Source organism: Onychostoma macrolepis, chromosome 15 (assembly GCF_012432095.1).
Source record: "Onychostoma macrolepis isolate SWU-2019 chromosome 15, ASM1243209v1, whole genome shotgun sequence".
NCBI classification, from domain to species: Eukaryota; Metazoa; Chordata; class Actinopteri; order Cypriniformes; family Cyprinidae; genus Onychostoma; species Onychostoma macrolepis.
In genome coordinates this window covers 20967713-21039801 of record NC_081169.1, presented here as the reverse complement: position 1 = coordinate 21039801, position 72089 = coordinate 20967713, and the positions used below count along the sequence as shown (strand labels likewise).

The 72089-nt window shown below is 40.3% G+C and overlaps 3 protein-coding genes and 1 pseudogene across 3 annotated transcripts in view; 1 reads left to right on the top strand and 3 right to left on the bottom strand.

Annotated features, from left to right (window-relative positions):
- Positions 1 to 14211: 14211 nt before the first annotated feature.
- On the bottom strand, positions 14212 to 15885 carry LOC131554209 (olfactory receptor 52E8-like; annotated as a pseudogene).
- Positions 15886 to 22147: 6262 nt separating this feature from the next.
- LOC131520512 (olfactory receptor 52E4-like) lies at positions 22148 to 23125 on the bottom strand. The gene has a single exon (XM_058744793.1). The coding sequence runs from the start codon at positions 23123 to 23125 to the stop codon at positions 22148 to 22150; it is 978 nt and encodes a 325-aa protein (XP_058600776.1).
- A 31291-nt stretch (positions 23126 to 54416) lies between these two features.
- LOC131554208 (olfactory receptor 1M1-like) lies at positions 54417 to 55397 on the top strand. Its single transcript, XM_058799410.1, has one exon. It carries the CDS (start codon positions 54420 to 54422, stop codon positions 55395 to 55397), a length of 978 nt encoding a protein of 325 aa, XP_058655393.1. The 5' UTR covers positions 54417 to 54419.
- Positions 55398 to 71697: 16300 nt separating this feature from the next.
- The window catches only part of LOC131554207 (olfactory receptor 52E4-like), a 1002-nt gene continuing 610 nt past the window's right edge, over positions 71698 to 72089 (bottom strand). The window contains exon 1 of the mRNA XM_058799409.1: positions 71698 to 72089. This exon is cut by the window's right edge and continues 610 nt beyond it. Coding sequence (XP_058655392.1) covers positions 71698 to 72089 — 392 coding nt within the window.

Genomic DNA, 72089 nt, shown 5'->3' with positions numbered 1-72089 from the left:
ACCACAGATTCGGAGGTTAATTAAGTCAGTGAACATTACATGGAATTCTGTGAGATCATCCCAGCCAACATTCTATCATGGGGCCCATGTGGGCCCCATACGGGCTGTAAGTATGGGCCCTACATGGGTTTGTCCATGGGTTCCATGTGGGCCCCATCTGAATTAGCCCATATGAATCTCATATGGGGCCTGACTGGGGCTAAAGTGGGGCCCAAATGGGAAACACATACAAGACCCATATTGGTCCCACTTATGAAGCACATGTGGGATATACTAGGGCCCAGTATGGGTACTGGACTGGCCCCACATAGTGTATATGAGTGTTTTGATTAGGGTTTTTTGAGGCATCTCACCTGGACAGTATAATTATAAATAATTATTTACTATATTGATAAAAGCAACATCAGTATTTCAGTTAGGTAAATATCAGTTTTCTGAATGAACATTCCACTCTTTATTAATTTACAAACTCGCAAAACATGAAAGTGTGCAATTTGAAAAATCATATATTCAAATGTTGTACAGGTTCAATATAATACTTTATTATCATTTTCTGACACATTTGTTATACTTTAACATTAACATCAACATTTTGATAAGCCAACAGGGTCATACCATCTCAACAACTGGTCTTATGTAACTAATCTTACATAACATAAAAATTGACAGTTAACAGTTAAAAGCTTAATTCACCCAAAAATGAAAATTCTTTCATCATGTCACTCCAAACACATAAGAAATTAATTAATTTTCAGAACACAAATGAAGATCTTTTTTTTTTTTTTATCTGAGCGATTTCTGTTGCTCCATTGAAAGTTTACTTCCCCAAAACCCTGATGCTTCAAAACATTCATAAAGAGATTGTAAAATAAATCCATATGAATCGAGGGGTTTAATACAAGTCTTGTGAAGAGACATGAGCACATTACATGGTAAACAGATTTATATTCAGCTTTTATTTACATATAAACATTGATCAGTGAATATTCAAAACTCCGGCGCGATGACTAATCTAAACGCTGATTGGCCACTACATTCATAAACTCAACATGAACATGTGTGATTGGTTTTAAGGCTTAGCAACATAAGCAGATTATGTAATAATCAACATCACTCATTTTTAACTTTAATCGTCGACAGCCATAATAAATTTGGTGGTACACAGCCTGAAAGCCCATATTTCAGAACTTAACTTATGTCAGAAAGCAAATTCAGAATTATGTCATTCAAAATTAGTGCTATATCGGCTGGAAATGTATTTTTCCCTCAGGGGAAAAAATGGCGGCTACAGCCACAAAATACAGCAGGAAAGCCTAAAATAAAAAAATTTGGCTATATGACTTGATAAATGTTACATTACATGTCAGAGTCAACAAAAATGACCTCAATTTTAAACCTCAGAGACATTTACGTTATTACATTGTGAAACACACATGGGACCCACATAAATTGCCCATTTTCAGCCCATGCCCACATAGATCCCATGAAGGTCCCATATGTTCAAACCTATATGGGACCCAGATTGTGAAACACACATGGGACCCACATAAATTGCCCATTTTCAGCCCATGCCCACATAGATCCAATGCTGCCCAGGTATAACCCATATGGGGCCCACATATCAATGTTGGCTGGGATGTTGTGAATTATACATAACACACATAATGTTACATCTCTCACTCAGATGTGTGTCCATGTTGTGATGTTCTCATCTGTAATTCTTTTAGAATATTTCCCTGTCTCATATTAAATAAAGATTTAGTAATCGTCTTTAAGATGTATGGTTTATGTAAATGCACTTTGGAGACGTGCGTGTGTTTACTGGAGCTCAGCTGTTTGCTATAGGCTACATAATAAAACGTGTTTTTACAGCAAAATTATAAATATACTGTAATGTTACTGTCTAGCGCCTTTATACCTTCAGCAAATCAACAGTTTACTATACAGTAGCTCAACAAATATGATTTTATCACAAGGAACCGTGTTTTTGATTTATAATACTCACATTTGTAAACAGCCTCGTCGCTGTTCTCCATCACATTCTATGATGACGTATTGATCTCCCGTGGCCTCCTGGGATTGAAAAGTATCCATTGATGAGCACTCAAGAATCTGGGCAGAAGCAGTAGGACATCCGGGAACTTCCCGACTACTCTTTTATGAAAACTGAAGTTTCGGACATACCTATTTGCTCGCCTACTGCTTTTCCCCTACTATATAGTAGGTAAGTAGGCATATTCGGACACACTTTAAGTAGAAGCATGTCCGAATCTCGCGAGAATTAGTACGTCACCCAGGTAATTCTCACCTACTCTATTATGAATACTGAGGTTTCAGACGTACTTATTCGCTCGCCTACTGCTTTTCCCCTATGGCGAGTGGTATGTGACACATCGAAGACTCAGCAGGAGAAGGAGAAGGAGCAGTCTACCCTTCCGTCGCTGTCTGTCCGTGTCAAATTTTGAATGGGGATTGATAGGGACTTGTATACACCTAAAAAGCTTCTGAGATGCTGTCAAACTTTATACATTTTTGATCACTGAGAACAAAAAAGATTAACATCGATATATTTCTAAATATGCAACCTGTCGCAATCACTGGGCCGCTGGCGCACTCTGTAGGCATTTTAATAATACATATTGTACTTAGGTTTGTATAGACGGGCGCCTGCAGGATTTCTTCCGAGGATACGCAAAGTTTTTTTTTTTTTTTTTTTTTTTGGGGTTGTAATGATCTCTCCAAGATGGCGGAGCGAGTACATGGCGAGGCTCTGGGTCTCTCCAGATTTTGCAATTTTGCGGTATTTTTCTTACTCATCTCGGGCCTGTTCGTGCAGAACAGTTGTGCCTTTACATCGTACACCCGTTGTGAGCTTTTGGATATCGGTTTGCGAATTTCCAACATTTTTATGGACAATCTTCGACTCCTTCCTGAGATCGCTAGGACACCCGAGGCTATGCACTCTACCCGGCCGGGCGGAAGTGCTCGCAGGCGGCGTCGAGATCGTAAACAAAGGCGGGGGAAGTGCGGAGGACTAAGAGCTAAGCTAAGGCTAACACCACACCGGCTCTCTTTACCCAGCATTTTCCTTGCCAATGTACGGTCGCTAGTGAACAAAATGGAGGAGATTCGACTCAGCATCACACACAGCAAGAAACTTTTGAACTGTAACGTCCTAATCTTCACGGAAACCTGGTTAAACAGCGCAATACCGGACACCGCTATTGAGCTAGCGGGACGCCACACACTCCGGGGCGGATAGAACATTAGATGGCTCCGGTAAGACCAGAGGTGGTGGATTGCGCATTTACATTAACAAAGCTTGGTGCACAAACTCTGCTATTGTTGGGAGTCATTGTTCAGCTAACCTTGAGTTTCTCATGGTTAAATGTAGACCGCTTTATCTACCGCGGAGTTCACTTCCACCATTATAACTGCAGCCTATATTCCCCGGATGCTGATGCCAAGCTTGCTATGAAAGAACTTCACGCAGCCATCAGTAAACAACAGACTGATCACCCGGGCGGCTTTTATTGTTGCAGGTGACTTTAATCACTCAAACTTAAAGTCAGTGCTACCCAAGTTTCACCAGCATGTTTCCTGTCACACCAGAGGAAACAAAACCTTAGACCATGTTTACACAAACATGGCTGGAGCTTACGTTCGACACCCTCCCCACCTGGGACAGTCAGATCACCTTTCTTTGTTCCTCACCCCAAATATGCACCCCTCATCAACCGTGTGAAGCCATCAGTGAAGACCATCAAGGTGTGGCCTGCGGGGCAGATTCCACACTTCAGGAAAGGTTTCTACACACAGACTGGAGTATGTTTGCTTCTCAAGCCACCAGTGGCGCTCACACAGACATTGACTCCTACACCTCCTCTGTATTGGATCATATCAATATCACCATTGACAGTGTTACAACCCAGAAACAGATCACCACATATCCAAATCAGAAGCCTTGGATGAACAAGGAAGTGCGACTCCTGTTGAAGTCACGCAACACTGCCTTCAGATCAGGAGATGCACAAGCCTACAGCACATCCAGAGCAAACCTGAAGAGGGGCATCAAAAAGGCCAAGCACTGCTACAAGCTAAAGATAGAGGGACACTTTTCCAACTCTGACCCTCGACGCATGTGGCAGGGCATTCAGGCCATCAGTGACTACAAACCCACCCACTCCACCCCCGCAGCCACTGATGTCAACTTCCTGAACGAGCTAAATTACTTTTATACTCGCTTTGAAAGAGACAACAGAGAAACTGCCACCAAGCTCAATCTCTCAGCTGACCACCCACCAATCATACTCTCCTCCACAGATGTCTGCAAGGCACTGAGCCGGATCAGCGCGCACAAGGCTGCTGGACCAGACAACATCCCTGGTCGTGTTCTCAGGGCATGTGCGGAGCAGCTCGCTGGGGTTTTTACAGACATTTTCAATCTGTCTCTTGCCCAAGCAGCCGTACCAACATGCTTTAAATGCACTTCCATTGTGCCAGTGCCAAAACACTCTAGCCCGAGATGCCCTAATGACTACCGCCCTGTAGCACTCACACCCATCGTTATGAAGTGATTTGAGCGGCTGGTCCTGGAACACCTAAAAGACTCTCTACCATCCACATTGGACTCACACCAGTTTGCCTACCGTAGCAATAGGAGCACAGAGGATGCAGTTTCCATGGCACTGCACTCTGTGCTCACTCACCTGGACAATAAGAACACTTATGCACGTATGCTGTTTGTTGACTTCAGCTCAGCATTCAACACTGTCATCCCAACCAAGTTAATAGCCAAACTTGGAGACCTGGGCATCAATACCTCAATGTGCAACTGGATTTTGGACTTCCTGACCAACAGACCCCAGAATGTTCGATCAGGATTCACCTGCTCCACATCCATCACACTTAACACTGGTGTACCACAGGGCTGTGTGCTAAGCCCGTTTCTCTACTCCCTCTTCACCTCCGACTGCAAGCTTGTGTATGGATCTAATTCCATCGTCAAGTTTGCAGACGACACCACGGTGATTGGCCTCATCAGTAACAACGATGAGACTGCCTATAGGAGGAGATCCAGCACCTGGCCACATGGTGCACTGAAAATAACCTGCTCCTCAACACCACCAAAACGAAGGAGCTCATCGTGGACTTCAGGAAGGAGTCAAGAGGCACACACGACACCATCCACATCAATGGAATGGCTGTTGAGCGTGTCTCCAGCTTCAAGTTCCTGGGGATCCACATCTCGGCGGACATGTTGTGGAAAACCAACACCTCCAGCCTGGTCAAGAAGGCTCACCAGCGCCTCTTCTTTCTGAGGACACTGAGGAAGAATCAGCTCTCCTCGGCTATCCTGGTGAACTTCTATCGCTGCGCAATAGAAAGCATCCTGACCAACTGTGTCACAGTATGGTATGGGAGCTGCTCTGTTGCGGAGCGCAAGGCACTGCAGCGGGTGGTGAAAACTGCCCAGCGCATCACAGGGACTCCACTACCTGCCATCGAACACATCCAGAGGAAACGCTGTCTGCATCGAGCTCGCAGCATCCTTAAGGACTCCTCTCACCCAGCCCACAGACTGTTTTCTCTCCTGCCCTCCGGCAGGCGTTTCAGGTGCCTCCGGACCAGGACCAGCAGATTAAAGAAAAGTTTCTTCCCCAGAGCTGTCTCTTTACTGAACTCTCACCCCCGTTGATCCACTTCCTCATATATTGTTAACTCTTCTCTCCTACCTCACATCTGCCTTATTTGCACTACTGAATGTAAATTTTTATTACAGTAACAACTGTTTACTTTTGTATCTTGCACTACCATACCTAAATTGGATTATGCTCATTTGCACTGCCGACTGTTATTTACATTATCAAATGTTTACATTAGCATTTTGCACCGTAAGTCTAATTGTAATATGCAATCACTTCCACTGCACTTTTACACTTTGTTTATAGTAATAGCCATCTGTATATATATTATATTGATAGTACATATCACCTGTAAATTCTGTTTATAGTAATAGCCATCTGTATATTTATTCACTATACATATTCACCTGTAAATTCTGTTTATAGTAATAACCATTTTTCTATATATATTTATACATATATTCAGTACATATCCTTGTCCTGCACTTATTCAACCATTGTATATCCTGCACTTGCTGCTATTGCACTTCTGGTTAGACCTAAACTGCATTTCGTTGCCCTGTACCTGTACTTGTGTAATGACAATAAAGTTGAATCTAATCTAATCTAATCTAATGGTAAAGTGATTATATTTCATTTCGTTTTTTTATAAAGTTAATTTAGAAAAACGTTTGGAGCACTTTTTGTTCGTTGAATGTAAGTTTTTTTTTTTTTTTTTTTAAGTAACGACCAAGTGGCCAGCAGCAGACAGTGAGCTGATCATAGCCTATGTTTGAGCAATTTAGCCTTCTCAAATCATCACGACTTGCCTAAAATACAATCTATAGATATAAACAGTTCACACATATCACAGTGTTAGTTTAAATGTTTAAAATATATAAATGTGCGCTAGGTGCATATCTAATCATTTGTGTGAAGAGTGGAAGCTGAAGCACACTTTGCAGGACATGGAGGCGCCAGAGCTGTCACTTGCATTTTTTTGTTGATAGTGGAAACTACTTAAAATATGCAGTAATTGTTGCTCATAAAGGTAAGAGTAATACATCATTCGGAACTGTACTTTTATTTGTGTGCATTTACAATGTCAGCAAAATGTTGTGCCTTTATAAAATAAATAGGAAAACAGAGGATGCGCTTGCCATCTCATCTTGAACAGGAGCTCTTCACAATGATGAACCGAAACTCAACGAATTGAGTCACAAATATGATAAATATATCTATAGAAAGCTTTACATTACTACTTTAAAACGAAATAATTCAAATCGAAAACCAAAAATTATTTCATTATGTAATCCGTAAAGATGCATTTCTCTCTAAAGGCACGTCCAATGAGGAGATGGCAATTTATTTTTCATCACCGTCTAAAATATAAAAATAAGGAAACACCTAAAACATTTTTTTTTTTTCAGATTTTTATGTTGCTCTTTTTATATTATGATTTTTATATTATTTTGTCTGATATGTGAATTATTTATTAGCCTATTTTTTTAATCCATGCAGCAAATGCTTTAAAAACAGCTTCAAAATTACTTTATTGCATTCCAGATGATTTTAAAGAACTTTTCACTATAAATTTTACGGGTAGCTTGAATGTAAAACATTGTCATGATTTCGTTGTATTCCCATTTGTAAAATAGGCTACAAATTAATTGTTGTAGTCTAAATCCGATCTCAAGTGCGTGTAGCACGATTTTCTGTTTCTATCTGGCGTAATGTTTATAAGCAGAAATTGACTTTAGCATGCGAAAGACTGATCAATTCACTATTAATGGCATGGCTGGTTCAGTCGACAGAAATACGGGACACAGGGGGCTATAATTGCTGAAATGCTTGCGGGGCAAATCTCAGGTCAGTCTGAGCACTCATGGTACGCACAGTGCGTGCAGCCCTATACCTGCAGGCGCCACTAATGTATATTTCTTTATGCATTTTAACAGTGTTGTTCAATGAAACCATATGATTACTTGCTTTTGATGTTTTATTTAAACCAATTATTAATTCCTCATCGTTACAGGTATTTAAATCTATTTTTAAAGATTTTTAAGCTACTGTTCATTTAAGTCTATCTTTAATACATAAAAAAAACAAATCATCAGTAGATTGCTCATTTAACAAAATAATCGTTAGAGACAGCCCAATTTAATATGTTTCAAAATGAACCTAACAATTCTATTAAAATACCGTTTCATTACCTTCTCTTGACCAACATGATGTATAGACTCATCTCCTGTTTCGCACATTTTATGGTCGACCTGACTCTGCAAACAGGACTATGTGCACCATAACAGAGCGTTAAGTAAAATTATTAACATATACCCAACATATCAAAAGTAAAACCTCAGAATGGCACATATCAGAATAATGTGTTAAATAATTAAATGAATTTATGTGCGAATTTGTGTCTGTAAGATGTTATTGTGAAAATACAATTAATTTTCAGCTGTGTTGGTGTATAATTTGTAGTAAAATAATAATGTAAAACCGAAAATAATTGAATTGAACACTATTTGAGGTATTTGGCTTCACGCGTCTGTTGAGGTGACGTCTTATCACGCGTCTGTTGAGGCGACGTCTTATCACGCGTCTGTTAAGGCGACGTCTTATGCGTCTGTGGAGGCGACGTACCCTTCTCACACGTAAAAATACACGACTGTCTACTTCGGCAGGTAATCCCTGTCACATTCCACTCGCCATATTCCCCTACTATATAGTAGAGAAGTAGGCGGTTTTGGACGCAGCCACTGTTTTTATGAATGGGTAACTGAATCATTGACTCACTAGATTCATTAAAAAATGCAGGTTCATTCATAAACGAAACACTGCTGTGTTTGCATGGAGATGCGCAGCGGCTCAGCTTTTACTTTGTTTGGAATAGTTCCTTTGATGAAATAGAGAAAAATCAGCCAACAGTGTTCAATGCTAGCATTTCTATTCCCAGTTATTTGTGTAATTTACAAGAAATTTCTGATATAAAATTGTTTATACTCTCTCTCAGTGTATGCTGTCACCAGGAGCCGGAAGTTGTGTACTTTGTGTCTTGGAGATTTTGTGTTTTGTGCTTTGGCTATAGGAATACACATTTATCTTGTTTTAGTAGTATTAAGTAAAAAAAAGAAAAAAAAAAGAAAAAACTTAAATTAACACTTCTAACAATTCTTCCTGATTATCCAGTCAGTATGGTAGGCTACTCTAAGAAGCCGTAATTGTGGTCACACTGTAAAACATGAGTTAAGTTAAATCAATCTGACTGTGTACAAGTCGTTTCAAACTTGTATAAAAAAAAATGAATAAAAAAAAAATAGTTGCCATGACTTTTTGATCCTATTTTTTTCCCTGTAACACATCTGTACCCAAATTAGGAATTAATGAGCATGTCTACAGATATTACAAAGAAACTGAGAAAGAGCCAGAGAGTCCACACCTCAGCAGCAACTATGTTGCTGTAACGGAAGAGGACTAGACACAACAGGTTAGTAAAAGCAGGGATGTTTATTTGCAGCACAGAGAGTTTGTGAGAGGAATCCGGGTGACTTTACGGTGAGTAGAAGTACTTGAACTAGGATGAGTGGTAACTAATCTCCGTATGATACAGGAGCTGGAACGAACAATGGAGGAAGCACACACCACAGCCTTCTGGTATCTGGGAGGGACGAGGAGACACTAGGAGGAACACAGGAGGTAAGTAGAGCAGGTAAGCTTTTTCAAAGTACGTATAGCAATACAGAGAGTCCTCAACGTGTGAACGAGATCGGACAGTGAAGGTGTCTGAGGTGTGTGCTTATATGCCGCTGGTGATGAGGTGCTTGATTGAAGACAGGTGCTCAGTATTCAGGTGATAGTGATCGCTGTGATTGGGTGGTGATGGAGCCTGGCTGATCCGTTACAGTTGCATTCTCGCATCTTTATCTATAACGTTTGTGGATCAATGCTTAAGGTTGATTCAATATATAATTAAAAAAAAAAAAAAAAAAACCCTGTTACATCAACAATAAAATAGTACAATGATGAAGTCGCTTAGCCTATATTAAACATAAAACTTGAACAAAACGAATAAACTGATGACGTGTAACCGCTTTGTTACAAAAATAAAACGTTTTTTTTAGCCCTTGTGGCTCATTATTATTATTATTATTAATAATAAAAAACAAAAAACATATAGGCCCAGAATAAAATAGTATCATTAAGAAATTAACTTTTAAATAAACTGAAGAATATTAAAAGAATATTAACACTAGAACTGCCAGAGGTCGCTGTATACCTAAAAGCGCCAGCGGGTAAATTTTACCCACACACATGGCAACTGTTTTTATATGGTTAAAGAACATATTATTTCACTGTATTATGCCACTGTCTTCACAAAGAAGTGTCTAGAGTCATGAAATGATTATGTCTAGTCGTCAACTATATTTTTACCCTGTTGTTTTATGTTCAAGACTTTTTAATGCAGCCTACACTAATTCATAATGATCAGTAAGCTAAAAAAAAAAAAAAGTTTTATTCATTACATCATAGATCGGATTTTTTTTTCTTCAGGAAACGGCCAGACTAGGATAAATAGCAACACAGTAGCAAACAATAAACAATACGGCAAGAGAGAAATTAAATAATAAAACCAAAGTTTGACCAATTATGAGTAACGTTAGGCTAAAACATCTAAATATGATGTCTGGATCACTGTCAGATATGAGCCGTCAGATGCTGAGCCGACCCAGGACGCATAACTTACCATCAGACTCTCCATCACTCATGACATGTAGTGTTTACCTACCTTCCATAAATACCTTCTCCTTTATTTATGAAACTGATAACTGCTAAATCAGTGAGTGAAAGACGTTGCCTAGAAATGTACAATGTTAAAACATAAGCGGCAAGAAAATGACGAATGCGAAAATGCATTATATAGCGGGTAAATTTGACACGCGCGGCACTTATAGGTATAAATACCTATTTTTTTATCTGGTTTCATCTAAACAATTTTTAACAACATTGGATTGTAAATTACATAATTTTAGTAAAAGTCAAAGACTTGAATGTTTTGTTGAAAATCTGTTATGTGTTTGAAAAACAGCCACGGGTAAAATTTACCCCGTGGCGGTTCTAGTGTTAAACTGAAGTTTTATTAACAAAAATTACAATTTTGTGTATAAAATTTGTATCGCAAATAAAACGGATTTCCCCTTTTAAAACGATCGTAGTTTGTGGTTCATTATTATTAAAACAGATCAGTCATAAAGTAGTAGGTGTCACGCCCCTGGACTGTCTTGTGTGTGTTTTGCTCCCCATGTGTGCCCTGTGACCCAGTTTCTGTCTCCCTTTGATTGTTTAATTTGATTCCAGGTGTGTCTCCTTAGTCCCTTGATTGTCTTGTCTTTATAAGCCCCAGTCCTTTCAGTTAGTGTTTGTGGGTCTTTAAGTGTCTACCCTGCCTGTGATCTGTGTCCCTATTTTGATATTAAACTCCCGTGTTGCTAATTCCTCGTCTCCTCGTTCCTGGTTCCCGTGCTCCCCGTGAGCTGTGACAGAAAGACCGACCCAAAACAGTAACCTCTGTGTTTATACCCTCCGTTTTGTTTCCGTGTTTTACCCAGTGATTTTGTTTTTGTTTGTACCCCATGGATCCCCTCGTCCGGCCCGAATTTCTCCTCCTCCTGCTGGAGCAGGGGGAACGATCTCTCGAGGACCACACCAGTCTATTCCTGATGATAGCTAATGCCACCAGCTACCCGGACGGCGCGCTCTGCTCATTCTACAATGCAAGTCTGAACACCTCGTGCAGAGCGCTGTCGTCCGAGGATGGTCCTCGAGAGGGTTTCGCCGCCTTCGTGGAGTGGATTCTGGTGAGAAACGGATCACCCCTCACCGTCTCTTCCGAGGATGATCTCGCCAGAGCCACTCCTGACCCAGAGCCCAGCCCACCAACTCCCAGCGGTGCGGAGCATCAGCCCGAGCCCACCGATGACGGAGAGCCATTTCCCGCCACGATCTGTGAGCCAGCGCAAAGCCAAGCGACTGAGTGGAAGATCGTCCCGGAAGTTGAGCCCAACTCGTCAGATCAGGTGCGAGAGCCGGCGTCTATGCCCATCGCGAGGGAGCCAGCCATTGACTGTGTGAGTGCAGAGTGGAGCTCCGCCCCCTACATCACGGATGAGGGTGAGTTGATTGTTCATCTGGGGCTGCTGGACATGGAAGGGGATCTGATTGACTGGGAGACGGATCTGGAGGTCGACGCTCCCCCTCACCAGCCGCCGTTCGCGGCCAACGCAAGCCCGCCGCCGATCGCGGCCCACGAAAGCCCGCCGCCGTCCGCGGCTCCGTCCCACCAGCCGCCGTCCGCGGCTCTCCCTAGCCCGCCGCTGATCGCGGTCCAGGCGAGCCCGCCGGCAGAGAGTATGGCAAGCCCGCCAGTGCCTGCCCCTCGCAAGTGCCCGCCAGTGCCTGCCCCTCGAAAGTGCCCTACAAAGATTAGCCCTGAAAGCCCGGAGGCTCACAAATGCCCGCCCTCCCACCCGCTCCAGCCTCCTCCACCGCTGTCGTCTGGCAGCCCCTCTGCTCGCCCTCAGCCCACCATCAATGCGGTGCGAGCCCCACGAGACTGCCATCCTCCAGCGTTGCTGGGGCTGGAGTATCCCTCACCTCCGCCTCCAACCTCCTCGGCCCGGACTCTGCCTCGGCCCGTTGACCCAGCGGCTCCACCTCGCCTCCACCGTCACCCATCGATCCTCCAGCTCCACCGGGCTCCCTCATCCCTCCGGCTCCGCCTTGGTCGGGTGTCGACCCGCCATCGCCTCAGGACTCCGCTCCTCCTGCTGCACCTTGTCGCTCCGTCCCACCGGCTCAGTTGGGCTCCTTCCTCCCGCCAGCTCCACCTTGGTCCTCAGTCGCTCCGGCTCCGCCGTGGATCTCCGGAGCTCCGCCTTCGCCTCGGTCGCCAGAGCACTCGGCTCCACCTTGGCCCCCCGGATCCTCGGCATCCCCCTGGCTCGTCGGCTCTCCGTCTCCACCTCGGGCTCCTCCACCACCTGCTCCGCCGCCGTTGGTCGGCCCCCTGGAGTCGGCGGCCATGCCTCCTCCATGGCTCCTCCCTCCGTCGGCTCCACCGTGGGCCATCATCATGGCTGTGGCCTGGGTCCTGCCAGGCTCCTCCTGCTCCGGGTCCCTCCTGTCTCCTCCCTGGCTCCTCCCTCCTTCGTCACCTCCCTGGTTTCTGTCAGCCGGCCCCCTCCCGGTGGTCCGTCCTCCTCCTGAGCCTCCGCCTTTGTTCCCACCCGTTTCCCCCCCCTCTGTTGTTCCACGGTGCGAGGACGCACCTTCCAGGAGGGGGGAGTAATGTCACGCCCCTGGACTGTCTTGTGTGTGTTTTGCTCCCCATGTGTGCCCTGTGACCCAGTTTCTGTCTCCCTTTGATTGTTTAATTTGATTCCAGGTGTGTCTCCTTAGTCCCTTGATTGTCTTGTCTTTATAAGCCCCAGTCCTCTCAGTTAGTGTTTGTGGTTCTTTAAGTGTCTACCCTGCCTGTGATCTGTGTCCCTATTTTGATATTAAACTCCCGTGTTGCTAATTCCTCGTCTCCTCGTTTCTGGTTCCTGTGCTCCCCGTGAGCTGTGACAGTAGGCTACAATGGCAAATTCGTATTTATTAAACATCTAACTCTTATTAACAAATTGAAGAAGACGGAGCCTATAGCCTACTTGCGTTTTAACCCAAATAAATAAGGTTTTCCTTATTTAAAACGAGTTTGTGGTTCATCGTTGTTTTTTTAATGAAAACTCAGCAACAATAAAGACCAACTCAGTTATTTTAAACAAAGAAATTAAATGTTTATTAACAAAAGTTCTCTTGCGCTTTTGGATCCGCCACCAGTCATTTCGCATCACTCTCTTCAAGCCTCAGAACTGTAACGTCCCGTGTCCAGCTGAACTAGATTGATCTTATTTCTATAAAAAGGCCTTGTAACACCGACTACAGGACCAAGCCTGTGTATTGCACACTTATAACTTCACTCCTACTCGATGCCCAGACGTCTTCAAACTGCTTTGAAAAGAAAAGGAGATGCTACACCATGGTAAACAAGCCCGTCCCAACTATTTTGAGACCTGTAGCAAGCATCAAATTTGTAATGAGGTCATTTTGTGCATAAAATTGTAAAATTTCTCAGTTTAAACATTTGTTATGTTATATATGTTCTATTGTGAATAAAATATTGGGTCATGTGATTTGAAATTCTTTTAGTTTTCGTTTCATTCAAATAAAAAAAAAAACGTCCCAACATTTCCGGAATTCAGGTTGTACAAACAAACAAACAAACAAACAAACAAACACATACATACATACATACATACATACATACATACATAAAAGAAAAGAAAAGAAAATAGTCTATAATAAACTGCTTAAAAATTTTCCAGATACAGTACAGGTATCCTTTAAATGCAGCATTTATGTAAGAAATGTACTAATATTAAATGCATATTATTAATCGTATGAATAATATTGATTATACTGATTCTCATTAGGCTGCTGTACTAGAACTACAATAATGCACAAATCAGTTGATACACATGCAATTTCTTTCCCAGATGTTTACATTCGATTGAGACAAAACCAGCTGTGTTTATGTGAACCATGGGTGTTTTTGACAGTTGAAACAATAAACGCTAAATAGAGTGTAGTTTAGTCCCCGCTGGAATGTGCGTGCTCGTATATCACAAAAAAAAAAAAAAAAGGTTTAAACTGGCATCTCTCTTACACAGTTTGGAAGTGGTTGAAATTAAAATAAATGAGTGTACATTGTGAGCAGCGAATAATTTGTAGAGATCTGCCAGAAGAAGCAGCCACTATGAACAGCTGATTTGTACGGAGACATATCATGGCCAAACTACATTCGCAAATGGAAAAATCAAGTGAGTCCGGACCGTTTTGTGTTCACAATGCATGTTTTTAGCGAACCGTACCATTAGCTGAAAGCAAACTTTACTCAGACCACCTCCTGTGATGGTCTCGGTTCGGTTCGGTTCGCTTCTGAGGGGTCTGAGATCGTTTGGAGTGTTCACATATGGGCCAAAAATCATGCAAACCACGCTCAGACCCCTGAAAAGGACCAAGTGTGAAAACACCCAGGTACACCAACAGGGCCACCATTGTGGCACTTAAAGCCCATGCTACTGAAAACACTAAACACATCACAGCATTATTTACTATGACACAATATCTTAAGGGCAAGCAAATTGCAATGATGTGATCATATGCCATAATAACAAGAGTGAAACTTTGTGCAGTAATAAAGAAGTTCACAAAAAACATGTTAGCCAAACAAGCATTGTAGGAGATGTACTGTGAGTCAGGAAAAAAAAAAAAAAAAGTCTTCATGATGTTACGAATCAATGCATTAATTTGACCAATATCAGCCAAGGCTAAGTAAAACACACCAATGTACTTTGGACTGTGCAGGCTTCATTCAAGAGAACAATAATGAGAAGGACTATAGAGTTCCCAATTATAGTAATAAAATATATGGTAAATAAGAATATATAGTAATAACTGCTGTACGGTATATGAAAGTCCACTGATGAAAAAGTATTCAGGACGAACAATGGAGATTTTCTGGAAAAAAAAAAAAAAACTCATGCATTTAAAGACTTGTATTAGGTGTTTTGTTTTGCACAAGCTGAAAATAGAAATTACCAATCAAGCAAAATTTAGCAATTCACAAAATTGTCATCTTATACTTTTAGCAACTATTTTCAAATGCTGAAATTATACCTTTATGTAAACTTTAATAATATTTGAATTTAAAGATGTAGAGCCAGAGCAAATAATGACAGTGTCTGAACGCTTGTGAGCTGCCTTGACTGATTACTCGGCTGTAAATGCTCATCCTTATTCTTGTCACGGGCCAGGGTGCCTCCCTGGCTCCCTCTGCTGTCTGTGTGATCATGTCCTTTTCAGCGGCTCGTGACAGGTGCAATCAGCGCTGATCTGGCGGTGGGGCTGCGCATGTCACGAGCTGCTTCTATTCCACCTGTTGCTCATTACCCTTTCCTTTATATTTCTCTTCTGACTAGCTCCTGTTGTTAGTAGATTGTTTTGTGTTCTGTGTTTTGGTGTACACTCACGTCTGTCTGTTTGCACCCCAGGACACATAGAGAGAAGGACTGCCACTCTCTGCCTCACTCCACTCTTTAGTGGTTGGCCCTGTGCGAGCGCTGGGTCTTGGGCAGTGATCCGCTCGTTGGGTCCGCATCTCACTGCCGACCGTAGCTGGATTACCCCAGAGACTTGCTCGCTGAGTTTTGTTACAGTTTTATTTGTTTTGTTCACTTTTGGTAATCAACCTTGTGCTCGAATCTATCCTCTGCCTTTGAGTCCTCTGTTCTCCTCGCGTCGTCACAGAATCTACTAACCACATTATGGACACAGCAGAGGAGGATGATTTGCACCGAGCCCTTATGCAGCAGGGCGTTCTTCTGGGTCGTCATCAGGAGGAGATCGCAGCTTCCTGCCGCGCTTACTCTGAGATCTCTCTCCAGCTCAACCAGCTGGTTGAACGGTTGGATCAGATGCACACCAGCCCTCCCGCTGCTCCTACGGCAACCCCTCCTCCTGATCCCGATGGAACGAGTAACCGTCGCGCTGAACCACGGCTCAATCCTCCTGCCCCTTACTCGGGTGAGCCTAACACATGTCGCTCCTTTTTGTCCCAATGCTCTCTGATTTTCTCGCTGCAGCCGTCCTGTTTTCCTACGGAGCGGTCTAAGGTAGCTTTCACCATCACGCTCTTGGTGGGGCAAGCGAGAGAATGGGGAACGGCCATGTGGGATAACGAGCGGAGCTGCTGTTCCTCCTTTGAGAGTTTCTCGGGGGAGCTGCGCAAGGTGTTTGATCGCTCGGTTCAAGGAACTGAGGCGGCACGAGCCCTGGCGCTGCTACGGCAGAGAGAGGGTTCTGTTTCCAGTTACTCGATCGAGTTTCGTACGCTCGCGGCGTCCTGTGGCTGGAACGACAAGGCTCTTTGGGATCACTTTCTCCACGGTCTGGCCGAGCACATCAAGGATGAGATTTATTCCCTTGAATTACCCTCGAGCCTGGATGGGCTCATCGACCTCGCCATCCGAGTGGAGAACCGGATTTCCCTCCGTTCTCGTCATCGGAGGAGCGTGTTTTACCCTGAGCTCGTCACTAGAGCCGCGTCAGGAGCGGCGAGTGACGCGCCTCCCCAGCATCTAGTTGTTTCCGAGGAGGAGCCAATGCAGGTCGGGAGAGCACGGTTGACCCTAAGAGAGCGGCGTTATCGCCTGGACAACCAACTGTGCCTCTACTGCGGGGAGGGAGGTCACGTGGTAGCGTCGTGCCTTTAATTATTATTTTATTACTCTGCTCTAGGGTGACCACCCTATAGATCTGTTGCAGGACAGTAGATGTGATTTTGTGGGACAATGCGGGACACGTGCAACAGATACATTTAGACTACTACTTTATGCTTTGTAAATACTGATTTACATTAGTTGGCATATGCGCCAATGTATGTTTCTGCCAGTGGATGCCCACATTCCGGGTTGCGTTTAATAAACTCAGGAGAGAAGATCATTTTTGAGCACACTCATGTAATGTCTGACCGATAGATTGATGCGCTCTCGCATAGGCAATATCTGGACGTTTGCGATTAAAACAACTCAATAGTAACCGCCTCAAACGAACTATTAAAACGAAAAGAAAGTCATGTCTGAAAGCTGCAATGTATCGATATTTTTAATTCGTTAAATGATTGGAGGATATTGTGTTTTTCTATTTCCGTCGGTGGTGCTCGAGCACTTGATGAGGTCCGCACTAAACTCCTTTGAGCCATCCACGTATTCGTCATCAACGGAAAAACCACACACCCCTAATAACCATTGCATATGATATGTACAAAGTCAATTTCTGCGTATAAATAGAATGCAAAATAGAAACAGAAACTTGTGGTATTGATATGCACTTTCATAATTTATGATATAAAGCTGCAGAGATTTTTATTTTAAGACAGTCATATGCTCTCGCGGGCCACATAAAATGGCGGGCCGGAATAGGCCCGCAGGCCTTGAGTTTGTGTTTGTGTTTAGATGGAAATTTAATTTACCAGTGCACAAATCTTCACTACAACTGCTCTTTTTGTACTCATTTGTGCACAATCATATTACAACAATTCAGTGATAAATGGAATTAATGTTAGACTATTACATGACACTGAAAATGCAACGCTGGCAAGCTTTTGATCCCAGGGTTTTTACACAGAATAAAGCTACATATCCTTACTACAATGTAGCACTATAGATGGTAGTGAAAGACTAGAGGAATGGCATTTATGCAGCAATAGTGTGAAGTTAAAACCCATGCTGACCCATCACCCATTTTTTTTTTTTTAATAAATATAGTTTAAATGACTTTGGAAATAGTCAATATTTTCCAAATTAGTTTTCAAAGCAGATATTAAGGTACATTGTCATTATTATAATTGACTTCAAGCTGTAGGCCTTTATATAATTATATAATTTGACCACCCTTCAATAGGGCAGTAGGTCTGTTATTGACATTACCCAAGCCTGAAAAGTAAATTACAAATGATTGTTTGTGTTTGTTTGTTTATTGATTGACTGAATGATTGTTTAAGCAAAGAAAGAAACAGGAAAACAGAAGATGCACAGACTATACAATTAGCCATATCAGCAAACCTCAGACCAAAGTGTTCAAGTCCAAATAAACACCTGGGGCCGTATGTATAAAGCCGCTCAGAGTAAAATTTTAATCTTAAGTGTGTCAAAATTCTAAGAATGACATAATTTTATGCTCATTCCTAGACTTAAGAATAAGAGTGATTCATAAAGGTTCCTAAGTGTTAAGACCAGGTCTCAGCTCCTAGATTATTTAAGAGAGCTGGAGAGGTCTCTTAACCTAGTTAGGAGTAACAAGATGGCAGCAAAGAGGAGGAGACACACACTTTCGAGCGAAGATATGACGTATTGGAGTTATATGATGATATGTGGTTGATAAAACAATACAAACTTGATTGTCAAGATCAAAAGTCTTTTTTTTGTAACTGACAAAGTAAGAAATTTACCTTCTTCCACTCAACAAATCAATGCTCTAACTGCAGAAATTAAAGTAGTAATTACATTTTTTTTTGGCCGGAAAATTGGTAAAATGCAGCAATGCACCGGTGATGACACTGTAAGCAGGGTCTTACATATTGTGGCACTAACCCCACCAAACACAACAGTGGCCAGAAGCGATGTGTGGACTTTATTTATTTCTATGACCCCACATTTCACTTAAACCTTTAAAATACAAAGGACAAAAAAAAAAAAAAACTGACCAGTGTTGCCAACTGCTTTCGATTGAAAGTAGCTAAAACTGGTCACTTAATGTTTTTAGATGACCTCATAAAGGTGAGTTCACTGATCTAGTTATATTTATATACTGTAGATCAGTGAACTCACCTTTATGACGTCATGGGAGAGTCTCGGAGTGTAGATAGGTTTGTCCAAGAAATTGATTTTGTTGCTAGGCTTTTGAAAAAAGTCTCTAAAGGGGTGAGGAAGTCATTAAATCTAGCAACACTGGCACATTGACTACAACATAAGTTATTAATATTTCATTGGTCCTCTTGTTTTCATAATTTATTTGTATGACAGCATGGCCGAAAATTATGGCCACACAATTTGGCATGTTTCATTGCATTATTATCACAAATAAAACAACTGAATCTAAGCAACTATGCAATATGCTTACAAAATCTTGCACAATTTTTATTTTTATTTTTCAATTAAGGGTGAAGATATCAAATTTCATAGGCCGGACATCACTTTGGCCACTACTATATGGCAGTTTATTGACTTTCCAACTGACCGCAAAACCATATTGCAAAACCAAGCCACTTTTATGAGGATTGTGGGCTTTCCTGGAGTTGTTTGGAGCCATTGATGGAACTCATGTTCAGATCATTGTAAACGAGGAGACATACCAATAGAAAACAAAGCATCAGTAATAATTTATGATACTTTTGCACAATGCAAAGCATTTAAAAAAATACATTTAAATATTAAAATAGCTCAGTGTCTTAATTAAATGATTTTAATGTAGTTACATTAAATGATTGGTGTTGTGCTGCTGTGACTTTACATGAGCAGGCTCACTATTGGCTGATTCAGAGGTTGAGGTCAGCCATTTTGTGTTGACATCATTGTAGTCCTTAGTTTACAACACTTAAGAATCAGTCTTAGACTTTACTGAAAGTTGCTTTTAGCTTCTTTATAAAAGTATCCTACTCTTAGAAAAGTCCTACTTTTTACTAAGAATTTTTTTACACTTAAGTCAAAGCTTAAGACTATTCTTAAGAATATTTCTGAGAAGTTTTATACATATGGGCCCTGGGCCCGTATTCATGAAAAATCTTAGTGCTAAGAGTTGCTCCTAGTAACAAAGTTCTAAGAAAATTCTTAGAAATGTGGGTGTTTCCCCTTAAGATTAAAGAAAAGATCCTAGTAAAGAAAAAAGTAATTCAGAAAGCATCTTAACCCTTAAAAGAGGTCTTAAGATCCAAAATTGTTAGGAGTATGGACGAGGACTTTTAAGAGGCTTAAGAGTTTCTTTAGCTGTGGAGAAAATGGATGAAACATGAAGAGGGAGAAGAAATGTGTTGCATACAATGCATGACAGCGAGTTAATTAGACGCTACACATTAGATGGTGCAGGGATCATGTTTGTGACCGATCTTATTAGAGACACGCTAACATCTCAGACACTGTGCAGAAATGCCATAGCGCCAGAAATGGAAGTAATCATTACATTAACTACATTAACATATTTGGCAACTGGAAAAATGCAACTATGCAGCAGTGATGATTTGGGTCTGTACCTGACAGCACTTTCAGAATCTTATTGTGTCGCTGTTAATTTCCTATAAAATACGTTAAGTATGACAGCATGGTAAATAAAGAATGTATATACATATATAATGTGTGTGTGTGTGTGTGAGAGAGAGAGAGAGAGAGAGAGAGTACAGTAAAACAGGAAAAATTACGCCTGCAATTTCAAAGTGAAGGCTTAAAATAAACCCTACTCTTAAAAGCGCTCTTTTATTTTCTTCTTGGACAACCAACCAATCACAGTCTTCAAAAGACTGTGTCATAGCTAGCAACAGGGTCAGCCCCGCCTCCTCACTAAGATAAAAGTTTTTGCCTTTTTCTCACACAGAGTTGCTCTCAGATTGGTCCTGAATCACTTTTAAGCTAAGACTCCTAGTTAGAAATGTTCAAGTACAAGAGAGCTTTGAAAGTTTTAGATAGAAAGCAAATAAGAAACCATCATTGTCAGATCCTTAGTAAATATAAGATTTTGAGCTTTGCTCATTTTGTCTTTTTTCATTATGTAAAGCTTGTGTTTAAATGTTTAAATGGACTTGCTCCTATGCCTTTATGTAATTTTTTTGTGAGATTAGAGGGAAGCAGTAGATCCACTAGAGCGGCCTCTAGTGGAAACTCTAGAGTTATACATTGTAAAAAAATAATTTGCTCAGACTGCTCTCTCGGTGAAAGGTGTAAAATCTTTTAATTCATTGCCTGATTATTTAAAATCTACTGCAAATTATAATTATTTAAAAAGCCACAAAATCTTGGTTGATACATCAACAAACTTGTAGTCATGTTTAGTGTATTAGTATTATAAATTTGTGTACTACTTGTTGTTTATTTTTGTATTTGTAATTTATAAAAGCCCTCCTAGGGACAAGTGTTGCGAATTAGCTTTGGCTATAAGCACTATGGTACATGCATGGGATGACTGTTGTTTCAGTTTCATCTACGTTTATTGTATCTGTCCCTAACAAATAAAACATAAATAAATAAGTTAAATTAGGAGCTCTCTGAGAGGATTCTTAGAATCTTTAAGAATACGGGCCCTGGATTACACATTGAAAAATAAATACATTAGGAAAACTTATTTTCTTTATACAGTCCAGTATTTTATCAAATGGTTTTGCAAAAACATAATCAAAATACATTTAACATGAAAGTAAAAGTTTGGAGCATCATGAACTGTGTTAACATATAGTATATTTCTGAATAGTGATTGTTCAAAAATGTCATTCAAGTTGCTGGTGACTTTTTTCCTCTTTGTTTTGTCTTGGAGTTACAAGCTTTACAAAACAGACAATTGAAACCAACTGAATTAATAAATAAATTATAGATAAATAAATAGCATATCACTGTTGTACAGTTACATTCATTTTATGACCATATTTCAATCAGAATTTAATCCACTTAAAATGATAAAATAAATACAAAGAAAAAATAATTACTGAAATGTTCTTTCAAAAGGTGGTTCTTTAAAATATGCATTTCTGAAAAGATATTGTTCATTGACATTATTTTTGTACTTTAATACAGATTTCTGTGAGGCCTGAAATATAATCTTCACATGGGTCAATTAATTCCCAATGATTAAAGGAAAATAATAATAAATATACATTTCAGTCATTTTGAAATTCTATCAATTGGCACAGATCTGTTTCTAATCGCTTTTCGAATTATGTCTTTGATTTCCACAGTGTTTAAAACATAAATTATGGGATTTAGCATTGCTGGAACAGCATAAGCCAGAGATGTACTGATGACCCTTGAATTTGGCGTGCTATAAAGCAATAATGAAGTAAGGTATGTAAAGAATATTGGGAGATAATATATTGCTACCAACAACAGATGAGAAACACAGGTCTTCAGAGCTTTAATGCGGCCTTCCCAAGTTCTTATTTTCCTTACAACAAAAAAAATGCCCAGATATGACAGGCCTATGACGAGCATTGGTGCTATAAGGTATAAAGTTGTGTACAGAAATCCCATAATCTTATTAACATAATTATCATTACATGCCAACCTATACACTGGTCCGTGATCACAAAAATAACTCAGTATCACATTGGACTTACAGAATGAAATTTGGGTGATTAAAGATACCATCGAAGTCACAATAACAGAATTAAACACCCATATTGTTGAGAAAACAAAACACATATTGCTATTGTTCACAATAACATGGTATCTTAATGGCAAACAAATTGCAATCAAACGATCATATGCAAGCACAACAAGAGTGAGACTTTGCATAGAACTGAAGAGAAACACAAAAAACATGTTCACCAAACAAGAATTGTAGGAGATGTACTGCGAGTCAAACAGCAAATTCTTCATCATGTTAGGAATCAGTGCATTAGTTTCACCAATATCAGCCAAGGCCAAGTTAAACACAGCCATGTACTTTGGGCTGTGCAGACTTCGTTCAAGAGCAATAATGAGAAGCACTAAAGAGTTCCCAATTACAGTAATAAAATAAATAATAAATAAGAATATATAGTAATAATTGCTGTATGGTATACCTGAAAGTCCAATGATGAAAAAGTATTCAGGATGAACAATGGAAATATTCTTGGAAAAGCTTGCATTTAAAGAACTCATGGTGTTTTGCACAAGCTGAAAATAGAAATTATCTCAATGATATATTCAAAAATGTAGAGAATTCACAAAATTGTCATTTCACACTTTTAAAAAGTATTTTCAAATGTTTAAAATGTACCTTAACAAATTAGCTGCATAACATCTGAATCGTCTGTCCTGTATATATAAATATAAAGCTTTAGTGACTGTTTGAATGTGAGCTGCTTTAAATTACTCCGCAGTCAACAGCTGTCTCTATTCTCTCATACAGCATAGATCACTATATCTGCATTACTGATCCAAATATATCTTCTGATTCACCTCTTGAGAGCTTTCAGAAAACACAGTGATGCAATCCTTGGATTTTGCTTTGGCCAGTAGTTTGTATCGATGTTTTATTAAAAAAAAAAAAATGTCTACAACAACAACTGTTCTTTGTTAGTTTATTATTGTATGTTCAATTCACAGTGCTTTTCTGTAATCAGACAAACGAGTGTGTCACAGTAATGTCTATATTGCAGTAACATAATTTAGTACATGTCATGTGGTTAGTTAACGCCAGGTAAGCAGACACAATGAATGTGGCAGCAATTACTAATAGCAAATGATTACAGTATAAGTATAATGTTACACTATAAGTATATTATGTTTGTATGTCTGAATGTCTGTTTTTGTTTTGAACTGTGTGATTTCACCCAGCCACTACATATTTAATTTAAAAATAGTTTCATCAGATAGATACGTTTACTTGAATGTACACATTTGATCAGAGTGAAAGAGAAAGATGAAACACAGGACTTCAGCACTTTTAAACAGACTTCCCAAGTTGTAATTTTGATTAAAGCAAGAAAAATGTCCATATATGACATGTCTTTAATGATCCATAGTGCTACAATTTATAAGGCTGTGCTGAGGTTTGCCATAAATATATCTGTGCTATTGTCGTTACATGTCAACTTGTACTAGTCCATGATCACAATAATAACAATTTTGTTGGATTCACAGAATGAATGCTGCACTGTAAAAAATCCAATTAACAAAATATTGGAAGGGCAAAAATAATTAAGTTGAACAAATTTTATTGCTTGGGCTTAGTTGAGAAGACATTTTATATTAAGTCTGCACAAATATATTTTAAAAACATTAAATTAATGGTTATTTTCAAATCCAGTCAACATTCAGAATGCTAAATGTTGACTAAACTAATAAAAACAAATCCAGCCAACACCAAGCATTCTGCATGTGCACGAGCCTGACTGACTTTGCGGGAGAAACAGTGCCACCATCTTGTCAAGTTCACGCATCATGTAAGCTGGACTAAATAAATGTTACGTTTTTTGGACTAAATTTAACGAGAAAATCATGCAACATATTCAAATTTTTTGAGTGGACATTTAGAAAGTGTTTTATGAGTTGTATATCCGAAGAAAAGTGGATATAAGACAGTGTATGTCAAGTTCAGGTGTCAGGTAATGTTAAGTCAAGTGGCACTGAATAAATATTTGTAACGTTACTTAACGTTAGACTGAATTTATCATAATGTATATTTAAAAGGTGTAAATGTTTTATTTAAAAAGTATATATACAGAAACGTACATCCTATTTGAAAACATCAAATAAGCGTTGTATGATATATCTGAGGGAAATTTAAGTAAAGGGAATGTGGTCTTTCACCTTGTTTAATCCATAAAACACTTAATATCAAAAGCTGTGTTACTATAATGAATTTTAGCTAATTTTGGCGTGTTGTATGATATTTTTTTGTGTTTCCATGACATAAAAAGATATGAAAAGATTGCACAGTCTTTCTCTCTTTTATAAGCCGTTATGCTTAATACAACTAAAGTTAACCAAAATCTATGAAACGTGTAACTTAATGTAAACCACAGTAATATGCTCATTTGAAGTTAACATGGGCATGTTGAATGGGTTTTTGCATGTGCAAACTGTTGCAATTGTCCCGTAAAGTAAAAAGACAACATTAAATGTGACTAACAACCAGCCACGAAATGCCGCTCTTTTCAAACGGGGCGGATTAACTGTACACAGCGTATCTGTTCTCATGAATGGTGCTTTGGAAGAGGAGTCCGTCGTTCCGAACGAAAATGAACAAATGCATCGTTTCACAAGGCCATTCAAAGCGTCTCAGTCAGTTCCCTAGGTAGTGAATCAGTAGATTGTGCACACTAGTTCCTGCACAGGGAAAGACCGTGGCTCAGTAAACACTGGGACTACTGATCAATCAATTTGTAAAATGTCACCACTGGTATTTATCTACAACAAGCAGGACCGTTATATTTTGATATTATTTTCATGCTATTTGAGGTAACTTAGCCCTATAATATGAAATGTACATGTTCTATTACGAATCCAGTCAGCATCAATGTTCCCTGTTGTGCAATGGATTGTGGAATGGATGCTTTGTCATCGTTGCAAGATTTCAGATGCAACCCAGTAAGTTCTTCCAAGGCACTGGCTCGTGACCAGACTGCTCCACCGCAACTACATACTATGTGTGCTTTCAAGACTAGGAGTTTATTGTTTTCATTCCAGGTAATATGTGTAAATGTTTAGAGTTTTTTCTACAATTATAATTTGCTTTTCTGTTCTCAGTGGCATCTATGCTAATATTAGTCTGTTTCATTCTTATTCCGAGGTGAATGTAGCCACCCAGTCCGTATCCAGATCAGATGGTGGATCAGCACCTAGAGGTGACCTCTACAGCTCTGAATGTCAGCAGAGACCATGTCAGCTAGATGAGCCCCAGAGACAGATCCCCTGGGAAGACCCCGTCAGCCATCAGGACAAGACCACGAGAACCAGACAAGTCCTCTGCTCAATCTGACATGTGTTGCAGCCTAGAATTAAACCACGCCATGGTTTCGTCTGGCCAGAGGAGAACTGCCCCCCGACTGTGCCTGGTTGCTCCCAAGGTTTTCTACTCAATTTCTGTCACCAATGGAGTTTTGGGTCCTTGCCGCTGTCGCCTTTGGCTTGCTTATTTGAGGACGCTTGGCTGATTGCACAGACATTATTGGAAGAGAGCTGAACTGGATGATGTCAACACTGAATCACCAATGAACTGACTTTAACTGGAAAAATTACTTGTTATTGTCCTCTTGCATTATTGACAAACTATTTTCCTGTTTGACTCTGTAAAGCTGATTTGACACAATCAGTATTGTATAAAGCGCTATGTACACTGAACAAAATTATAAACGTAACACTTTTGTTTTTGCCCCCATTTTTCATGAGCTGAACTTAAAGATCTAAGACTTTTTCTATGTACACAAAAGGCCTATTTCTCTATACTCACAAATAGGTGTTATACATCAATCGAAACTGTTAAGTGTGTACTTTTATTTGTGTACACTCACAATAACAACTAAACTTTGTGCTTTTGGAAAAATAAGAAAACAAACAGGGTGCGCGCTCTGTCTTCTCTATCTCCGCGAACTGCTTTTAGAAATGCGTAACTAAAATGAACTAACTCAGCAAATACTCAGCACACAGACATGGGAGTCATATCTATAGAAAGCTTATGAATGAAAATAAAAAATATGAATGAAAAGAAACATTCTGTGATGAAGTAATTCATATGACACCAACAAGATGTTCAGTCTTTCCCGTCTAACTCATTATCTCTAATGAAATCCCGCCCCCTCGCGACTCACGCCGTTCATATGTAAATATCCACGTGGGACGTGCACACGTGCAAACGCCCAACACAAAGAGCGAGGAGGTCCTTCATCGTGGCTACTGTTCGTTTCTGGAAGAAGACGTGCTGAGTAAAGGCAGGATTTCCCTCGAAAGAAGAATACGATTTCATCCAGTAAAGGAGATCAATCTGATGAGTAAGTAATGTTTCTTTTTTGCATTAGTTAACGTTTTATTGTGACATAAACTTGAACAGATTTACTATTTGGGTTGTTCCCAAACTACAACATGATGAATGCTATGCATCTAATATCTAATGGCGCTTTTCCACTGCGTGGTACGACACGGCTCGGCACGGTTCAGAACGGCACGGCATGGCTCAGTTCGGCTCGGTTTGCGTTTCCACTGCAGTTTAGTACCGCTTTAAAGTGGGCGGGATTATTCACGTGTCATTGCGCCGCCTCTACTGCCGTGACTCCTGAAAAACATTTTAATTCCGCGTTGCTCCATCAAGCTCTCGCTGGATCCGCTCGTCGGCTATCAACGAGAGGACAGTCTGTACTTCCCCAACAGACAACGAAACAGCCATTTTTTGGTTGTTAAAAGAAAGGTGCGCTCATTCAAAACAGTTGTGTTCAATCCTTCGCTGGCTGCTGATTTAAATCTAGCGGGTCTGTTTTGTCTCGTGCCGCAAGTTCAATGACGCAGGCAGTGACTACTTTCTCCGGCCAATCAGTGATCAGCAGAGTTTACACGTCACGTTTTGGTAACGGTACGGTTCGCTTGGAACCTCGGCCGAGGTGGTACTAAAAAAAGAATCAGGTACCAGGTACTGTTCCCAGTGGAAAACCCCCCAAAAGTGAGCCGTACTGAACCATACCGTGCCGTACCATGCAGTGGAAAAGCGCCATAAGAATGGTACGATGATGTTTTCATGCTCTATATAAAACAATAAAAGTAATATGAGTTTACACTGTAACATGATGAATGCTACAAACTAAGTATGTTTAGTACATGTTTATTATTAATAGCCTACTCTGTTCAGAAATAGATTTTAATAACGTGCTAAACAATAATGATTCATTTCTCAGATATAAGATTTCTTTCTTTTTTTTATGATAGTACAAAGCATGTGTGAGTCTATGGCTACAAAACCTATATATATATATATATATATATATATATATATATATATACATATACATATACATTTTATTTTATTTTATTTTATTTTATTTTATTTTATTGAATAAAATAGGCTGTTGATTGTGCACAGATGAATCTGCACCACAGATGAATCCTGATGTCTCTTCAAACTGATTTCCTCTGAAAGCGCTGTAGCAGCATCAAATGTTCAACTACACTTATTCTATGTTAAAACAAGCTCCTTGACTACTGATTATGTTTTTTTCTTCTTGAATCCATGGAAAGAAGTAGAAACACTTAAATAAAACACGTAAATATCAGGTATGATTTACTTGTTTCACTTGTTGAACAGAATCTGTTGAAGTCTGTTCACATCTCTGTGGTTAGATCAGTGTGCACAATAATGTGTCTTTGACCTTCATTATGTATGTTTTGATTATACTGTGTTGTAAATAAAATACAAATAATTAAAAAAAAAACATTCTCACATTCTCTCTTACCTGCCTCAAAGTCACAGTCACACTGATGGGCCATCAGGGGCCATTAGGGGAGGGCCCTTTGTCTCTTTGGTGAGACTCACTTAATATTCAAGGCCATTGCCACTCCCTCGCATATAGTCTGTGGATCACAAAACATGTCTTGAAAAATTTAAATCAATATATTGTTTTCTGTGAATGAGTAAGCAGAATGATTTTCACATAATTTTGAAGTAAATATTCTAGCCTACAAGACTGATTACTCAAAAGTCTTATGCAGAACTATTTAGTGTGGGTTTTAAGGCCTTATTTCAGCTAAAAAAAATTTCCCCAAAACTTACTAATGTAAACATATGCAGCCGGACACAGAGGTGAGTGATAGAATGTAAACGTTTATTGAGCAGGATGAGGAATACTGAGCAGTGCCGGGAGGACTTGAAGTGAGTAGCAGACTTCTGAGATATGCACCGAGGAAGGGTATGAATGATAGTGATAATCCTGTCGTCCACAGATACGCAGGGCAGACGAGATGGGGGAATCTTCAGGAGCACACTGACCACAGAGACCAACGATCTGGCGGGAGAGGAGGACACAATGAGCAGAAACAGGAGGTAAGGCACAAAGGGTAAGTACAGTTAGGTTAATACTCAGCGGGATGGTCACAGGAGTAGAGTCCACGTCGTGTGTACGAGATCAGACGATGAGTGAGACTGAGGCGTGTGCTTATATGCCGAGGTTAATGACAGTGGTGATGAGGTGCAGTTGAGCATGATTAGAACTCTGGTGATGTGGATCGTTGTGATTGACGGAGGGGAGGGCCCGGCCGATCTGTGACAACTAACCACGAACAATATTTTTTTTCTAAAAAATGCAAACATGTACATCCATCTTGGTCACATATTATTGTAGCACAGTTTGTGCTGAATACAAAAAAATTACATGTTGGTCAATAGTATGTTTTAAGTAGCTGAAATAAGCACAAATATCAGGGCATGTCAAAACATCTCAAGGGCCCCAAAATGTCCTCAGATCCCAGAGGGTTAAAGTAATCCGTATGAAACCAACGCAATGTCCGGTTACTCGTCAGGAACTCGAGCTGCGTCCGAAAACGCTATGGGAATGTCTTCAGCGTGACCGGCTCTTAATCATATGTGTAATCAGTCCAATAGATGGGCAAGATGTCACGGGCGGGTGGCATAATGACCAGGAAGCTTTAAACGCACGTGAGGTGCAGCCCATGTCAGCAGATGATATCTCAGAACTAAGGAGAACTATGGCATTGGGCGGTCCATGGCAGCTCTGGTGGCGGCAGAGAGGCATTTATTGTTGACCCTGTCCGATATGAAGGAGAAAGACAGGGTCTTCCTTATGGATGCCCCGCTTGTTTAAGGCTCGTAAACAGGCGACGGCATTCCAGCGGTTTCTCCCTTGCCGTTCTCTAGCTCTGGGGACTCCCGGGCGGGGGCAGTCCCAGCCGTGTACAAGCTCCTCATACAGGGAGGTTCAGAAAGTGAGCATCACCTCTCGCGCTCCCCCACAACAGGACCAAGATCAGTGGCACTCTAAGCCGGGGGCTTCTAAGACGAGCCCCAACCTGAGGGTTGTGCTGCACTTGAGGAAGCCCTCGACGAAGCGGTCCTGACAACCAGGGATCAGGACTGCTGAGGGTGGCGCCTACTGTCGAAGACCGGGTTGCATCGCATTACAAGGTGTCCGTGTCTGCTCAGAGCCCTCAGGAGACCAGTCTGCTAACCCTGCCAGAGTTCCAGGCAGCAGCACTCTCCAGCGAGCATATGTCTCACTGCCTTCTTCCCGAAAACGTAGCGGAGCTGAGATGCTCGCTACCCCTTTAGGAGTCTCTACAGCAGTTAGTTCTGTCGTCTCCTGCCGGTCCTCCGCTACAGGGCACCGAGCTAGCAGCTCAAAGCACACCAGAGACCAGCCTCGAAAGGTTGGTTCCCTTAGTAGATTATTTAGCAGCGTGGAAACTACAGCCAAATGTATCTCGTTGGGTCTTGCAGACTGTAGAAAAACGCTATCGTATCCAATTCGGCTCTCCACCAACGCCATTCAGCGGGGTCTTTCCCACACTGGTGGGCCATGGCAGGCTCTGGTATTAGAACAAGAGGTAAACACTCTCTTGAGGAAGGAGGCTATCAATGTGGTCCCTCCTCGCGACAGAGAAACCGGGTTCTACAGCCGGTACTTTATCGTTCTGAAGAAGGATGGGAGGGGGGGGTTGCGCCTAATTTTAGATCTATGTCAGCTGAACCGCTCAGTCATGCGACTGAAATTCAGGATGCTCACTATCAAACAGGTCGTGTCTCAAATCAGGTGCGAGGACTGGTTTGTCACGATAGATCTAAAAGACGCGTACTTCCATGTCTCCATCCTTCCCACTCACAGGAAGTTCCTTCGGCCTAGCACTCTCACCCCGTACTTTCACGAAATGTGTGGATGCTGCTCTGGCTCCATTGCGACTCCAGGGCATCCATATGAATCTGCACCACAGATGAATCCTGATGTCTCTTCAAACTGATTTCCTCTGAAAGCGCTGTAGCAGCATCAAATGTTCAACTACACTTATTCTATGTTAAAACAAGCTCCTTGACTACTGATTATGTTTTTTTCTTCTTGAATCCATGGAAAGAAGTGGAAACACTTAAATAACACATGTAAATATCAGGTATGATTTACTTGTTTCACTTGTTGAACAGAATCTGTTGAAGTCTGTTCACATCTCTGTGGTTAGATCAGTGTGCACAATAATGTGTCTTTGACCTTCATTATGTATGTTTTGATTATACTGTGTTGTAAATAAAATACAAATAATTAAAAAAAACATTCTCACATTCTCTCTTACCTGCCTCAAAGTCACAGTCACACTGATGGGCCATCAGGGGCCATTAGGGGAGGGCCCTTTGTCTCTTTGGTGAGACTCACTTAATATTCAAGGCCATTGCCACTCCCTCGCATATAGTCTGTGGATCACAAAACATGTCTTGAAAAATTTAAATCAATATATTGTTTTCTGTGAATGAGTAAGCAGAATGATTTTCACATAATTTTGAAGTAAATATTCTAGCCTACAAGACTGATTACTCAAAAGTCTTATGCAGAACTATTTAGTGTGGGTTTTAAGGCCTTATTTCAGCTAAAAAAAATTTCCCCAAAACTTACTAATGTAAACATATGCAGCCGGACACAGAGGTGAGTGATAGAATGTAAACGTTTATTGAGCAGGATGAGGAATACTGAGCAGTGCCGGGAGGACTTCAAGTGAGTAGCAGACTTCTGAGATATGCACCGAGGAAGGGTATGAATGATAGTGATAATCCTGTCGTCCACAGATACGCAGGGCAGACGAGATGGGGAATCTTCAGGAGCACACTGACCACAGAGACCAACGATCTGGCGGAGAGGAGGACACAATGAGCAGAAACAGGAGGTAAGGCACAAAGGGTAAGTACAGTTAGGTTAATACTCAGCGGGATGGTCACAGGAGTAGAGTCCACGTCGTGTGTACGAGATCAGACGATGAGTGAGACTGAGGCGTGTGCTTATATGCCGAGGTTAATGACAGTGGTGATGAGGTGCAGTTGAGCATGATTAGAACTCTGGTGATGTGGATCGTTGTGATTGACGGAGGGGAGGGCCCGGCCGATCTGTGACAACTAACCACGAACAATATTTTTTTTCTAAAAAATGCAAACATGTACATCCATCTTGGTCACATATTATTGTAGCACAGTTTGTGCTGAATACAAAAAAATTACATGTTGGTCAATAGTATGTTTTAAGTAGCTGAAATAAGCACAAATATCAGGGCATGTCAAAACATCTCAAGGGCCCCAAAATGTCCTCAGATCCCAGAGGGTTAAAGTAATCCGTATGAAACCAACGCAATGTCCGGTTCCTCGTCAGGAACTCGAGCTGCGTCCGAAAACGCTATGGGAATGTCTTCAGCGTGACCGGCTCTTAATCATATGTGTAATCAGTCCAATAGATGGGCAAGATGTCACGGGCGGGTGGCATAATGACCAGGAAGCTTTAAACGCACGTGAGGTGCAGCCCATGTCAGCAGATGATATCTCAGAACTAAGGAGAACTATGGCATTGGGCGGTCCATGGCAGCTCTGGTGGCGGCAGAGAGGCATTTATTGTTGACCCTGTCCGATATGAAGGAGAAAGACAGGGTCTTCCTTATGGATGCCCGCTTGTTTAAGGCTCGTAAACAGGCGGCGGCATTCCAGCGGTTTCTCCTTGCCGTTCTCTAGCTCTGGGGACTCCCGGGCGGGGGCAGTCCCAGCCGTGTACAAGCTCCTCATACAGGGAGGTTCAGAAAGTGAGCATCACCTCTCGCGCTCCCCCACAACAGGACCAAGATCAGTGGCACTCTAAGCCGGGGGCTTCTAAGACGAGCCCCAACCTGAGGGTTGTGCTGTACTCGAGGAAGCCCTCGGCAGGCGGTCCTGACAACCAGGGATCAGGACTGCTGAGGGTGGCGCCTACTGTCGAAGAGCGGGTTGCATCGCATTACAAGGTGTCCGTGTCTGCTCAGAGCCCTCAGGAGACCAGTCTGCTAACCCTGCCAGAGTTCCAGGCGGCAGCACTCTCCAGCGAGCATATGTCTCACTGCCTTCTTCCCGAAAACGTAGCGGAGCTGAGATGCTCGCTACCCCTTTAGGAGTCTCTACAGCAGTTAGTTCTGTCGTCTCCTGCCGGTCCTCCGCTACAGGGCACCGAGCTAGCAGCTCAAAGCACACCAGAGACCAGCCTCGAAAGGTTGGTTCCCTTAGTAGATTATTTAGCAGCGTGGAAACTACTGCCAAATGTATCTCGTTGGGTCTTGCAGACTGTAGAAAAACGCTATCGTATCCAATTCGGCTCTCCACCAACGCCATTCAGCGGGGTCTTTCCCACACTGGTGGGCCATGGCAGGCTCTGGTATTAGAACAAGAGGTAAACACTCTCTTGAGGAAGGAGGCTATCAATGTGGTCCCTCCTCGCGACAGAGAAACCGGGTTCTACAGCCGGTACTTTATCGTTCTGAAGAAGGATGGGAGGGGGGGGTTGCGCCTAATTTTAGATCTATGTCAGCTGAACCGCTCAGTCATGCGACTGAAATTCAGGATGCTCACTATCAAACAGGTCGTGTCTCAAATCAGGTGCGAGGACTGGTTTGTCACGATAGATCTAAAAGACGCGTACTTCCATGTCTCCATCCTTCCCACTCACAGGAAGTTCCTTCGGCCTAGCACTCTCACCCCGTACTTTCACGAAATGTGTGGATGCTGCTCTGGCTCCATTGCGACTCCAGGGCATCCATATACTCAACTACATTGACGATTGGTTGATTTTAGCCCAATCAGAGCAGATGGCGGTTTGGCATCGAGATGTCGTTCTTTCTCATATGAAAGAGCTGGGGTTAAGTTTAAACACCAAGAAAAGTGTACTTTCTCCATTACAGAGGACCACTTATCTGGGCGTGGTGTTGGATTCGACCACGATGCAGGCACAGCTGTCTCCTGCTCATATCGAGTCGATCCTCACTGCAGTCGTGAGAGTCAGGAAAGGCCGGTCACTCACTGTCAAACAGTTTCAGAAGTTGTTGGGTCTGATGGCAGCTGCGCCCAATGTGATACCTTTTGGCCTGCTGTATATGAGACCCCTACAGTTGTGGCTCAAGTCCAAGGGGTTCTCCCCGAGGGGAAACCCGCTTTGCATGATCAAGGTCATGCGGCGATGCCTATGTGCCTTGGACATGTGAAGGAAACCTTGGTTCTTGTCTCAGGGCCCTCTGCTGAGAGCTCCTTGTCGCCGTGTAATGCTAGCGACAGACATGTCCCTCACCAGTTGGAGGGTGTGGTCATAAGTGACCGCTCGGCCTGAGGTCTGTGGAGCGGCCACCATCTCATGTGGCACGTAAACTGCATGGAGATGCTAAGGGATCGGCATGTGTTGGTGCGCACTGACAACACAGCGGTGGTCTTCTATATCAACCACCGGGAGGTCTGCGTACGCGCCCCTTATACAAGCTGGCGCACCAGATACTCATGTGGTCCCAGGACAAACTACTCTTACTGAGGGCAGTGCACATTCCTGGGCATCTCAATGTGGGAGCAGATGTCCTGTCGAGGCAGGGGCCGAGGCCCGGGGAATGGATGCTTCACCCCAAGGTGGTGAAGCAGATATGGAGAATTTTTGGCCAGGCTCAGGTGGACCTATTTGCGACTCAGGAGACACCGCAATGTCCCCTCTGGTTCTCGCTGACTCATCCAGCTCCACTGGGGCTGGAAGCTATGGTACAGACATGGCCGAGACTTCATCTGTACACCTTTCCCCCAATTGCTCTGCTCCCAGGAGTTCTGGAGAGAGTGCGCCGGGACGGGGTTCGTCTGCTGTTAGTAGCCCCGTTCTGGCCAGGCCGAGTATGGTTCTCGGACCTGATTTCGCTCCTCGATGGGTCTCCATGGGAGGTTCCGGTCAGGAGGGATCTCCTCTCACAGGCGGAGGGCACGATATTTCACCCCCGCCCGGAGCTGTGGAAGTTGTGGGCGTGGCCCCTGTTACTCACACCACAGGCTTGATAAGACTGGTCACCTCGGGAAATCACACGGAAGACATTTATTTTTTTCTAACTGATTCTCCTTCTGTCCCCGTAGTCCTCGGTCATCCCTGGTTGACTTTACACAAACCTCACATTAACTGGGGTCTCAATTATGTCCTGGCCTGGAGTGTCTTCTTGTCTGTTGTCTGCTTGTCCTTCTGTGTCTTGTTCTGTTTTTCAGGGTGAGCATGGGGACCTGTCTAACGTGCCCAATGAGTATCTCGACCTGAAGGGAGTGTTAAGTAAGTCTCGAGCTGCTTCTCTTCCTCCGCATTGTCCCTATGACTGTGCTATAGACTTATTGCCAGGTACGTCTCCGCCTAAGGGCAGATTATACTCACTTTCCACTCCGGAGAGGGAGGCCATGGAGAAATATATTTCTGATTCTCTAGCGGCCAAGATCATCCGCCCCTCTTCGTCACCGGCGGGTGTGGGGTTCTATTTCGTGGAAAAGAAAGATGATTCCTTGCGTCCTTGCATCGACTATCGGGGGCTGAACAGCATCACGGTGAAGAATACTTATCCTTTGCCGTTGATGTCTTCTGCCTTCGAGCGTCTGCAGGGTGCGTTGTTTTTCACAAAATTGGATCTCCGTAATGCTTACCATTTGGTCCGCATGAGAGAAGGGGATGAATGGAAGACTGCTTTTAACCCTCTGGGGTCTGAGGGTGTTTTGGGGGCCTGGAGAAGTTTTGACATGCCCTTACATTTGTGCTTTTTTCAGTTGCTTATAAACATATAAATGGCTAAAGTCTTATAACACTGTAAACAGCACAAACTGGGCTACAATAATATGTTAGCAGCATTTATGTACATGATTTTGTTTTTGAGAAAGAAACGTTTATGCGTGGTTAGTGAAAAACTAAAATTTTGAAGTCACTGAAATAACGCCATAAAACACATACAAAACATTTCTTCAAAAGACTTTTGAGAACTGGACCTTGTAGTCTAGAGTTTTTGCTTCGAAATGATTTGTAAATCATCTTGTTTACTTGCTCACAGAAAACAATATATTGATTTAAAGTTTCTAAGTCACTTTTTGAGTAAAAAGGGTCTATGCGAGAGGGCGTCAACCTTCACATTCACACCTGAGAAGACAAAGGCCCGCATAATGAGCTGCATAATGAGCCATTCAGGCAGGTATGTGACTGAGAGGAAAGAGTTACAAGAAAGAATATGAGGACAAAATAAATTTATATTTTTATTAAGTATATATAAGTATATATATTATAGTTTATTAAGAATATATTTAGCTATCACACAAAATAACTTCAGATTCACTTGCAAGTGCAGTTAAACAGTTTATTAGGAACAATCAAAGCTGACTTTCAAAGCTGACTTTTTAGCATCATTACTCCAGTCACATGATCCTTCAGAAATCATTCTAATATTCTGATTTGCTGCTCAAAAAAACAGTTATTATAATTATTATTATTTTGAAAAGAGCTGAGGTTTTGCAGGTTTTTTTGATGAATAGAAAGTTCAGAAGAACAGCATCGTTTGTAACATGATAAATGTCTTTATCATCACTTGTGTGCTAAATAAAAGTTTCAATTTCTAGATATACTGACTCCAAGCTTTTGAATGGTATAGTGTATATTGTTACACTTGGAGTAGTAATGATGCTGAAAATGTAGCTTTGATCACAGGAATAAATTACATTTTAAAATATATTCAAATAGAAAGCAGTTATTTTAAATAGTAAAAATATTTCACAATATTACTTCTTTAGCAAATACAACTTTATGTATTTTGGACATAAAGGCTTGGTGAGCAGAAGATAATTCTTTACAAAAACATTAAAAATCTTACTGTTCAAAAAGTTTGGACTGGTAGTGTATCATTCCTGCAACAGATGCTGTCCAACAAGTGAAACAAGTAAATCATACTTGATATTTACGTGTTTTATTTAAGTGTTTCTGCTTCTTTCCATGGATTCAAGAAGAATAAAAACACAATCAGTAGAAAAGGAGTTTGTTTCACCATAGAATATCAGTGTAGTTGAACATCTGATGTTGATACAGTGCTCTCAGAGGAAAACAGTTTGAAGAAAGTCATCAGGAATTCATCTGTGGTGCAGATTCAATAAAATACAAACAACCAAAAAATAAAAAAATAAATAAACATTTTATATCTGAGAAACTAATCATTATTGTTTAGCATGTTATTAGAATCTATTTTTGAACAGAGTAGGCTAGGCTATTAACAATAAACATGTACTAAACATACTTAGACTCGTAGCATTCATCATGTTAAAGTGTACACTCATATTACTTTTATTGTTTTATATAGAACATGAAAACATCATCGCGCCGTAAGAAATTTAAATACAATGAATAGCCTTTCATATTCAAAATGTTTTACACAATTTCAAACATTGTAGTCAGGGATTATAGTTTGGGAAAAACCCAACTATGATAGCCTAGTATGTATGATTTTATAGTAGCCTATGATATGATTCTGCAGCCATAGACTCACGCATGCTTTGTACTATAAAAGGATGTAGCCTACTTTGTACTATAAAAATATATATTTTATATCTGAGAAACTAATCGTCAAATCGTAAACAACATGAAAGAGAAAATAGCACGTCCCACGTGGCTATTTACATATGAACGGCGCGAGCCACTTGGGGGCGTGAATTACTTCATCACAGAATGTTTGTTTTCATTCATATTTCATTTAAAAAGTAGACACTTCAAGCTTTCTATAGATATAACTCCCATGTCTGTGTGGTGAGTATTTGCTGAGTTACATTTTAGTGACGTGTTTCTAAAAGCAGTTCGTTGAGACGGAGAAGACAGAGAGCGCACCCTGTTTGTTTTCTTTATTCTTCAAAAGCACAAAGTTTAGTTGTTATTATGAGTGTATACAAATAAAAGTAGACCCTTTACAGATTCGATTGAAGTATTGCTCTTATCTGTATGATCAAAACTGAAAGTGTAATTTAAGTTATTTTCGGCGTTATCAGGAGATTATGCCACAAAACGCATATATGCGTTTGTCAACCCCAGAGGGTTAATAGTCTTCAGTCTTTCGAACCCTCCCGCGGTCTTTCAGGCACTCGTCAATGACGTGTTGAGAGATCAGTTCATTTATGTCTACCTGGATGACATATTGATTTTTTCTCATTCTCTCCAGGAACATATTCAGCACGTCAGGCAACTGCTTCAGAGGCTGTTAGAGAATGGGCTTTATGTCAAGGCGGAGAAATGTTTTTTCCATGCATGGACCCCGACAAAGTTAAGGCTGTGGTGGATTGGCCAATCCCAGATTCTCGTAAGGCCCTGCAGAGGTTTCTGGGCTTTGCCAATTTTTACCGGTGTTTTATTTGCAATTTCAGCCAGCTAGCTTCTCCTCTGACTGCCTTAACCTCCACCAAGACTGCATTCAGGTGGTCTAACACTGATGCTGGGTTCACCAAACTAAAGGGCTGCTTTGTTTCAGCCCCCATTCTCGTCGCCCCTGATCCATCACATCAGTTTGTGGTGGAGGTTGACGCTTCAGAGGAGGGAGTTGGTGCGGTCTTGTCCCAGCTCTCTTCCTCAGATGACAGGGTGCATCCTTGCGCGTTTTTGTCTCACCGTTTATCTCCTGCCGAACGCAACTACGATATTGGTAATAGGGAGCTGCTGGCAGTCAAACTCGCCTTGGAAGAGTGGCGAGCATTGGTTGGAGGGTTCGGGGGTTCCTTTCATCGTCTGGACCGACCATAAGAATTTGTAATACATCAAATCCGCCAAAAGGATATACTCCAGGCAGGTTCGGTGGGCTTTATTTTTCGGTCGTCTGATTTTTCTATTTCTTACCGTCCGGGATCTAAAAACATCAAACATGATGCGTTATCCCGTATTTTGACCATTTTGACCATTAATGCCTGTCGTCTCCCGAGCCCATTTTACCACAGAAAGTGGTCATCTCTGTGGTGTCTTGGGAGATCGAATCGAAGGTTCGCACAGCCTCTGAAGGGGTAACGCCCCCGCCCGGATGCCCACCGGATCGTTTGTTTGTACCTGAGAGTTTACGGTCGGACGTCATTCGGTCTAAGCCTCCCGTCTACGTCGTTGGTCAAAAAGTGTGGCTTTCATCTAAGAATATTCCTCTTTGCACCGTTTGTAATAAGCTTGCTCCCAAGTTTATTGGCCCGTTTATGGTCACCAAGATTATTAGTCTGGTGGCAGTCCGCCTCAAACTTCCTTCTGCGTACAGGAGAATTAATTCCGTCTTTCATGTTTCTAAATTAAAGCCTGTATTTCATTCTGCTATTAACCCACCTGTCCCGGTTCCCCCCACCGCCGCGTCTCGTAGATGGGGAACCAGTCTATTTGGTGAAACGTATTCTGGACTCAAGACGGAGGGGTAGAGGATTTCAGTACTTGGTGGACTGGGAGAGTTACGGACTGGAGGAGATGAGTTGGGTGCCTGCGAGAGACATACTGGATCAATACTCTCTTATCGATGATTACAATTGCCAGGCAGGTGCTTAGGAGGTGGGGTACCGTCACGGTTCATGGGTCCGTGTGCTCATTCCTGTGTGCGTGTTATGTGTTTTGCGTGATTCTGCTGCTTCTGGCAACCCTGCTTCCTAATCAGGGGTTTTACCTGCACCCTATTTCGCTGCCTATATCTGGGTTGCTCTTTCATGATCCTTTGTCAGTTTGTTTTCTCGCTCACCTCTGTTTGTTCTCTCCTCGGCTTCTAGTGTGTTTTTTTGTGACCTGCTCGGATTGTTCCCTCCTCGGCTGGACTTCTGTTCTCACGGACCATTGCTCTACGAGCTGGGACGTCACACTGGGATTATTTGAAACTGCTGTGGTTTCTGCATTCTGTGAAGCCAATAAACTTCTTCACTTGCAATTGGATCTGAGTCTTTGATTACGTGAGAGTGCACTATCTGATGCGATACTGTAGCTGACGGCTGCATGGTTACAATTTTATCTCTGATAGTATCAATCTTGGAAGTAAAGTAGTTCATAAAGTCATTACTGCTGTGCTGTTGGGAAATGCCAACACCTGTTGATGCTTTATTTTTTGTAAATTTAGTCACTGTATTGAATAAATACCGGGGGTTATGTTTGTTTTCTTCTAGAAGAGATGAAAAGTAATCCGATCTAGCAGTTTTTAATGCTTTTCTGTAGGATAGGGTACTTTCCAGCCAAGCTAAACGAAATACCTCTAGTTTTGTTTTCCTCCAGCTGCGCTCCATTTTCCGGGCTGCTCTCTTTAGGGCGCGAGTGTTCTCATTATACCACGGTGTTGGACACTTATCCTTAATCTTCCTTAAGTGTAAAGGAGCAACCGTATCTAAAGTGCTAGAGAAGAGAGAGTACAGTTTCAGTTACATCATCAAGTTGTTCTGAGCTATTGGATATGCTGAGGAACTGAGATAAGTCAGGAAGATTATTTATTAAGCAGTCTTTTGTGGTAGAAGTGATGGTTCTACCATATTTGTAACAAGGAGTTTTCTTTACAGCTTTAGCTATATGGAATGTACAGGAGACTAGATAATGATCTGAGATATCATCGTTCTGCTGCAAAATTTCAACGCCACTGACATCAATTCCATGTGACAGTATTAAATCTAAAGTATGATTTCGACAATGAGTAGGTCCTGACACGTGTTGTTTGTAAGGATGAAAGAACCTCAGATACTTTGATCTCCTAAGAAACAGACAGTACAAACATGCACGGGCATCTTCGAGACACCCCACAGCATGGAGGTGCAGGATACTTCCATTTGTTTCTTCTTAAATCCCTTCACCCATCCTTCCTTCTACTCAGTCTGCTCAAAATGGTCAATAGTAGATTGTAATGTTCTACATTAATGCAAGTGATATTTACAGTCATGTTTGGTATCATTTGAATTGTCTCAGGGCGACTGGTACAATGGTCTCATTCTTATAAGAAGTAAACTAAAAGGTAATACAGATCATAAGAGTTTAGAGATATGTTGCACACTGTAGAGGGCAGGTCAGTTCCCAGTGTCTTTCATGCAAATTACCATCTGTCCCAAAAGGTGATAACTCTGCTTGATCAATGCAAATTCCAATTGTTAGTTCCTGTCTCCATTTCGGAGGATGTTGGTCTTGGTCTGAGGTACTTGGAAATGTTGCAAAAGGATCAGGGCCTTCTGTAGCCGGAATGAGCCTGTGATATGAAGTGTCACAAATTATGTATTTTTCTCAAGTCAGGTATGCATCTTACTCTTAGATTCATCTTTGAGATTTTGATGTCTTGTATTGAATTGATATCTTTGAATTGGCTGTATAATTGGCATAATACATATTTACTTCACTGATAATAAATTGTTACATTTGATTTTAATTCTGATTTACTCTGTAATTATTGACTCTAGTAGATTACGTTGTATCCTTGTTACCGCATTTCCTGCGTCAGGTTAGTAACGGACTAAAATTCAGTTGAGATGGAGCATAGGGCACACCAACTGTATCTTTAAAGATCCGGCTAACACTTGGTATTAGTTCAAGTGTACTTCGATTGTAAGGGCTAAAAGGGAATTTCCGTCTAGGTCAACTGAATGTTGTTCGACCAACCTAGATAGGGTGGGCCTAACCTCTGTTTATTGTAATGTTATTCTAGCTATGTGTACATGGGGAAACCATGGCATGACCATACTAAAGCTACTATCAGGGAAAATAATGTTGGTCGGCTGATATCTGTAGTAGTGGTCGTGACTTGTATACATTCAAGTGTATACAAATCTATGGGGGCTAATTAAAGGTACTTTTAGAATGAGCAAGCATAGGAGTGGCCGTTTAAAGTATTAGCCAATTACCTCTGTCTAATAACCAAGACTGATGAGAATGTGACCGTAAGATACGCTAACAGCTGAAGCGATATCTTTGAGCGACATGAGCACCCGAATGAACGAGTACAATAATGGTAAAGAGTTAACTAGAAGTTAACTAGAATAATCAAATGTCATAATAATAATAATAATTAGAAATGAACAAATAATCAATTGGCATTTCAATCTAAATTAGAGGTCATAATAAAATGGAGTCAGATTAGTTAATAAAATGGAGTCAGATTTGAAGTTAACTTAAATTTAATATCTTTGCGCGCTGAAAAGACCAAACACGCAGGAAACCTTCATCCACGATTGGATACTGTCCTTAGACCAAATTCGTGGACCTTACATGTTTAACACCAATAGAGTTTAGAATGTCTATAAATGCTGATCCCAACAAATCTTTTTCATTATCAACATGGATATTAAAATCACCAACAATTAGGACTTTATCTGCAGCCAGCACTAACTCCGATAGAAATTCAGCAAATTATTTAATAAAGTCTGTATGGTGCCCTGGTGGCCTGTATACAGTAGCCAGTACAAACTGGCGGCTAGCAGACGGTCGGTTTAGCCAATGTGTCTGCTTCCTGACCTGGGCTCCAGTTAGTCAAATACGAACTCTAAGACTATGTGCCATATTTCTAGAGAGAAGAGCGGCACCACCCCAGGAGGGATGAACACCATCTCTTTTCAACAGGTCAGGTTTGCCCCCAAATTTTTCCAATTGTCTATAAAGCCTATATTCTGCAGCAGGGAGGTTCTGCAGCATACACTGCCTGCCACGTCTGGAGTTGACTCATGAAGAGCAGCTGTGACTTGACTTGACTCGGGACTCAGCTGAGACGTGATGGGGAGTTGTTGTGGCTGCCAATTTGCGAACAAGATCCGCTGTCACCGCCATTTTGTAAGTGCGAACTGGTGCATCCGCCATCTCAGTCACAGACGCAGTGTCACCACAGTGAATGAAGAGCCAACACACAACAAAGCATAGTCCATAATCTAGTGGTCAGCAACAGGCGGCCCGTGGGCCAAAACTGGCCCGCCAGCAATCATATCTGGGCCACGCCCGCAACCAGATTATTTTGATAGCGGCTGGTTCTGAAATAAATCTATCATGACAGCAACAGTTACTCACAATCAGAGTATGTGAGCGGAGTGTGTAGTGGAGTGGTGTGATTCTGAATGGAGCGAGGAGCAGATTTTTTAAAAGTCGGAGCGTCGTGGTTTTTACTACCACGAGAAGACAATTCATGCCAACAGCCCGTAATATAACTGCATATTTAGCAATAATTCACATGTTAAACATAAGTAGCTAGCTTGATAGAGAAGGATCACTGAAATCAGAAAGAATGTGAAGGCTGTGATGATGACGGCAAATGACATGAGCGGAAAGTTATAGTTCTCAAGGAATTATAGTTTGTTCCTTATAGATACTGAATATTTTCAGCTGAAAGCATGATTTAAACACTTATTCACATGCAATCGCTCTCTCAATAATGCATTCGAACAAATGTGATACAGTGCTACTTCATCTGTATCCGATTTCGAATGAGCAGAAATCTGTAAGAAATGCATTGATCAGTAGGTAAAATAACTGACGAAAACGTACTGTTATTTTCATCACAAACAAAATTTGCACCGCAAAAAGCAGCAATTATACCCTTTAATGCTGTCACGAATCCGGTCTGTAACTTCCATTCACTCACCACCAGAGGTCACTCACTCACCACAGTATTCATTGCACTGATCACATTACTGTTGCACTTCACCATCTACTACATTTCCCATCATCCATCGCACAGATCACACAGCTGTCACAGATTACACATTGCACTGATTACAGCTGAAACCCATTAGACACGCTTTATAAGCCTTGAATTTCTCTGCCTCTGGGCAGAGTATTGTATGCATTATCGCTGCCCTACAGAGCCCCGTTAGTTTTCTAGTCTTGCCTTGCCTTTGTCGGATTGTGTTTCCTCCTGCCTGGACTATCGCTCACGTTGTTGGACTACCTCTCCTGTCTCGCCCCTTTGGATACTGTTCGCCGATCGTCGACCCACGCTTGTCTTTGTTTACTCTTTGTCTCGCCCATGTTATACCTGTTTGCCACTGATTGACCCTGCCTGTTTTGACCACGTCTCTGCCTAATAAAAGTCTGCATATGGATCCGCACGTCTCATGTCTCGTCAGCCCCGTAACAAATGCTGACAACCATGTTATTGGCTTGGCATGTGTTAGGAAAAATGTTTGAACACTAATGTTCCAATAAGCCACGTTGAAACTCTCCTGTCATTTTATTTATTTTATTTTTTAATATATGTTATGAACAGAACTGTGGTATTTCAAACATACTTAAATACTTTTGATGCGGAGCATTGATTCTGATATCAGCGAGCGGGGAGTGGGAATGGTGAACCCGGAGTGGAGCTGGAGCTGGAAAGGAGTGATTATTAAATGCTCGGAGTGCAGAGGTGAAATTGTTGCCGCTCCACTCCGCTCACATAGGCTGCCGGACACCGCCACACAAATGTGGCTTTTTGTTAATGACTGTCCTCCTACAGGATTTAACACAGAGTAACAGCTCACTACCAGTTACAAAAGACACTGTAAGTCTGTCACAGGCAATTCTAGCTGCATTTTTCATCAATTAACAAGTTCGTTTGCCCATATAATCATTAGGAAATAGAGTAAACTTATTTGGCTTGTTGTGCACTGATGAGTGGCTCCATGAAGCAGCTTCAACTTGAGCTCTGATAAAACTCCCAGGGACATGATATGAGGTGATTACAAAGGGCAAGGTACCTAAGAAGAAGGTGGAGATTGGGGAGGTGGAGGGATGCTAGAGCAGCTGAGACCGGAGAGAGGTAAGCAGCTGCTTATATACTCTGGCTGTTGATTGAAAGATTAGATGGGCTCGCTCCTCCCTAACTTACGTTTAGGAACTTCATTTAACGAGTTCGTTTGCCCATATAATCATTAGGAAATAGAGTAAACTTATTTGGCTTGCTGTCCACTGATGAGTGGCTCGATGAAGCAGCTTCAACTCGAGCTCTGATAAAACCCCCCAAAAGCGCAGAATAAATTTGGGACAGCAAGTTGGACATAGGGTGAACGAGATATTTGAAGATGTAGGTGTTCGGGATACCCAAATATTGAAGACTAATGGTGATACCCGCCCAAAAGACATGAAATTTTAAGATATAAAAGGATGGTGGTGAGAGAGCTGTGCTTGGAAGTTTGATTAGAGTGCATCTTGCTATTGAACTGCTGCGGCAGTGTATTTCTGGAATTACTCCTGCAGGAGTATCTCAGGACTGGAGATGCTAGAGCATCTGAGACCGGAGAGAGGTAAGCAGCTGCTTATACTCTGGCTGTTGATTGAAAGATTAGATAGGCTCGCTCCTCCCTAACTTACGTTTAGGAACTTCATTTAATTTCTGAAATTATCCTTTGACTATGTTCTGGGCTGCCAAAAAAGTAATCAAAATGAAATCAAATGTAATCAGTTAAATTACTTTAATAAAGTAAATGAAAAGTCACACTACTTATTACATTTAAAGTAGGGTAACTTGTAATCAGTAACCTATTACATTTCCAAAGTAACCTTCCCAATACCAGTGTTGGGCTCATTAGTCAAAAATATAATTTAATACTCATTACTCTTTTAAAAATGTATTATTACTTTTAAAAAGTACTACTGGCAGGGAGTGATCAGTATACTATTACTTTCCCTTTTACTCACCACAAAACTGGTAGGCCTAATTGTGTCCTTTTCTCCCCAAACTTCTGACTTCACATGTACCCCCTCTCTTTGTGAATGCCAAGGTATGTTTACATGATTACATCATATTAAGACAGAATAATCATTTCTATTCATTTTCCACTAAATGTCATCTGATGGCCATTAGTGCTTTTCAGATCTCCCACTGTGAAATCTCCTTGTGATTTCACATCTGAGATTGCTGTTTTGAAGATGATTGACTGCATATACTTCATTCATATCACATGATCATTATTCCCTCTCTATCTAGAGGCTGAATATCTTATGACATTCTGCATTCTGTCTCAGTAACATGATACTTGTGTCCCAATTCAGTATTTGCATCCTTTGATCCTTCCAAGGCCAAATGCATTACAGGAGTTCAATCCCTTCTGAGAAAGCAGCACCTGAATTGGGACACACCTTCAATAACACCTTTATAAACAGAAACAATGGACAATTTACTATCCCATGAGGCCATGGGAGAGGATTTGTGAATAAAAGTGAAGTGACACAACTGATGCTGGTAGGTCTCGTGATAACGACAACATGTCGAATATAATATGTCTGGAGTACATTCATACGACACACATTTATACTATATAGAAATTATGTTTTTAGCAGTCACAGAGTAATTACTTGTTCAATGGTTGAAGCCATGCCATTCTCATCAGATTGCATTGTTAATATAAAAAGAATATACATGAAAATTTTATCAAAAGAAAGGCAAAGTAATCATGTGAGTTACATTTAGTATTAGCAAAGTAGATGACAAAAATGACATTTTGATGATTTATTTTATTTAAAAATCAGTATGCACACCCTAAAATGTTTGTATGCATTGGTGTTCACTTCCTCTAGTTTTATCATGTAACTATACCTATTATGCCAAGAGACATAAGTGAAAAATAGAAAGTTTGAATAAAGTAGTTTTAAGGTCACAAAGCCATCGCCCTTCCAAACAGAACAAAACAAAAACTTTTTAATGATGTTTTGATCTATAGTGCTCACTGTGATGGGAGACAGGATTCTCCCAGGTGTAAGAGCTGTACATGGTCTCTTGTGTGTCAACACATAATTAGTCATCTATTATGAGTGCTGCTAATTAACAGATAAAGTTTGACAAACAGAGTTAGGGTGCTTTCACACCTGCCTCATTTAGTTCGGTTGAATCGTACTAGAGTTCGTTTTCCCTCTTGGTACGGTTCCTTTGGGCAGGTGAGAATGCAGCGGGTGCGCACCAAAAGCGGACCAAACAAGCGTACCGAGACCCAGCTGAAGAGGTGGTCTCGGTCCGCTTCCAAACGAACTCTGGTATGGTTCGTTTAAGGTGTGAATATGAACCGGCCTTGATCCGATCCAATTGCAGAAAGCACGCTCAGAAAACACACATCTCGTGCATATAGTGCTGTTGTTTGCATTTCAATCGCTTAAATCACTTGTTTTCAAACCACAATGCTTAAAAACGCGTGCCAATTATGAGTTTTCGCGACCATAGCGCCCACAGCAACTTGTCACGAGTGCACTAAATAGGCTAGCTTGCTGCAAAGCCCCAGCAAAAGTTACAATGAATGTGTCTGGGGGAAATAGTAAGGAGATATTTGAATTATTTATTAATGAACTAGTGTTTTCTGAGTCAGTGTGTCACAAGTTAAAAATCCTGACTCGCCATCTCCTCATTGGACGCGCCTTTGGAAAGAAATGTATCTTTACGGATTATAATGAAAGAGTTTTTGTTCTCGATATGATTTATTTCGTTTTGTGGTAATTCAAAGCTTTCTATAGATATATTCATCATGTCTGTAAGTTACAGTTCATTTTTGACGGGAAGCGCATCCTATAGTTTTCTTAATTTTAGAAAAGCACGTTTTCTTGATATTGTGAGTGCACACAAATAAAAATATACCCTTTACAGTTCCGAACGATGTATTATTACCTTTAAGAGCAACAATTACGGCGTATTTGTATGATGTTCTGAAGCGCGCTTCAGCTTCCACTCTCCGCAGAAACGATATGATATGCGCCTAGCGCACATTTATCTAGGTTAAATGTTTAAACTAACATTTTGATATGCTTTGAGTATTTCATATCTATAGATTTTATTTTTGGCAAGTCGTAATTACAACATTGTATGACATTGTCTCATATATGATACTCATAAGTTTCTTCATATTGCGTTTTTATCTCATGACAGCAAATCAGTAAAAGAATAAAAATTTCACTACGAAAGATCTCCATGATTAGCCTGTTTTTGCTCTTCCTGTTTTTCCCTGCTTGAGAATTTCTGTCCAATGAAAGGATGACCTTAGCACACGTGGGTTTTTGTTTACAATTTCTAGTTCACTTGCAAAAAGGGCAGTGTGAAAGCGAACCGCACCAAAAAAAAACACAAAAAAACACTTCTATTTGGTCCGGACCAAAGCAAGTGAACTATCGGACTTTCCTGGTGTGAATACACCCTTAAAACACTCTTAATCTTTCAATCAAAGATGATGCAACTCTTGCTAAAATTTTCACAACAAATACAGAAAGCTTCTTAAAAATAAAGGTACTTCACGAAGCCATAGAAGAACCTTTTAGTCTAAATGGTTCCATAAAGAACCTTTAACATCTGAAGAACCTTTCTGTTTCAAAAAAGGTTCTTTGTGGCGAAAGAAGGTTCTTCAGATTATAAAAAGGTAAGAAAGAGATGGTTCTTTAAAGAACCTTTGACTGAATGGTCCTTTGTGGAACAAAAAATGGTTATTCTATGGCATCACTGTGAAGAACCTTTTAAGCACCTTTATTTTTAAGAGTGTAGTAGAAAATACATCAGTCATTAACGATTTAATCATCTTTAATAATATAAATCAGCATCAGCATATGGTAATTTTCTTAATCCTCAGTTAGAGTTGCTATAATACATATTGATACGGGGCAAACAAGATGTGAGGTGTGCAGATCCATGTGCAAGCTTTTATTAATAGGCATGATCAAAAACACAGGCAGGGTCAAACAAATGGCAAATAGGTTTATTGAGTAAAAAAATTTATTGAGGTAAAACAGAGGAGTACTCAAGTAAATGGGCGTGGTCTTCGATCGGCGAACAATATCCAGAGGGCTAGACAAGAGGGGTAATCCAGGTACACAAGCAATGGTCCAGGCAGGGGCAAAAAGAGTCCAAGTGGAAGGCAAAGGGCTAATCCAAGATACAAAGGCAGGAGAACAGCAAACAGAACAAGGCAACACAAAATGACAAGACTAGACTAGAACCAGACACTGAGACTAGAAACTAAGACAGGGAAATGGCTCCGTAGAGTGCTATCACTAGGAGAGCAATAAACGCAGACAATACAGGAACTTAAACAGAAAACACAGACTGGCTCGGTAAGGCAGCTAACACTAGGGGAGTGCTATACACAGAACATTACTCGCGATCTATGAAAGGAAGTCCATGGTTTATGTAGGGCGTGTGATTGCGTGATAGTTCTCAGGTGTGCGCGTGTGATTGAGACAGCTGTGTGTACTTAGTGCAATGAATGTTGGGAAATGTAGTCCGGGGGTGACACACAACAGTAGTGTAGTGCAAGAGTCAATGTGGTGAGCGAGTGACCTCTGGTGGTGGTTATATAATTATATTTTCCTGCAAAAAATAATTTGCCTTTCCTGGCTTAATGAATAAAAAACAATGAATGATCCGGCACAGATATTACATATCTCAGGATACTATTGTTACAATATAGACGATCAGATGTATGAATAATATTCTAGAGAAATTAACTCTGTAGTGTTCATTGACTACAGCAGAGAGAGTCCTGATAGGAAACCAAATCTGTGTGATCATTGTATTAAACACTACTGTACTGTCAGGCATCATGAATCTTATATTGAATTTGGTGTTGCTCAGTAAGGTTGTCATATAAAAAGTTTCTTCATTTCTGCTGTAAGAGTTCAGGTCTCAGCATCCCAGAAACTGTGAAGATTGCAGTGACCACGTCAGTGAGCTCAGGAAAATTGCATCACAGTGCAAGAATTGGCAGAAAACAAAAATCTTCCATATCTTTCAGTGTTTTGGATTGTTTTCGGGTTCATATTATATGATCATTATTCCCTCCCTATCTAGATGACGAATATCTTATGATATTCTGCGTTCTGTCTCAGTACATAACTAACACGATCTGTGTCCTACTTCAGAGGCTGCATCCTTTGAAGGCTGTTTTCCAAGGCCGAATGTGTCACAGGAGCACCATAAAGGCTCCTTCAAATGGGGCCTCGAAATGCGGCCTTCGTTTACCAGGCCACAAAGTATACGATTACAATGAATACAACCTACTATCTTAAAGATTTATTTTGCATTGATGACAACAGCATTTTATGTATGTATGTATGTATTGCAGAATTACACTTTTGTAATGTAAAATAATTTTGTAATCTAAGTAATGTAAATCTTTGTAAAACAATGTAAATTGTTTTCAGGTTGTATTTTAAATAATAAATTCTCAGAATAAAAATTTCTGGAACTGAAAAAAAGTCCCACCACAAACTTGGTCATTTAAAAGGCCTCTTTTTTTTTATTAAGGCATGGCCTGCTAGTGTGCTGTAAATCCCAAATATAACCAGAAGAGGGTGACAGAGATGCAGAAACTCTTAAAGGAAATGCCACCGTTTTTCCATAAGCTAATATGTTCTTCCCTCAACTTAGACGAGCTGATACGTACCTCTCCCGTCTCATTGTGTGCACTCAAACGCTAGCATAGTTGCGCCGCGCTAGAGCGATTGAGTGCACGCACTGAGACGGGAGAGGTATGTATCAACTCGTCTAAGTTGAGGGAAGAACATATTGGAATATGGAAAAACGGTGGAGTTTTCCTTTAAGAACATCCTTTATATACTGAATATTTACCATGAAGGCATACAAATACAGGTGCATCTCAATAAATTAGAATGTCGTGGAAAAGTTCATTTATTTCAGTAATTCGACTCAAATTGTGAAACTCGTGTATTAAATAAATTCAGTGCACACAGACTGAAGTAGTTTAAGTCTTTGGTTCTTTTAATTGTGATGATTTAGGCTCACATTTAACAAAAACCCACCAATTCACTATCTCAACAAATTAGAATTCTTCATAATGTTCATTTACTGTATATGTACTCAATACTTGGTAGGAGCTCCTTATGCTTTAATTACTGCCTCAATTCAGCATGGCATGGAGGTGATCAGTTTGTGGCACTGCTGAGGTGGCATGGAAGCCCAGGTTTCTTTGACAGTGGCCTTCAGCTCATCTGCATTGTTGGGTCTGGTGTCTCTCATCTTCCTCTTGACAATACCCCATACATTCTCTATGGGGTTCAGGTCAGGCAAGTTTGCTGGCCAATCAAGCACAGTAAAACCATGGTCATTGAACCAGCTTTTGGTACCTTTGGCAGTGTGGGCAGGTGCCAAGTCCTGCTGGAAAATGAAATCAGCATCTCCATAAAGCTTGTCAGCAGAAGGAAGCATGAAGTGCTCTAAAATTGTCGACTGTGGACTTCAGAAAACACAGTGGACCAACACCAGCAGATGACATGGCAGCCCAAATCATCACAGACTGTGGAAACTTCACACTGGACTTCAAGCAACATGGATTCTGTGCCTCTCCACTCTTCCTCCAGACTATGGGACCTTGATTTCCAAATGAAATGCAAAATTTACTTTCATCTGAAGAGAGGACTTTGGACCACTGAGCAACAGTCCAGTTCTTTTTCTCCACAGCCCAGGTAAGACGCTTCTGACGTTGTCTCTGGTTCAGAAGTGGCTTGGTAGCCCTTTTCCTGAAGACGTCTGAGCATGGTGACTCTTGATGCACTGACTCCAGCTTCAGTCCACTCCTTGTGAAGCTCTCACAAGTGTTTGAATCAGCTTTGCTTGACAGTATTCTCAAGCTTGCAGTCATCCCTGTTGCTTGTGCACCTTTTCCTACCCAAATTCTTCCTTCCAGTCAACTTTGCATTTAATATGCTTTGATACAGCACTCTGTAAACAGCCACACCTTTCAGTTATGACCCTCTGTGACTTACCCTCTTTGTGGAGGGCGTCAATGTTCGTCTTCTGGACCATTGCCAAGTCAGCAGTCTTCTCCATTATTGTGGTTTCAAAGAACAAGAGATACCCAAAATGTATACTGTAGGGATGGTCATTAATTGAAACTCAATTGTAAATATTCTAATATTTTGAGATACTGATTTTTGACTTTCATGAGCTGTAAGCTCTAATCATCAAAATTAAAACAAAAAAAACTTTTGAAATGTTTCACTTTACATGCAATGAATCTAAAATATATGAAAGTTTCACTTTTTGAAATAACTTACAAGAAAAAATGAAAACTTTTTCACGACATTCTAATTTATTGAGATGCACCTGTATATAGCTAAATCATATAGAGTACTAGTTAAAAGTTTGGATAAACTTATTTTATTCGTTTTACTATTTTCCAATATACACATCTAGTAAGCAATTTTATGAATCCATATTAGTTTAATAACCTTCTTTCAGGGTGGGCTCTATGACAAATTTCACACTTGCTATCAAATAAGGAAGGGAAAATCAGAACAAATACATTCAAGTTTAAGCATCAGAATTTAAATTTATATCCATTGATACATGGTGTAAGAGTCTTTAATTCAGGCACATACTGACAAATTTTTTCTTTGTGTAAAACTTATATGATATAGTGCAACTCGCATTTATTTATTTTTATTATTATTATTATTATTTTTTAAACCATTTAACTAAGTGTGTGTCTATGGACTGTGAGTTGAGTTTTTCTTTTTCACCCAATGAACATGAAAATACTGATATACACAGGGTACAAGACTGGCTTTCTCTAGCTTCTTTGGAGCTCCTATGAAATAACAAGAGAGAAAATACTGTCAAGTTCAACAGTATGATGAATAAATTAAGAGTTTAATATAGAAATGTGGTCGCTCAGTTTTTCAAGATCAGTTTTAATCGTATAACTGTTAATAATAGATTTGAACAAAGAAATGAAGTGTTACTATGCACAGGCCGTATTGATTGCAAATACAAAAATAAGACAAGTAAAGAAAATGCGGTACTTATTAAAATGATCACCCTTTACTTAAATATATGAACACAAAAACTGGTTGCGGTTATCGCCAATACCGGTATATCGTCACACACTAAATTAACACGATATCGATAATTGTTGCTTTGAATATCACGAATTATCGTCAATACCGGTATATCGCAACACCCCTACTCCAGATATTTAGCATGCCAGATATTTCACGGGTGGTGGCGACGCATTGGCGATTCCCTCAGATCGCGTCTTTGATAATGACTCGCGTGAATGAGCGCCGATTTGCCTCCAATTTCGGGCATTTGTCGGCAATTTATCAAAACCTGTCAGCGAGTGAAAAATCGCGCTAAAATCGTGCTGTGTGAACTTGGCATAAGGCTATGTTAGGCTGATAAATCACACTTATGCTATTGAATGTGCAAACTTACAAACTTATTATTTCCATTGGGCATATATTATGTTATTAATAATGTTATTAGTTATTACAGTAATTTTTCACCTTCTTAAACATATGCAGTTCATGGTAATATTAATGCATTTCACAACATTTTCATTGCCATTTCTAAAATTAAGTCTGATCACCTACTGTTGGGTTGCCATTTAATGTCTAGAATAAAATATAGGCCTGAAGCAGAACCAGGTGAAAACCTGTCTCATAATTCATGACATAATCTTTAGAAATTTGTATTGTGCCAAATCAGAAATATATCATTTGGAACAATAAACTACAGTATCATGTCACCTTTCAATATCAAAGATGACAAAATTAGAATTTATTTTCTGCTCCTCAATGTAGAAAGTTTTCTGTAATTGTTGTGAAACTTTTAGCAAGAGTTGTATCATCTTTGTTTGAAAGTTTGAATGTTTACATCTTAGAATAACTCTGTAAAACTTCACCTGTTAATTAGCAGCACTCTCATTAGATGACTAATTATGTGTTGATGCATAGGGGACAATATACAAACAACTATGACACCTGGGACCTTGTAATATTGAAATATAATAGTCTTGTCCAAAAATGTATAAAACTGTAAATAAAAACCTAGTGGACCTTCTATGTCCAAACCAACTAAGCCTACATCGCGTTGCTGATGTATTAGTATTATTTGGTCATATCTAATAATATTTTTGAATTTATTATTATTTATTTTATTTTTAATTTTTTTAATAATAATTTTGGACTAGTTCATTTAGATTGTATCACATGAAGAACTTTTTTTTTTTTTTAAATTTTTTTACCTGACAAAACATTTTTTACAGTGGTCCCTAAATGTTTTGTTTAATGTTCCTTACTGATAAAGTGGATATATTAACATTTTTTAATTGACATTTAATTTAACATTTAGTTGAAATATGGCGGATGTAACAACTACAATATACAGTACCATATGTGACCCTGGACGACAAAACCGGTCTTAAGTGTAAATTTTTTCGAAATTGAGATTCATACATCATCTGAAAGACACAACATGCTAGTGTTATGTCATTGTTTTGTCAGAATGATCTCAGGAGATTTTGGCGAAAATATATATTTAAATTCAATGACAAGGATATCCAGTGAATTGAGTAAATGTGCAGTAGGACAGGTCTTTGTACAAAGTAATTTAAGGTAGGTCACAGACAAAAAAGTCAGTCATTATTTACTGTGGCTTTGTAGCTTTATTTGATGTTATGCATTTATGTAATAGTAATAGACGATTTTGTGTATTCTTTGCATTTATATAAATGCATTTCTTATGTCTTTGTGATCATTTTTATTTTCAGCTTGGACAAAACACAAATTTCAAAGCTGCCATGAATTCTGTAAGTGAAAGTTTTTCTGAGAATGACTCCATTGTTCATCCTGAATACTTTTTCATCATTGGACTTTCAGGTATATCGTACAGCACTTATTACTATATTTTCTTATTTTTCATATATATTTTTGCTGTAATTGGGAACTCTATAGTCCTTTTTATTATAGTTGTTGACCGGAACCTGCACAGTCCAAAGTACATTGGTGTGTTTTACTTGGCCTTGGCTGACTTTGGTGAAACTAATGCACTGATTCCTAACATGATGAAGATATTTGTTTTTGACTCACAGTACATCTCCTACAATGCTTGTTTGGCAAACATGTTTTTTGTTCACTTCTTTAGTACTATGCAGAGTCTCACTCTTGTTGTTCTGGCATATGATCGCTTCATTGCAGTTTGTTTGCCATTAAGATATCATGCCATAGTGAATAATAATACCATGTGTGTTGTGTTTGTAGGATTATGGGCATTTAACGGTGGTCTGATTGCTTTTGTGGTGTCTTCAATCACACGACTTTCGTTCTGTAAAACCAATATGATACCAAGTTATTATTGTGATCATGGACCAGTGTTTAGATTGGCATGTAATGATGCTAGCATTAATGCTTTCATGGCAAAACTCTGCACAGCTTTATATGTTGCAGCACCATTGATCATGATAGTCCTGTCATATCTGGGCATTTTTCTTGCCTTAAGTAAAATAACAACTTGGGAAGGACGTTTAAAAGCACTAAAGACCTGTGTTTCTCACCTGTTGTTAGTGGGATCGTTTTTTCTTCCCATAATCTGCATATACTTTGCTGCATTCATGATTTCTCTTACTCCCAATGCAAGGGTCATCAGCACATCTCTGGCATATGCTGTCCCACCAATGCTAAATCCCATTATTTATGTTTTAAATACATCTGAAATCAAAGACTTAATTCGAAAATACCTTAAAAAGAGATCAACACAAATTGAGAGTGCTTTAAACTAGCTACAACTGACTGTATTTTTTTTCTTTATTATTTAATTAAATTATGTGAAATAAATTTGTATTAAAATAAATTCTCAAAAATAATTTTAAAAGATAGCAAACCTATGGATTAAGAATAAATGTAGGAAAAGATTAACACTTTATTTTGATAGTCCACTTTAGACATTATACCAACAGTAAGTAACTTTGCAACTACATGTCAACTAGCAGTCATTAGAGTATTAGTAGACTGTCTGCTTTATATCTTCTAACACTTTATTTTGATGGGTCCACAACATACAACATACTGAGTATGAGAAACTTTGCAAGTATATATCAACTTATTCTACTAACCCTAAACCTACCCTACTGAGAGTTAGTAGACATGTAGTTGCAAATTAATGAGAATTAGTTTACATGTAGTTGACATGTAGTTACAAAGTTACTTATAGTTAGTAGAATGTCTAAAGTGGACTATCGAAATAAAGTATAACCAAAAGATTAACTAAACATAGTGGGTTATATACAATAAGTTGTCTGTTCCACTGTGTATAAGCATAAAGAAGAGAAAAGCAGTGATATGCTTTTATTTATTATTGTATGTAGTTTGTATCTATTACATCTTATTTAATGTGCAACCTGATCTCACAGAATTCCGTGTAATGTTCACGGACTTAATTAACCCCGAATCTGTGGTGGCATCACGGAATCGCCGAAAATTCCGTGCTGGGCTCACAGAAGGCATCAGCCGTGGTCCATGCATGGATTCACTGGTTCAACACCAGCGCTGCATCGGACCACGTAAAAAGAGTGACTCCGATGCAGTTATACTTTCACTGGAGTACCTGACCCCACCCCTACCCTAAACCTACCCAGTTCTGAACAATAATGATGACGATAAATTTCCCAGTTTCATCCACCCAAATGCTGTTAACACTCATGTTTGTTCACATAATTCAAATACTATTATTTTATAATGTACTCCTGTTTGAACACACGATCAAATGTTGTTTTTTTTTTTTGATTTTCACATGAGCATGTTGGTCTGAGATCTGATAAGGTTCATTTTATTGTCTTTCTGTTGCAATGTCTTAACTGGCATTTTTGTGTTGTTATCACCATCTTCGCGTTACAATAAAGAATAAAACTAAACATGAATAAAGATATCAATTTTATCATTTGTAATGTAATTATTTTTTTATTGATAAGGAATGTCTACATGTATAATCTTTATTTCCACTGTTATCTCATTTATTTTGGGACAGCCTCTCTAGCTGTCACGAATCTGGTCTGCACTTCCATTCACCCTATTTATGACCATGCCTATCAATAAAAGCTTGAACTTGGATCCGAATGTCTCACGCCTCGTTACACTGGCACTTCAAAGTATTAGTTTCACTAGATAAACTAATATATGAATATAGGAATATGTTGCAAAAACACATTGACATTGGGTCAGTTCTTGGGGGAGATTGTGGGAATAACAACAACAAATTTATTATTAACAGTATTTGACTATTCCTCTGATAATCTTTTTGTTTGTTTGTTTGTTTTTTACTGCATTGTAAGGCAAAACGCTACTTATGGAACAGATCCCCAAATCCGCACACAAACAAATCACAAATCCACACACTAGAAAAATGTGAAAGTACACGGTTTTCTTCGCTCACAATCCACAAATACGCAGCCTATACTGTACAAATAGATATTAAGCCATTTGTATTGGTCTCCTTCATGATGAAGTACCAAGAAAGTGTGACTATTATATATATGTGACCCTGGACCACAAAACCAAAAAATAGCCAAAAGTACATTGTATGGGTCAAAATTATCGATTTTCCTTTTATGCCAAAAATCATTAGTATATTAAGTAAAGATCATGTTCCATGAAGATATTTTGTAAATTTCTTACCGTAAATGTATCAAAACTTAATTTTTGATTAGTAATATGCATTGCTAAGGACTTCATTTGAACAACTTTAAAGGCGTTTTTCTCAATATTTAGATTTGTTTGCACCCTCAGATTCCTGATTTTCAAATAGTTGTATCTCGGCCAAATATAGTCCGATCCTAACAAACCATACATCAATGGAAAGCTTATTTATTCAACTTTCAGATGATACATGAATCTCAATTTGGAAAAATTGACACTTAAGACTGGTTTTGTCATCCAGGGTCACATATGGTACTGAAAATTGTAGTTGTTACCAGTAAAGCATTAAGCGTTAAGCATTATTTTTGACTAATAATAATATTAGTCTGTCTTGAATAGTGCAACCAATTACTAATAATATTTCCATAATAGCATTGCCTTATTATTATTTTAAGTATCTATTATAATCCAATCATCCCTGTATTTATTTTCATAATCATCACGACTCACGCGGGCATTTGACCTCACTATTACAGCAAACTAACTAGCTTAGATGATGGAAAAGCTGACATTAAATGGCTGGAAATACTTCCATTAATTTGATTTTGGGTAATGCTTTAGATTACAGCCTGCAATGAACCGCATAATTAAACAGAATTTACAGCATACCTATTTGTAACTGTAGAGTACCTCCACAGTACCTACTCATAGGTATGAGGGAACTATTTGCAACATTTGGGGAATAAGGGGGTAATAACCTGCAAAATTATAAAGCATTTATACTGTAAGTATTTTATAACTAAAGGGCACCTATTCTGAAATTATGTGGTATGTATGACACACAGACCGCAATTTTCTGCTTGAGCATAACTTACAGCTGTAGGTATATGTAGGTAAACGGAAACAATGTGCAAAGTTTGGGGGATAAGGGGGTAAGGACTTGGAAAATTTAAAGTATTTATACTGTTAGTATTTCATAAGTAAGGTGTAACTGTTCTAAGATTGTGTGGTATGCATGACCTACTGTGTTTGGCAACAATATTATGATTTAGAACAAGTTGCCTTATTGTAGGCTAATAACACAACATATATGATGCAGTATATTTTACACTATGTGTAACACTCGACTAAATAGTATAGCGGTGGTACACTAAACAAAAGGGAACATCAGTCTCACTCAAGCCATACTTATAAATAACCCACAACAACCTAGGCAACATCATTAAGCCCACAGTGTATTTACAAGGTAATATTTCAATTACATAGCCAAACAACATTAACCACCTTCAGATACAAACAATAATTCCAACAACATTGAAAATCGTAATTGTGTATTTCAGTTGTTTGTGTATGTGTCAACTGTCCAGAGCGTGGCGTGAATAAAAGATCGGCCTCACCGGCATTCAGAGTCCTTCCCCCCAAAATAACTTCTTTTTGTCCAACTGTTCAAAGTCCTCCACGGCGAGAAATCCAAGCGAAATATATATTCCACAACGAGCCAGCAGAACCCCTCACTATTCCAGAAGAGTCGGAGGGAATTTTCAATCGTCAAATGCGCCACCAACGAACTCTTTTCCACACGCGCTTTTTTCCTTATTATCTAAAGATGACCACGAGCTCTTCAGCAAATGGAAACTTATATCAGGCAAGAATGGGACCAAATTCCAACACCAAAATTCCAGAAACTCATAACCTCGATGCCCAGGCGTTTTCAAACTGTTGTGAAAAGAAGAGGAGATGCTACACCATGGTAAACATGCCCTCGTGCCAACTGTTTTTGAGAACTGTAGCAGGCATCAAATTTGAAATGAGCTCATTTAGAGGATAAAAGTGTAAAATGTATCTGTTTAAACATTTGTTATGTTCTCTATGTTTTATTGTGAAAAAAAAATAATATATATATATATATATATATATATATATATATATATATATATATATTAGTGCTGTCAATCAATTAAAAAATGTAATTGCATTAATCACAGTCGTGGACTGTGATCAATCATGATTAATCACAAATTTAAAATACTAGGATTTACCTATAAATGTGTTGAAAAAGAAATGCATGACAAACTAGTTTAAGGAAACAGAACCTTTCACACTTCCGCTGCAACTAACACATTCTTTAATGGTGAACTCAGGAATGACTTAACTTACAACCACATTGACAATAGAGACCGAACACTAAGACAAGGAAACACAGGACTTAAGAACACAGGGGAGACGAGATAATTAACAACACAGGGCTGGGGACTGATTAACTAATGAACACATAACAAGAACAGGAACTCCAATTAAGGAAACGAGAGGAGGGGAAACACGAGACGTAGGGACACAGTCTGACATCCGCCAGGTATGAGACATAATCCTTATTATTCTTTTATCATTATTCTTTTGTTTTTATTCAGCCATTATCAGCCTTTATACTGGCAATAAAACGTTTACCAAGCCACATCGCTTCAATCCCAGTATACATTTACCCAACTATTATCAAAAGTATTTCTAAGTAAATACAACAAAACATTTCTTGCGACCTTACATGAAGTATTATGACAAAATGAAGAAGAATTGGACCTGTTCTGCAGGTGCATTAGAACTAACATTAGCATCATGCTTCATAAGACAATTTCTGAGATTAATAGTACACTTTTACTCAGAACTCAATTCAAACCACTATCGAGTGTTTATAATAACTTCCTTTTGCGATCACATGTGGAATTTGGTCGTTTACTGTTGTTAAAATATGCTATTTATAGCCTTTTATATCGCTGCACAAATTAGCATTTCAGATGTACACATTCAACAAAAAAAAATCACATACAGACCATATCTGTAACATATAAAGCCGGACACAGAGGTGAGTAACAGTTCGTGAATGTTTATTGAACAGGATGAGGAAAACTGAGCAAGAGAGGAGGGCTGGAGGTGAGTATCTGACTTATGGAATTTGCACCGAGGATGGGTTTGAATGATAGTAATAATCCTTTCCTCCACAGACACGCAGGGCAGGCGAGACGGGGGAATCTTCAGGAGTAAACTGATCACGGAGACAGACGATCTGGTATGGGGAGAGAACACAGGGAGCAGAGACAGGAGGTAAGGCACAAAAGGTAAGTATTGATAGATTGATATACTCAGTGAGATGGTCTCGGGGAGTAAAGTCTACGTCGTGCGTACGAGATCGGACGATGAGTGAGACTGAAGTGTGTGCTTATATGCTGGAGTTGATGACTGTGGTGATGAGGTTCAGGTGAGCGTGATTAGATCTCGGGTGATGTGGATCGTTGTGATTGGTGGAGGGAAGGGCCTGGCCGATCCGTGACAATATCCTATCGTAATCGTGTGTTTATCTTATATAATCTATAGTGGCTGTTCTCAAGTTTATTTCTGCTGTGTAAAAGCCTTAACATGTATGCTCTGGCTGAAACTCAAGTTGTTTGATGTTACAACCAACTCTCCGTTCTTAAGTTGCCAGGTATACATTTCAAGCATAATACACATTAGTAAAAGGATCTATTTTAATTTTTATTTGTCTATATACACTTTGGGCGATCACGGTACATTATAAAAGTAGCCCAAAAAAAATGCAACCCACGGCTCTGTAATTTTTCCTGTGACTGTATTTTCAAAATAGTCCACTTGTGCCGCTGCCCTGGCAACACTGGTTTGCTGTACCCTCATCACACAATGATAGATAACCTTCCATGCTGCGATGACGGGAAGAAGTTGGGGTCAAACCTTATCAAACAATTAATTTGCGTTAAAAAAATATTAACGCGTTTAAAATATTTTGATTAATCGCATGCGTTAACGTTACCCCTAATATATATATTGGCTCATGTGATTTGAAAGTCTTTTAGTTTTCATTTTATTCAAATTTAAAAAAAACGTCCCAACATTTCTGGAATTCAGGTTGTACTAACCAAATTAGGTAGCACTTTATTTTACAGTGCGTGTACTCCCTGGTACATACATGGTAAATATATTGTACCTACAGGCAAATGAGTGGTAACACAAAGTACTTACCTGAAGTGTATTTACATGATAACAAATAAGAAACACGGCTGTACTTAATAGTCGTACATGCATGGTAATTAGCTTGTACATACAGTGTGGGTTATAACGGTCACTTACAGGTAGTGCCTGTACATGGTAACTAATTAGATACTTTACTGTACTTACTAATGTATATACATGGTAAATGCGTAGTAGTTACGGACAAGTGGGTACAAACAGGCACATCCTTACAGTATCCATATATGGTAACTAATAAGACACATTACTGTACATGCTAATGATATGTACATGGTAAATGTGTAGCACATATGGAAAAATGTGCTATTATGTGGTAACAAACAAGACATACTGTACTTGGTATACACGTGGTAAATATGTAGTACTTACAAACAAGTGTGTGTTAATGTTAAATTGCTCTCCACAACAGTGCTTACAAAGTCTGAAGAATTTATGGAACTAGTTATTACATTTTATATATTTTTATACTTTAACGAATTTATTAAAAAATATTATTATGTGGTGTCTATCAATAAATAAAAACACATATTACAACACATAATAGCCTTTATTTAATAGCAATCTGCATTTATATATTTTTTATACAGACTACATACAGTCTTGAAGAAAAAAAGTCACCTACATCTTGGATGGCCTGAGGGTTAGTAAATTAACAGCAAGTTTTGTTCTTACTTTTTTTAGTAAGAGCAAGAGACTGAATGACATTCACTTTACATGATTTGGCGGATTTTTACATAGAGAGCGTGACAGCGCACAACATTAAAATAAATGATCATTCATGTTTTCATAACCACTGGCCAAATTAAAAAACTAAACTAAAATTAAAACATCTTTGAGAGCAAGGGGGCCCCTGGTGTTTCAGGGGCCTACGCAGCTTGCGTATTCTGCGTATAGGCAGGATCAGCTCTGCCAACGTGAACCAACTGGGCTGAAAATTGTATTGATGTGGGTAACACTTCTCCTGTCAAACAACGTTATTACAAAGTGTCACCAGAGAAACAAAAGCTGATGGATCAAATACAACCTGAATTCCAGAAATGTTGGGATGTTTTTTAAATTTGAATAAAATGAAAACTGAAAGAATTTCAAATCACGTGAGCGAATATTTTATTCACAATAGAACATAGATAACATAAATGTTTAAACTGAGAAATGTTACAATTTTATGCACAAAAATGAGCTTGTTTCAGATTTGATGCCTGCTACGGGTCTCAAAATAGTTGGTGGGGGCATGTTTACCATGGTGTAGCATCTCCTCTTCTTTTCAAAACAGTTTGAAGACATCTGGGCATCGAGGTTATGAGTTTCTGGAGTTTTGGTGCTCGAATTTGGTCCCATTCTTGCCTGATATAGGTTTCCAGCTGCTGAAGAGTTTGTGGTTGTCTTTGACGTATTTTTCGTTTAATGATGCGCAAAATGTTCTCTATAGGGGAAAGATCTGGACTGCAGGCAGGCCAATACAGCACCCGAACTCTTCTACTACAAAGCCATGATGTTGTAATAGCTGCAGTATGTGGTTTTGCATTGTCCTGCTGAAATACACAAGGCCTTCCCTGAAATAGACGTCGTCTGGAGGGGAGCATATGTTGCTCTAAAACCTTTATATACCTTTCAGCATTCATAGTGCCTTCCAAAACATGCAAGCTGCCCATACCGTATGCACTTATGCACCCCCATACCATCAGAGATGCTGGCTTTTGAACTGAATGCTGATAACACGCTGAAAGGTTTCCCTCCTCTTTAGACTGGAGGACATGGCGCCCGTGATTTCCAACAAGAATGTCAAATTTGGACTCGTCTGACCATAGAACACTTTTCCACTTTGAAACAGTCCTTTTTAAATGAGTCTTGGCCCACAGGACATGACGGTGCTTCTGGACCATGTTCACATATTACTTCCTTTTTGCATGATAGAGCTTTAGTTGGCATCTGCAGATGGCACGGCGGATTGTGTTTACTGACAGTAGTTTCTGGAAGTATTCCTGGGCCCATTTATTAATGTCAATGACAGAATCATGCCGATGAGTGATGCAGTGTCATCTGAGGGCCCAAAGACCACGGGCATCCAACAAAGGTCTTAGGCCTTGTCCCTTATGCACAGAGATTTCTCCAGTTAGTCTGAATCTTTTGATGATGTTATGATTTGATGATGAGATTTGCAAAGCCTTTGAAATTTGACGTTGCAGAATATTGTTTTTAAAGTATTCCACAATCTTTTTATGCACTCTTTCACAGATTGGAGAGCCTCTGCCCATCTTTACTTCTGAGAGACTCTGCCTCTCTAAGACATCCCTTTTGTAGCTAATTGTAGCAAATCAGCTCAAAAGAGAAATGTATATACATAATTACAGTTAATTATGATTAATTACAATTATTTATATCGGCTGACAGTAATAACTGTAGCAGAATTTAATTGCCATCAACTAATCTGTTCGTCCAGCGAACATTCAATGTAAGTTCATATCAACTGTAAGAAAGGATATTTCCGTGGCCACAGAAAATACTTTCCTATTAATGCATTAGAGCAAGGGTCAAAATCATAAAGGGACATTAATTTGCAAGGCAGAACCAGAAACTCCTGTAATTTGTGCACAAAACTTTTATTAACTAAACGCTAACACACATAACTAATCTAAACATACAAACGAATAAACATACACTTTGATGGTTTCAAGGTTTTGTACTCGCAATCACGTTCTTCTGGGTTGAAGAGTGATGAATTCCAAAGATATCCTGACTTGATGGTGATTGGGAGTTTTTGCAATGTAGAAAGTGAAAAAGAGCTAAGAAAGAGATCTGCTGAGATCCGAGGATCTTTGGTTAAATGGAAAGTCAAGGCTGCAAGGCCTGGCACAAAACTTAAGGGATGATAAGGAACTCACATCCTCCTTATCCTCTTAGGATCTAAAAGAACTGCAGACTGGGAGGCGGGTCACTGATGTGAGAGCTTTATCTGCTATAGAGGTCACTCCTTTCGAGTGTCAAAGAGCCAATGATGTCTTGAACTTTTGGAGGGAAAGTTTACGACTCTTTGTCTCCAAGCATGGTAATTTGCATATGTAACTGGATCGGAAGTTGATATACAAACTGGTAAAGATTCTTAGAACACTAATATGTTGCATAGGTATCAACATATAATACTATACACTCTCAATTAGATCATCCGAAGACAAATTGATAGAGACCAAACATGGTATAAGTGAGGTGATATTAACCCTCTGATGCATGAATTATTAAATCAAAAAGTAAAATCTTTTTACTTTTAAATAAGTGAAAATTCATGCCAAATTTTTTTATTCATATTCATACACACGTGAGCACAAACACAAACACACACAAGCACACACAACCTCCCACCACACACTCGAACAGAATCATGCACACATATATCTGCACTCATACAGTATACATGTATACGTGCCTACAGTTTTATATAGGCAGAATTATACCTTTTGGTGCATGACGTCTACTGTAGTGGACAGGTATATTTTCTGTCACAGAAAATTATTGTTAAAATCTGGATGAAACTATTTCTGACATCCTATTTAACTGAAAAATATATTTTTTTTACCTGTCTGGTTTTCTGAGAATAAAATGATTTAACACTTATTGCTGAGGTACATGGTGCATCCCCTTTTGCTGCCGCCATTTTGAATATATTATGCAATATCTTAAAACAAAGACAAAAAAAATAGATAAAAAGACAATAATTAAATGGAATCGTAGACAGCACTTTGGGGGTTCACCAGTTGGTGGTTGGGACATGATGCTACATCTTAAATGGTTCAAAATGGCTTCCAAATAGCTGTCCACTGTAGTGACCACGATTGATCAGAGGGTTAACTAGTGATCTGTCATAAGCATGCATAAAACAGTATACAATACACAAGAACATATACAAGAACAGTAATAATATACACAGTGACCTGAAGGATATGTGTGTTCATTCAAAGAAAGGTGTTTCTATGAATTAATTAGAAAAGAGTCCATTTTTATGGCATAATGTCTTTCCTAAGGTTCAAAGATGGTGAGAGGGAGAACTCTCAACATGCCATTAGGTCATAAAGTTTATCTGGTCTGGCTGAAGTGTCCTGGCTGTCATGGTAACCGGGGGCCTGGAGTCATTCACAGACATACTGGCACCCAGTATGTGTATTGGGTGAGGGGTCTGTGATTATTTGTTAATCTAATAACTAATTGATTTGTTAAATCTAATGAAAAATTGTGTGGCTGATTGGTCCAAATGCTACACTAATCATGTTACAGACCGTATTCACAGAACATTTTATCTTAGCACTAAGAGTTCTCCTAAATAGCAGTAAAAAAAATAGCTAAGAGTTTTCTCTTAAAGCCTATTCACAAAGCTGCTGAGACAAACTTTTACTAAGGAATAGAGAGAAGTCTTAAGCTAAGAGGCGGGGTTGACCTCGTTGCTATGGATGATGTCAGCATGCTTACTAACTATGCACACAGTGATTGGCTAATCTCTCTGTCAGAGATTTATTCATAGAAATATTGTAGAGCACAATATCATTGTCACGAATCTGGTCTGCACTCCCGTTCATTCACCACTAGAGGTCACCCGCTCACCACATGGACTGCATTTCCCATCAGCCATCTCACCAATCACACGCACACAGCTGTCACCAATCATTCATTGCACTAATCACATGCACACCTGATCACACAGCATCACTGATCACACACACTATTTCAACCCTGGACATTCTCTCCCTCGTTGCCGAGTATTGCATGCATTATCGCTGCCCTACAGAGCTCCGTTAGTTTTCCTAGTCTTGCCTTGCCTAGCCCTGCCTTTGTTGGATTGTGTTTTCCCCTGCCTGGACTATCGCTCACGTTTCGGTTTACCTCTCCTGTCTCGCCCCTTTGGATACTGTTTGCCGATCGCCGACCCACGCTTGTCTCTGGTTACTCTTTGTCTCGCCCATATTATACCTGTTTGCCATTGTTTTGACCCTGCCTGTTATGACCACGTCTCTTACAAATAAAAGTCTGCACATGGATCCGCACGCCTCTCGTCTCGTCAGCCCCGTAACAGAATACTCGGCCACACAAGGATCCAGCGGCTGTTCAAGTGGATCATGGCCAGGTATGGACACAGCGATCTTGTTGCTAGCCCTCAAGCAGGGCACCCGATCACTTGAGGTTACATTGTGGAGTATTTGGCTTTGGCGAATGGCTCGGAATTACCAGACAGCATGTTGATAGACTTTTTCTGTGATGGCCTTAATCAGCCTTTAAGAACAGAAGTAATTCATGAGGGTCCATGTTCATCATTGAGTATTTCTTGGATTATGTTCTGTGGTCTGTTGGTTCAGCTTTCACTGTGGGTGTCGCGGAGGAACGCGACACTGCACTCTCTCGTTGGATAGCAACCACACTGGAGCAGACTCACAAAATGGCGGCCACAAATTCACCCCTTCATGTCATTGCTGCCATTCACGAGTCAAGCCAAGTCAAAGCTGATCTTCATGTATCAAGCCAAGTCAAAGCTGATCTTCACAAGTCGAGACAAGTCACAGCTGATCTTCACAAGCTAAGTCACGTCAAAGCTGATCTTCACGAATCAAGCCAAGTCAAAGCTGATCTTCATGAGCTAAGTCAAGTCACCATTGATCGTCACGAATCAGGCCAAGTCACAGCTGATCTTCACAAGCTAAGTCAAGTTACAGTTGCTGTTAAAGAGCCCAGTCCAATCACAGTTGGTCGTCATCAACCGAGTCACGTCTCAGCTGACCCCCTAAGGTCAAGTCACCTCTCAGCTGTCCGTCCAGAGTCACAGCACGTCACAGCTGTCCGTCCAGAGTCACAGCACGTCACAGCTGTCCGTCCAGAGTCACAGCACGTCACAGCTGTCCGTCCAGAGTCACAGCACGTCACAGCTGTCCGTCCAGAGTCACAGCACGTCACAGCTGTCCGTCCAGAGTCACAGCACGTCACAGCTGTCCGTCCAGAGTCACAGCACGTCACAGCTGTCCGTCCAGAGTCACAGCACGTCACAGCTGTCCGTCCAGAGTCACAGCACGTCACAGCTGTCCGTCCAGAGTCACAGCACGTCACAGCTGTCCGTCCAGAGTCACAGCACGTCACAGCTGTCCGTCCAGAGTCACAGCACGTCACAGCTGTCCGTCCAGAGTCACAGCACGTCTCAGCTGATCTCCTAAAGTCAAGTCACGACACAGCTGCTCATCCAGAGTCACTTCATGTCTCAGCTGATCTCCTAAAGTCAAGTCACGTCACAGCTGCTCGTCCAGAGTCACAGCAGCATGACACAGCTGCTTGTCCAGAGTCACTTCACGTCTCCGCTGATCTCCTAAAGTCAAGTCACGACACAGCTGCTTGTCCAGAGTCACTTCATATCTCAGCTGATCTCCTAAAGTCAAGTCGCGTCACAGCTGCTCGTCCAGAGTCACAGCAGCACGTCTCCGCTGACCTTCCAGAGTCACAGCACGACACAGCTGCTCATCCAGAGTCACTTCACGTCTCCGCTGACCTTCCAGAGTCACAGCAGCACGTCTCCGCTGACCTTCCAGAGTCACAGCATCACGTCTCCGCTGACCTTCCAGAGTCGGGTCACGTCCGGGCTGACACACTCAGATCATCAAGGTCAGTCTTTCATTTTCCCAGTCTGATATTCAGTGTGAGGGATTCACCGCTGGTGTCTGCACGCACAGCTGGTATCCCCAAACTCACTCACTCTAACCCTCCTGTTTCTGAACTGATTCCCCTGTCTGAAACACTTCCCCTGATGGGGATCGCATTTTGGTGTGTTTGGGCTGCATACACCACCACAGAACTCCCAGAGGTGGCGGCGTCCACTATGATGTCTCTAGAGGTGGCGGCTGACGCTGCAGAACCTCCTGAGGTAGTGGCGCTCACTGCTGTGTTCCCTGAAGTGATGGTGCCTGCTGCAGTTTCTCCAGAGGTGGCGGTACATGCTGCAGAACCTTCCGACGCGACGGTGCTCACTTCAGCTCCTCGTATGGTGGTGGTGCCCAGCAATGAACTCTCAGCCTGTTGTGTTACGGTCAAAGAGACCATTACTGAACTCTCCCTGTGTCCTGTGTTTACCACTGTAGAACCTCCAGAGGTGGCGGCAACCGCCGCAGAATCTCCAGATGTGTCAGCGGTATCAGTCAATGAACTCTCGTTCTGTCCTGTCCCGGCTATGGAGGCCGTCAAAGAACTCTCGTTCTGTCCGGTCACGGCTATGGAGGCCGTCAAAGAACTCTCGTTCTGTCCTTTCACTGCTATAAGAACTAACTATGAACTTCCTGTGTTCCCTACCCCAGTCCTTGTGTCTGTGCATGTTCTGTCTTCTCCTTGTGTCTCCGTCCTCCCTAGGTCCCAGGCTCTGCTGTGGGTTTCTGATCCGTCGTGGTGGGCTCCTGCTCTATCTGCTCCACCGTGGTGGTCTTCTGCTCCAACTGTTCCACCCGCTCCGCTGTGGTGGTCCACTATCTGTCACGAATCTGGTCTGCACTCCCGTTCATTCACCACTCACCACATGGACTTTTACATCACACATCACATGGACTGCATTTCCCATCAGCCATCTCGCCAATCACACGCACACAGCTGTCACCAATCATTCATTGCACTAATCACATGCACACCTGATCACACAGCATCACTGATCACACACTATTTCAACCCTGGACATTCTCTCCCTCGTTGCCAAGTATTGCATGCATTATCGCTGCCCTACAGAGCTCCGTTAGTTTTCCTAGTCTTGCCTTGCCTAGCCCTGCCTTTGTTGGATTGTGTTTTCCCCTGCCTGGACTATCGCTCACGTTTCGGTTTACCTCTCCTGTCTCGCCCCTTTGGATACTGTTTGCCGATCGCTGACCCACGCTTGTCTCTGGTTACTCTTTGTCTCGCCCATATTATACCTGTTTGCCATTGTTTTGACCCTGCCTGTTATGACCACGTCTCTTACAAATAAAAGTCTGCACATGGATCCGCACACCTCTCTTCTCGTCAGCCCCGTAACAATCATGTTGCCATAATCAAATAAAGTTTTAAAAATAAAAATGTTAATTGCCACATTCAAATAAAGATTTTAAAATGCAGGATAATTGTCACTAATTAAACAAGTAAATGTTCAGCCTATTGTCAGCCTCTTACATGTATGCTTCTCATAATAAGTGAATAAACATACAAACAGCCTTTTATTTAACAGAGTAGAATAATCATGGCTGATAGTAGTACATGCAAATGTAAACAAACAAACAAACTGGATGCAAAAACAGCTGTTACTTCATGCCCAACTGGTTAATGAAAACAAGGATATAATCAAAGGAAAATTTGCAGTTGGGATAAACTCCAAAACCAAAGGTGATACCTTTTTAAAGGTCATTATCATCAAATGTTTCTAAATTGTTTACATTCAGAGGCAGATTGCCGGCAACAGCCATTTCACAAGTTCACACTTGCATATAATGAACAGAGTAAAGGTTATGCGTATTTGGCGTGCTGTGTAATTACTCCCGAACTCGGGGTACTGACACACCCATTATTTTTAAGATTTTTCTCTTAAATCGGCGAGTTATGAGCTACTTTTAGCCTTGCTTTTCCAGCCCTTTGTTTAGTGGATAAAATTCCAGCCCTTTGTTTAGTGGATAAGTGTAAAATTTCTCAGTTTAAACATTTGTTCTCTATGTTCTATTGTGAATAAAATAGTGGCTCATGTGATTTGAAAGTCTTTTAGTTTTAATTTTATTCAAATTTAAAAAAACATCCCAACATTTCCGGAATTTGGGCTGTATATGCTAGAAAATGAGATAGCGATTCTTTCAAGTTCAGACTGGGCATATCCTTGCCTGTTGGTTGTAAAGTCTGATGGCTCGGTAAGGTTTTGTACAGACTTTAGCAAACTTAACAGTGTGACAAAGCCTGATTGTTTCCCACTCCCGCATGTGGATGATTGTATTGACCAGATTGGTTCTGCCAAGTTTGTAACTAATGCCAAGTTCACACTGCACGATTTTAGCCCAATTTTTCACTCGCCGACAGGTTTTGATAAATCGCCGACAAATGCCCGAAATCGGAGGCAAATCGGTGCTCATTCATGTGAGTGACAATCACCTAGTGTGAATTATCAAAGACACGATCTGAGGGAATCGCCAATGTGTCGCCGACGCCTGTGAAATATTTGGCATGCTAAATATCTGGCTCCTGCAAAAGACCAACCATAATCCTCATAGTGGTGAGGGGGTGGCAACGACACTGTGGAAGCTACTAGTGGAAGCAGCAATAAAAACAGGAGTGTGACATCATGATTGACATCTAGAACTGACAGCTTCTCTGAGTGAACTGAGGCGCAAACAGACTTTTTTGGCATCTTCAGGTGGAGATTGGAGTTGTATTTACCTTATTTTAACACAAGTCTGTCATACAGCAAACAGCAGACAAAAAATGGTGCAGTTAGGCTAATTTAAAAAGGGTCAGGGGCGTGTGTTCACGACTGACTCTGCGGGAGTGTGGACGGGACGCGGTTTCACTTTGCTCTCTACTTTGCAGACTCTGGTCCCAAATCAGTGCAATATGGCCGCGCCCTTTTGGGACAATGGCAGCTTCACTTTACTTCAATGGAAGTGAATGAAGGTGCATCGTCCATCTTTTTTTACAGTCTATGGTTGAGACCAGGGGCATCACAACAGGGGCAAAAGTGCATAGGGCCCAGAGGCTTAGAGGGGCCTGCAAGAATGCTACAAAAACTTGATCTTGAATGCTATTTTTGGATTCCTGTGTCCATTTGTGGATCTGTTGTGGATCTGTTAGTAGTGGTTTTCCTTATGACACAATAAAAAAAATAAAATGAAAAAAAAGTTATTTAGGCTATAGGGGCCTAGCTGAATAGCATTGCATGATACAGTATTGTTAATGATGAATCATGACATTTGGATTGTTCCTGTTGTTATTCCAACAGTTTCTACCCCTGAAAATGACCCAGCTCAATATCATTGTGTTATTTGCAACTTATTCTCTTGTCTAGTAAAACTAATACTTTTAGAGAGGTTGCCCCTCAATAAACAAAAATTAATAATAACAAAATAATAAAAAAAATTAAGAAATTAAGATTTTATATGTGTGGACCTTCTTTATCAATAAACTGGATTACCTTAAGCTTGCATCAATAAATTGATATCTTAGTTCATGTTTAGCTTTATCTTTATTGTACAACAAATACAGAAATAACTAAAAGTTGAGACATCACAACAGAGAGACAATAAAAATAACCTTATCAGCAGATCTCAGACATACTCATGTAAAAAAATGGATCCTTGGTTTGCATTATATGAATGATATCTAAAAACAATTATGAAAAAATATATTTAATTTTTCATACAGGTAATTTCATTCCTAATGATGGAGGAACACAAATCATTATCATGGTTTTGAAATGTTCTTTCTATTTGGCACAATTCTGTTTTTAAGCAGTTTTTGGATTAAGACTCTGATTTCAGCTGTGTTTAAAACATAAATAATGGGATTCAACATTGGTGGAAGAGACAATGAAAGAGATCCACTGATGACTCTGGCATTGGCCGTGAGAGGAGTAATTAATGAAGCAATGATAATGCATATGACAGGAAGAAAGAAAGATATGACCAACAAAAGGTGAGAAACACAGGTCTTCAGTGCTTTCAAACGTGCTTCCCAAGTTGTAATTTTACTTAAGGCAAAAACAATGCCCAAATATGACAGGACTATAATGAACAATGGTGCAACAAGGAACAAAGCTATGATGACGTTTGTCATGAATATATTAATGCTGCTGT

Bases quoted from the DNA above. Each gene is read 5' to 3' on its own strand.
- LOC131554208 (XM_058799410.1), top strand. From the start codon at position 54,420: ATGAATTCTGTAAGTGAAAGTTTTTCTGAGAATGACTCCATTGTTCAT.
- LOC131520512 (XM_058744793.1), bottom strand. From the start codon at position 23,125: ATGAGTTCTTTAAATGCAAGCTTTTCCAAGAATATTTCCATTGTTCAT.